Source organism: Lepisma saccharinum, chromosome 30 (assembly GCF_977018435.1).
Source record: "Lepisma saccharinum chromosome 30, izLepSacc3.1, whole genome shotgun sequence".
Classification (NCBI taxonomy): Eukaryota; Metazoa; Arthropoda; class Insecta; order Zygentoma; family Lepismatidae; genus Lepisma; species Lepisma saccharinum.
Window position 1 is genome coordinate 30,256,618 of NC_139258.1, and position 72,089 is coordinate 30,328,706.

General features: G+C 37.1%; 2 protein-coding genes across 2 annotated transcripts; both read left to right on the forward strand.

Moving 5' to 3' along the window:
• Nucleotides 1-3,291: 3,291 nt before the first annotated feature.
• LOC145981921 (uncharacterized) lies at nt 3,292-9,660 on the forward strand. Its single transcript, XM_083115417.1, has 3 exons — nt 3,292-3,346; nt 8,915-9,567; nt 9,650-9,660. The coding sequence occupies exons 2-3, from the start codon at nt 8,940-8,942 to the stop codon at nt 9,658-9,660; spliced, it is 639 nt and encodes a 212-aa protein (XP_082971543.1). The 5' UTR covers nt 3,292-3,346; nt 8,915-8,939.
• Nucleotides 9,571-48,047, forward strand: LOC145981841 (uncharacterized). Its single transcript, XM_083115282.1, has 8 exons — nt 9,571-10,676; nt 26,768-26,978; nt 30,023-30,091; nt 34,002-34,106; nt 37,125-37,309; nt 40,864-41,028; nt 46,443-46,589; nt 47,893-48,047. Exons 1-8 carry the CDS (start codon nt 9,675-9,677, stop codon nt 47,968-47,970), a joined length of 1,962 nt encoding a protein of 653 aa, XP_082971408.1. The 5' UTR covers nt 9,571-9,674; the 3' UTR covers nt 47,971-48,047.
• Nucleotides 48,048-72,089: the final 24,042 nt, after the last annotated feature.

Sequence of the window (72,089 nt, forward strand, 5' to 3'; positions counted from 1 at the left end):
GTCTTGGCTTCGCAGATAGCCTAGATAGCCCCGAATATACGCCTCTGCTTCAAAGATAAGGCTTGTGCAATTGATTGTTTCCCCATTGTCCATGCTCGGTGACTTTTCCATCAAAGCTTGATGTCCAGATGAAGTCTTTGCTGATTGGTGCCAGCTTCCTGATAGTATGTTGACAATTTACACATTTGTTGTTAAAAGAATCAGAACCTTCTTCACTGCATTTGTGCATTTCTTGTAACATGTCTCATAGTGTCCAACAGTAGAATATTTACTTTGTTATATGTGATATAAGTTATAGTGATATGGCTAAAATTTCTTCTTTTTGACATGGGACTTTTATGCTGTAACCCAGCATTTCCCATGCCCCTCTAACAATAAAATATTTACATGCGAACCTAAAAATTCACAATTTTTCAGATTATGAAAGAATTTCGATTTTTCTCTTGCGTAAATGTATGGGTTGTTTGTGGAGATAGGCAAGTTCCAGAAGTCTGCAGTCTGCAATATTTGGTCGTTTTATTTTTTTAACAATTGATAGGAAGCTACCAGGCATCCCGATACCTGATTTAAATTCATTACAAGAATCATTGACATGGGACTTTTATGCTGTAACCCAGCATTTCCCATGCCCCTCTAACAATAAAATATTTACATGCGAACCTAAAAATTCACAATTTTTCAGATTATGAAAGAATTTCGATTTTTCTCTTGTGTAAACGTATGGGTTGTTTGTGGAGATAGGCAAGTTCCAGAAGTCTGCAGTCTGCAATATTTGGTCGTTTTATTTTTTTAACAATTGATAGGAAGCTACCAGGCATCCCGATACCTGATTTAAATTCATTACAAGAATCATTGCTAATACGTAGGCCTACATTTAATTTATAAATATATTATTTTCTAAATATAGAATTACCGTGGCTGTTCAATAATACTGGTAAAAAAAAATAAAGGAAATTTGAAAATATGACAATTTGTGGAATACAGTACTATTCTAATACTTCCGAGAATTAAGTGTAAATAAGAAGCACCAAACTGTACTCTTGTGTGACAGCCTTGGTCCGTAAACGATTGCGTTGCTGCTTGTTTGTCTGGTTGAGAAAGTGGAGAGTCTATGGGGAGTTTTAATTTTTTCCCAACTCTGCAATGTCCATCTGCAATACTACCATAGTATCGTTGTCGCATCTAATACTCCACCAGTATTTTGAATCTTCCCCCACTAAAAGAATTTAAAAAAAATCTGAGTATGGGCCTAGTTCGCTTGCAAAAATTAACACACCGTGCCACTTATTTCGATAACAACCTCGAACTTTTGAGTGAACCAAGCTGGTTCGACCACAGATATTATGCATATGCATCTATCTCTGGTTCGACGTTTGTGGGGTCCTCCCTGCCTGTTGTCGTGTGTATTGAGGATAGCGTTGCCAAGAAGAATTGCTGCTTCAACTCCTAAATTACGCTAAATGCAACTATAATTATGTAGTTTTAAGTTCACTTTATGCAGCTATTTTGGAGTTGTGGAACTTGAGTTATCCATTATTTGCTACAGTTAAGCAACATTGAGAATTGCACCCATCAAATCAATTACAATGTATGGTGCGCTTGAAAAAGTTGGAGAAAATTCGAAGATTGGGAACGGCGGCCCGTATGTTTTATTTGTGACCTCCAACTTTCTACAGATTTCCTTTCATAAAATGTTCATTTCCTAATCGGGGAGTATAAAGAAAAGATTAAAACAAGAGGATGTACCGGGATGTGATTGTCCTTTAGTCGGCATATTTTCTCTTGTTTGGAACAAACCTGCTAGAGAAGTACAAATGAGATATATAATATCTTTCCTCAAGGTATCTTCCTTTCAATTACATTTATCTGTCTTCCAAAGACGCGTGTTTAGAGCACTTTGCCAAACACAGGGTGCCGGATGGCAGCGAAGTTCAAATTATGCAAGGTTTAGAATAATAATCCATGGTTGGCATCACTGAATGTAGGAATCCCTCTATGGTTCCTCGCTGGCCATTTAACAGAGCAACCCCACCCCCCTCTCTTCCACACTCCTTGCCCATCCCGCTGTAGGTGGAAGATTGAGGTTCCTCAGCAGCAGGAACAACTGTCGTTTTTTGGGTGGCAGATTGAGCAAGCCATGAGCAAGCGAGTGACAGCGAACAGTAGCAAATCTAGTAAAATGTACACATATTGCGCTCATAATTTAATAAGGTGCATTGAACTCCTAAAAAAGTAAAAAACTGGAAATAAGTGTAAATTAACTGTAGGAAGTTCCTCATTTTCCACATGGAGGAATCGCCCCTGTTACAACCAATGAAATGCATGGATAACAAAGAGATTGCAATTTTAATAGTCGTTTAACTGATTTGTGCCAAAACTCCAGGGTTATAGTGATAAATTATGTAGAGAGCATTTGACAAGTGAATGTCAAATTCTTGAAGTGAATTCTTAAATGTGAATTTTCATTATTTAATATGCAATTCTTACTTTTGGAACAGCTTTACATGGTATTAATCAATAAAGTCAAACAACACAGATAGAGAATATTAGTGAAAATTAATAAATTACTGTCAATGAAAATAATGATTTAGCAAACACTTACTATTGTGCTGCCATCTATTATCCTACTGCAGCAGCAAAATTCCTGTACCTAGTTATCTAAGTAAGTTTTGTTATCTAAGTAAAAGACATTTAATTTGCTGATCATCTTGGCCTCCTCGATGGCGCAGTGGTAGCCTCGTCGCCTTGTAATCAAGGGGTCCCAGGTTTGATATCCGGTGGAGGCACATAGTGGTTCGGATCCCACTTTAAACTGTAGGTCCAGTCTCGAATAGCTTTGCTGTGCATAAACTGGACTTAAAACACCAAATTAATAAATCAATTTACTGATCAATTCTGTGTTTCAAAGTGTATTTGTGTATGACTTACAATGTGCAAGCATGTACTCACAAAAACATTCAACTTTGAGAATTGTTTAAATATTATAGAATGGTAGCAAATGTATATATTCTACTCAACCATAAATTGCTTCACCAACAAACTTGAATACTTAAATAATGCTCTTAATGTAAGTCTTAAGGCATTGCTTTACTGTAGCACCTCAAACTCCCACAGTGCCTATCCATGACTGAAGTGAAAATCAAGTAGAATGGCTTTTTGCAGACATTATTTCTACAATGTGCTTCCTTTCATCTATCCTATGTTGTAGTTACATATAATTTTGTAACAATAGAAAGTAGTTACCATGGTAACAAATTGCTGATAATGTAATTTATATTAATTCACAACCTAGTTTAATTGAGAAGATGCAATAATTAGGTCATAATTTAGAAAGGCAAATTGAAGGGTACGTAAATTCCAGTTGCCATCATTTTGTTTTCCATACATTTTGATACTTATATTGACTTGTATGTTACATGAATATTACTGCTGTAGTAGGACAATAGATAGCCGCACAATTGGATGGAAGTTCTCACTGCATGGAGTGCATTCAGACCAGTCAGTCAAAACCTGTTCATCGTTACACAATGTGTTGCTATGGCAGTGGGAAAATATACAGGGTGTACACAAAGTGTTGGACACATTTTAATTATTAATAAATCGAAAACTAATGAAGATACAAATGAACTGGTGGCAATGATAGATAGATAAACTCAAAACGTTTTATGTCCTGTGTCAGTACTCTTCTATATGGGCTCCTTTTGTTGCACAGAGAATGTCAAGACTATAATCAATTTGTTCCCACATCTGAGTCAGCATGCCGACATCCACAGTGGCTTTCGTATTGTTTGTTCTGGCTTTCACTTCATCAATGTTCATCACTTTTGTCTTATAAACAATGTTTGTCACATATCCCCAGAGGAAAAATCCAATGAGGTTATGTTTCATTTTCTTCTATTCTCCTTATCATGTCAGTTGCAAACTCCATCCTTTTAAACTTATCATTTGGATGAATGGCTTGCAGAAACTGAACCTTATATGCATAGAGCCATCATCTTTTCTGTAGAATCTTGTGAACTGTCAAAACAGGTAAGTCCAAATCTAGGGATGTGACGAAGCTGAAAATTTACCGATGCCGATGTACTCACCGATAATTTTTGGAACCGATTCCGATGCCGATATTTAACCGATTCCGATACATAAGATTATTAAACAGAAATGGGATGTTATTTTCAGCATGACAAAAAAAAATTTGCTATGTACATTTCTATTGCATATCATATGTATATACATATATATTCTCAAGAGATGCGAATGTACATTTGCATCTACAAAATGTTATGTGAACCTTTAAGAAGAACATGGATTCTCAATAGATTAAACATTAGTACACAAGCAGTTCTTTGAAATGCAAAATGAATTCCTGTTCTGCCAGATTCAACTTCAGAAACACGAGATTTGGAAGCACTTCAGGAAGTAACCTACTTCTTCTCTTATCGCAAATCTGTTCAGCAACACTGAACACTCAATCACTGAATACTGATGCAGCAGGTATGCCCAAGTATTTTCAAAGCACTTGCTTTAGGTTTGGATATTCATTTTTGAATTTCCAATACAACAGCAGATCCTGGTTCAGCAATGTACTGTTTTATTTCTGATTTATAGTTAGGTTGATCCTCTGAATGAGTTTGCAATAATTTTATTACAAAAACTCTACAATAATGACGAATCATAACCAAATTTTCAATAAATCTTACAAAACTAGAATATAAAACTTATTAGATGTTAAAAACTCTAGTATAATCTGTACCGTATTTTTGCCGATTCCGATACCGATGCCGATGTGTCAATTTCGGCCGATTTTCATACATCTGTAATCGGCTTCGGCACATCCCTATCCAAATCCATTGCCCCTGTTTTCACAGATTTCCTAGCACTGCGTATGAATGCTTGTCGGATGTGTTCAATATCTTCATTGCCTGTGCTGGGACGTCTTGAACGCTTCTTATCGAAGACGCTCCCTGTTTCTAAAATATACTATTTTCCCAGTGAAGGATACTGTTTCTTGAAGAAGGATCTTTCTGGCAATGTGTTCTGAAGGTTCTCTGCATTTGTGTCACTGATTTTGTTTCCAGCAACCAGCACACAGTTTAAGCTTTCTCCTGTGGAGTCGCCATTTTCTTCAATTTATTCAATTACAGTAAAATTTCTCTGATAGTGCCATCTATGAACTCAATTGTGATCTGGAAAGGAACTTTGAGTTTTTCTATTGATTAATACCAAGACTTCTCTTGTACGTACATATAGGCTTATATTATTCAACACTTTGTATATCCTGTATAATTTTTCCCCTAAAATTCACTTATAAGGTTCTTAGCTATAACTATAATCAAGAATCAAGAATTACTCATATTCATAGATTCTATAGACTCCCACACCAATATATCTAAATATAAATAAGATAATATTTTTCTAGATTAGTGGAATATTCATCTACTAAATGCTCTGCTTACTCAGTTACTAAGTTTCTAATCAAATATCACATGTAAAATATAATCCTGTTAGTATTAACTCTGGTTTCTAAGTAGTCACATGCATGTTTGTGGTAAATTTTTAAAAATCAAAATTTTGATGCAAAAATTGTACAGTACAGATGAAATTTTCAGTTAGAATTCTGTGTCTTTTCTTAAGTGTGCAACCCTGAAATTGGTTTGCTAACATTTTCCTTCCCCCTGTTGAAAAATTTACCACCCCTCTTCCTGTTCTGTTTCTCTATCTTTCTTTGTTTCCCATTCTTTTGTATTTATGGAAGGCAAACCATGGTTTACATTATGTTGTTGTTACTTGTTTTTGATGCATTTCTCCATTTGTTCTTGTCTTCTTCCAGCATCTCTAGCTTTTGCAATTTATGTCATTAATGATGATGTGCGTAATTTTATTCCTATCTCAATGTTATTTCTTTCACTTTTATTCTTCCTTCATTTACTATTTTCATTATCCCTTCATGTTGCAGTATATTAAAAGGTAAAGCTACCCATGCATATAGCACCATAGTCTGGTCGGTAGAGTATCTGACTGTCATGCGCATGCACTCCAGTACAGCAAGGCCAGCAGTGCTGGCTCACAGCTTAACAGTTACAAAAGTATTTCTTTAACTTTTGGCTTTTCATTATTTCTTCCCTGTTACCACAAAAGAATCAACCTTGTGCAAGCCTCCAAGGTTCCGATATGATGCCATCCACACCCTCTTGTGGCATGTTAAAAAACCTGTGCGACACCCACCCTGTCCAGCCTGTAGGCTACAACGCCAGCAACGATCAGAAAAATCACCACGCAGCCTTGAGGATCCAATGGGAGGGGGTACGTCATGTGGCGGGGGACTTTGTTTTCCAATAGGTGGTGGAAAAAAGAAACCAGAGAGCCATCGGTATAGTCTTCTGATGTCCTCAGTATTGCGAACGGCACGATTAAGTGTCCACGTGCACTGTATACTTCCAGCGTTCAAAGCACATGAGAATCGCAAAAATATGATTGCTGACATACGTATGACATATTCTATGTGAAGATAAACATTTCAGAGCATTCAGTCTCTTGAGACAGCTAACACGTTCATAGACTCATCCGCCAAATAGTTGGTAAAACTGGCTGGCTGCGGTCACACAGTTTTTTCAAGCACTTTGCGAGGTAAAAGTTACCGTCTTTCATGGGTGTGAATTTCTATTTGTTTTGTTTTTCTTTGCGCACATCTCTCTCTCTCTCTCTCTCTCTCTCTCTTTCTTTCTGTGTGAGAGTGTTGTGAAATCAAAAGTGTAAAAGTGACGTTCAACTCCAGCTATTCCTGAAACGTGCCAGCAGAGAAGGGCTTCGAATGTAACCAACTTTCAAAGTACGGGACTTTCGAGGGGTTGTGTGGAAACCGAAAGCTTCAAAAACTTAAGTGTTGACATTGTTTCCTATTTTCTATGGAAAGAACTATGTGGTGCCAAAGTGGATTTGTGAATATTGCAACATGTGAAAATTGTTTCAATCATCTGCGATCGTCTGCTGCATTACATACATTTGACAACAGACCACATGAAGTTCAAATAAATGAACTACTGTGCCAAGACATTCATCTTTCCCCTTAGAGACGTTAAGGAAACAGTATCAGGTAGAGTGCTAATTTCTTTCAGTATAACGTACCATATAAAAGCAATGAATTCTTGGTTTTCTGGATCTGCTTTCCTAATGGAAAATGTCACCGCACACCACTGCTGACTGTCATACAGATTCACAGGGTGGGTGATCTAAGGTGAGAATTTATCTACCCTTGTCACCACATAAAGTGGCTCTGGGCTAAGTGAGCCTGAAATCAATGGGCACATTGGAGGGGGGGGGATAAAGGTGGCCAGAGCATGGTGCTGATCACATCACCTCCAAAATGGCTCAAGATCAAGAATATATAAATATGGCTTCATGGCATGGTGCTATATGCACGGCAAACTCCACTTACTTACCTATCCATTTTATCTTCAACATTCTCCAGTAGACCCAGGTTTTAGTGTTATGATGAAAAAATCTTCAATTTTATTTGGAAATGTTATGCTTATTAATAGGCATATTTATTATCTTCATATTTTACTACCTTTGTGAAGATGTTGAATGTTGTAAGAGTTTATTTCTTTTTAAAGAAGTGTATTTTCCATCCCACATTTTGCTACAGAATCACTCAATGCTCGAGTACTTGACATAACGGACAGGATAATCCAGACACAGGAGAGTTTAAAAAACTGTAAAGTCCATGTTTAAGTCGATTGACTGATTTTGGTTTATTCTACTTTGTTGTTCTGCTACTTTTGGCTAATCATGAAGATGAGGATGAGTGATGATATGATGCAATTGATGAAAAGACACTCACAGGATTCGAACCCAGGACCACTGGGATTGTAGTATAGTGTAATAACCACTCTACCATGGAAGCTGGCTCCATGTTGAGGTTTTTTGCTTTGTATGAGGCATGTCAGGAAAATAAAGATACAATGAATACTTATCTTAGTGAAAATATGTAACTTTTTCCAGTAGTGTTCATTCGCAGAGCTGCACAGAGTATTGTGTGAGTCACATGTGCTGAAAATGACTGCGACAATAAAAAGATCTGCCAAATGCGAAGTGCGGGCTTTGATGTGGTTTCTCCAGGCAAAAGGCAAATGTCATCCAGCGGACATTCATCATCACAGTTTATGGGAATATTATGAATCTCTCTATTTTATCTGTTTATTTAATCGTCAAAATATGATGACATGGTGTCATGCCTTCAATTTCTTTAAGAAGATTATCAGAGACCACAGATAGCCTTTCGCTCCTGTGTTCATCATGGATATCTGTCTTACCTCCTGCAAATGCCAAATATGACTCCATCACATTTTGATGATTCATAATGTTCCCATAAACTGACGAAATGTGACGATGAATGTTCACTGGATGACATTTGCCTTTTGCCTGGAGAAACCACATCACAGCCTGCACTTCACACATTTTATCACATTTTCAGCACATGTGACTCTCACAAGAATCGGCATAGCACTGAGAATAAACGCTAGTGGAAAGAGTAAGGATCAAGGTTACTGTCAGTGTTGTCAACATATTCCTTACATATTTTCCCTAAGATAAACATCCGTTGTATCTTTACTTTCCTGACATGCCTCGTAATTTCACATTATTTTACGATCAAATGAGGATGAAAAATTAGTTCCTTGACTTTTCAAATTTCATAAAATGAACACTATGTTGTGTTGATGTATAATATTTCTATCAAAAATTAAATATGCACATCTCTACCCATAAAGAGTCATGATAGTCGCACAACTTGATGTCATTGGTTTCTTCCAACATTCAGCAAAGAAATCAGTAGTACATGTTCAGTATGCACTTACAAGATGAAACTAGTGTATAACAGGCCTAAAAAGATTAAAATATAGAATTTTGTGCATTTCAGATATTTGGTCATACACTTTGCCAAAATGAGTAGCAATAAGGATTTAAATATGCAAGCAATTGCTCGTCAGCAGTCCTCGCAACAGCAAAATCCTGAATTATCCAGAGCTAATTTGTCCTTGCCACAAACACCATCACTTACTCAGCAGTGTTCAGAACAGCCATATCTGAAATTAGCTCGAGGTAATGTGTGTTTGCTAAAAGCACAACCACCTCCTCAGCAGCACTCACAACAGCAAAATTCTGAATTACCTGGAGCTAATTTGTGTTTGCCAAAACCACCACCACCTACTCAGCAGCGCTTACAACTGCAATATCCAAAATTACCTGGAGCTAATTTGTGTTTGCCAAAACCACCACCACCACCTACTCAGCAGCACTCACAACAGCAAAATCCTGAATTACCTGGAGCTAATTTGTGTTTGCCAAAACCGCCACCACCTACTCAGCAGCGCTTACAAATGCAATATCCAAAATTTCCTGGAGCTAATTTGTGTTTGCCAAAAGCACCACCACCTACTCAGCAGCACTTACAACTGCAATATCCAAAATTACCTGGAGCTAATTTGTGTTTGCCAAAACCACCACCTACTCTAATGAAAGAAGCAACTGAAAAGTCATCTAAAGCAGATGGTTCTCAGAGGAAAGAAGAACGTGGATCAACCCAACGAGGATCTGTTCAAGTACAAAACCAAATAAAAAGTTCTGGAAAACCTACAACATTAATTCCAAGAAGGAAACGCATAGAACCATGTTTAACAATGCAAATATTCTATGCTAAAAATATGCAGTGGGAAGGAGTGATGAGAATGCCTCAGACAGTGAAACCAGAAAAAATAGGCCAGAAGAAAATTATAAAGTCTTCGAAACTAATTGCAAATAAGGAACCTGCAGAAGCATGTTTAAAAATGCAGATAATGTATCCTAAAAGTTCACAGTGTCAAGAAGTGGCTAAAGTTCCTGATGGTAGAGTGAAACCGCAAAATATAAGAAAAGTTCTCATGCCTGTAAAACCCATATCTACACTGTTTTTGCAAGAAACAACTCAACAATCTTTGGGCACATCATCTTTTGAAGGATGCAATGAACTTCATTCTACAGACACACAACTTATGGACGAGACTGTCGTTCCAAGTCTGGACAAACCAGTATCCAACTTGGAACTTCAAAATAGGCAACCTATCCCGAAAACTCGAAAACAAGAAGCTATGATTAGTCATCATAAGAAAGATGTGCTGTCATTTGGATACCAACAACCAATAATTGTTCAAGTAGTACAAAAGCCAGAAGACAAACAAAGGGCTTTAAAACTAGAATCCAGTGTGCAACCCCAGAAAACAAATATGGATAATTTAAGAAAAAATCCAGAAAGCGCACTTCCAAATCCAGTAACTGCTCAGAAAGCAGGAACTACTCCGGGACTTCAAACAGTAGCTACCACTTCAGGACTGCCAACCCTAGTATCTACTCAAGTTGCTCAAAAAACAGAAGCTGTTTCAGATGTCAAGGAATCAGGTACTTCAGAACAAAGCAAACCAGGGACTCAAGGACGAAGTGCACCAGTAGGAATCCTAAAGACAGGAACAAACTATGGGAAACCTGAAACTGCACAACCACCACACCCTGCATCTGAACTGCCTGGAACTTCCCAGAAGCCCCAAAATGTGCCATCTGGTCATGGATTACAGGAAGCACATACTCGTGCTAGATCAGCAAGTATACTGGATCTGCAGGAACTCTTGGCTAAATCAATCTTGAAAAAGGTATGCACAAGTGTGTTTTGCCAGTGTTATCCTATCTTATGTACACTCCTGTTTAGATAAAGTGGCAATTATTTAAATTGTCCAACCTTATAAAATGTGCCACTTTATGTGGACAAGAGTGTATATACCTATATTATGGTTAATTTTATTTATAGAACAGAAATTTGGTACACCCTGGACATATTCTGTTTTGCTTCAATTTCTTGTAAAGGAATACAAAAATCATTGAATTATGTACTTCAAGCTGCAAGCATACTCCAAACATACCATATAAGACCCTTTTGCAATTAATAATGAAATTAACCAAATTTCCTAACTTTTATGAAAGTGCAAAATATCAGGATTAAGGTGAAGCAAATTTAAAACATAACTTCCATTTGTAGAAAATTTAATCTCATTGTTATACAAATAAAAATAAAAATGCCAAACCATTTGCAATTAAGATGATTTTGAAGTAATTCAAATCCAGATTGAGAATATTTGCAGAGTCCAAACCTGCTTCAAGCCAAATTATGGCAGTCAAATAGCACTTGAAGACAGAGATCTTTGTTTAATATGGAGACAATCGGGGACATCTGAACTTATTTTGGAGTGGGGGGGGGGGGGGCGTCATTCAAATCTTATCAACCAGTTTTTACAATCTCATTCCCCATATATATTAGGTTAAATCAAAAAGTAAAGGCAATTTTCACATAACATCTTTATTTCCACACAAGAAGAACTACACATATCACTTTTCCACATATGCCCCCTGCACGGCAATGCACTTTTGGTATCGTGCAATCAGCTTCTGTATCCCGTCCACGAAGAAGGTTTTTCGTTGGTCACGAAGCCACATCTGCACCGCCTGCTGGACCTTGTCATCTGACCTGAACCAATGACCACGCAGCTTTAAAGCGGTCCACCCAATCATACACCTTTCGTTGAGTCATGGTGCTTGCTCCATACTGCGCTAACAGCCGATGGTGGATGTTTGCCGGTTTGAATCCCTCCGACCACAGAAAGTGCACTATAACATGCTGTTCCTCGATGGTGCATTTGTGGAGTGGTGCGTCTATACATGTGACCTTTTTGCTCCACAACACTCAATTGAATGGGGCAGTGATGGATACTCCTACTTTCACATCACTCCAAGTATACATGTGGTGACGTCAGACACACCCAGTCTTCGTTTATTCTTGCAAAAATATAAAATTGCCTTTAGTTTTTGATTTCCTAGTATATATATAGTAATTATTATTAAATAGCTTATTTCATTTTATTGTTATATATATATATATATATATATATATATATATATATATATATATATATATACACACACTTAGTCTTACCATAAATACTGTCACAAAGTTTTAAGTAAATTGACACAAAATGCTGAGAGATATTTTAATATCCTAATAACATTACTGAAATGGATGTATGACAAATCAAAATCACAAATCAATATTCATAATGGCCGCCCTTAGCATGCACACATTCCGTAAGTCTTTGTGGCCATGCATCAATTGAATTATGCAACACATCGACTGGAAAATGAGAACTGTTTTCAGAAGAGACCAACCGCTTTAAACTTTCAATATTGGGATATATCTTCTTACAAGTCATCTCCTGAAGCTTGGACCACAATTTGTAGTCCAAAGCGTATAGGTCCAGACTTGCAGAAGGCCAATCTGAAGTGGAAATGAAGTTTGGAACATTTGCTATGAGGGCACGCTCCATTTCTGTGAAAAAGGGGTAAAAACATCAGCCAAAGTGTACCAGCAGACAGTGCTTGAGAGACTAGTCAAGAATGTCAACAACACTCTCTTCCATGGTCAGAACTGGAGCTTCTAGCAGGATTCAGCCCCAACATATGGGGCCCGAACAACACAGTAGTGGCTGGAGGCAAATGTACCAGACTTAATTTCAACTTCGGATTGGCCTTCTGCAAGTCCGGACCTATACCCTTTGGACTACAAATTGTGGTCCAAGCTTCAGGAGATGGCTTGCAAGAAGAGACATCCCAATATTTAAAGTTTAAAGTGGTCTCTTCTGAAAGCAGTTGCTCATTTTCCAGTCGATGTGTTGCATAATTCAATTGATGCATGGCCACAAAGACTTACAGAATGTGTGCGTGCTAAGCATGGCCATTTTGAATAATGATTTGTGATTTTGATTTGTCATGCATCCATTTCAGTAATGTTATTAGGAAATTAAAATATCTCTCAGCATTTTGTGTCAATTTACAGGGGCGGCGCGTGCCTTTTCAGTCAGGCAGGGCACATTTTTCTTTTGGGTGGGGAAGGGGGGGGGGGCAGTTTACCTCTATATTCCTCTTTAAGGTTTTTGAGGGGAGTTCCTTGATATGGAGTAAGTAAATTGTTCGAACAATTTGGAATAAAATTAACGTTCTGATCAAGATATCTCTCCAAAGAGCATTAAATACGTAGGAATACGAAAAATCAGCAACATATGGAACAAATTACATGAATAAAAAAAAAACTCGAATACTGACGTCGGAACCCTATACGCTTGCAGTAACTAAACTTTGGGTAGGTACTGGAATGATTAGAAAAATGTTACACTGCAGTTTCTCTTCCATTGTCAATGAATTGAAAGGCGTAGATATTAAAGTTTCTACATGATTCAATGTCATATTCACCAAGTATCCACTAATATCAATTACTAACTAGGAAGATGATGCAGCGTTAAGTTCAGTTACAACACTTTACATTGGCCATGTACCCCCAAAAAGTTCGTTTATACTTACGAAGATATTCTGCATGTCAAGTTGCTGGAACACAGACACAATTACACAAATAAATAAACACGTACAGTAACTATAAAATCGCGAAAAACTAATTATTTCATAAGCGACCAATACGCACAGACGGAACGCAACGCAAACTCGCACACTAACTCAAATCCAAATCCGTATTACAATGGGAAGAAAGGAGGATCTTTTTGAAAATACGAGGGACTAGTTTGAGCAATAAAAAGTGTTGTCAACTTTTCAGGTCGCCGGAACAAGCGCGAAGAAAAGCATTCGAGGGATTTTTTTCTATCTTATTGCTGCAGGCTGGAAGAACGAATGAACTGCCTGCCAAGCGTTGGAAACACTGAACGCTGAACGAGGCAAACATGAATGGGCAGGGCACCTCGTTCACTGCCCAGAGACGGCTACGCGCTTTTCCATTGTGAGGGGACCGTCCCTTGCCTATGCTGTAAAAGTTTGTTTCAGTCAGTGACGTCACGTCTCCGGGGCAGAGCCGAGATTGGACTCTCTCCAACAGGACGGAGAAATATATTAACCTCGCACAGGGTGCATACCCTGTAAGTCTGGTTGCAGCAACGTAGGGGTTGAGGGAAAAAACAAAAAAAATATTTACGCGTATATACCGATCGTCTGTTCAGATGAACTTTTTATGTTAAAATTGTTGTGGGGCAGTGCCCTAGTTGCCCTTTATGTAGCATCGCCACTGTCAATTTACTTAAAACTTTGTGACAGTATTTATGGTAAGACTAGGTGTGTGTGTGTGTATATATATATATATATATATATATATATATATAAATTACATAAATAATAAATACATACTTATTGAATATATGAATATCCACAGTGATGAAGCCTCATAAGAGATAAGAGAAGGCCCAGAGACCTCTATTACAGAATATTTTATTACTTACAATTCCATTAAACGGCACTTAATACATGAAAACTGAAATTTTAGATCTTACGATAATTACCGCAAATTTCCACTCCTGCCTGGTATTTGATCGCATGCAGTGAAGCATGATGGTATTGAGGCATTCCTTTAATGATTAGTAACAGAACTGAAAATGCACTACTTTTAAAAGGGTGCGAAATACACGTGCAAACATATTGAGAAAACCCACGTTTCTGAAGCTTTCTGATCGATGTGTTAAAAAGAATGTTGCCCGTGGTCGTGTTCTCATTTGCCATTTCATCATTTTAGAAATCTTAGTACAGTTTTATTTTACTTCACTTTTCTACCATTTTTGGCTGATCGCGATGACAGTCGATGAGATTGGGGCAATATGGTATCTTTTATTTGGTAAGCACTATATTTTTCATATTTCAACATATAAAACATTTCTAATTCTAAAATGGTGTAACAAAATGATTCTTTCACCTTTTACTGATATTTTCAAATCCCAGACTGCTATTCAGAGATTAAGATTATGAAATGAAACTATCAGTAATTTTAGAGTATTTCTAGGCTGTTTTGCAACGAAGGCTTTCAAATATAGTACATGGTTGGAGAGGGCCTAGGTGTCAAATATGGGGCAAGTCACCACACTACGCCAACAGCTTTAAAATTAGATATTTTGATCTGTAATTGGTATTGTGTTTGAATGAAATCAGTCTGAGCTTTACATGTCTTTTCAGATCAATAGCCCCTCTTAGATGTTTCAGATTTGAGAGAAGAACCTAAGACTGAAGGTGAGAGGGGCAATTCCCCCACTACCCCTCAACCCCGAGAAGTCTAAAATATAGATAATGCCTCAACCTTGCCACCTAAAACTAACCCCCCAACGTAAAAATAAATCACCCGTGACAATAAGACCTCTCTCTGAGGTCTAAAATTAAGCCTTCAGCCCTGAACATTACGTTTAAAATAAAACAGTAAACTTTTAATAAATCTAAATGGCCAAGAAAAAACGTTCCTCCCTACCCACGAGATGAGGGGGATCATACACTCCAAAGTTTGCAGCGTTAAAGCCGGAAAGGGCAGATAAGATTTATTTCCATCCACTTGATCATATAAGTACAAATAGCACTATGATGGGATAGGTCAATTACATGTATAATTTTGAGTACAAAGGAATTAATACATACTTATGCATATTAAAAAATATAAAATAACAAAAAATAGAAGAAAAATCAAGGTTGTGTGTATTAAGGAGAAGAAAAATCAAAGGTTATGTCTATTAATGAAAAATATGATCTATGTATACCTCTGTGGTATGAAACAAATATTTCATTAGCAAGCTCTTTACTGTCATTTTAAATTTAGTTGGATTATGATTCTTGAATTCCTCTGGCAGTTTGTTATAAAGTTTTACACCTTGAAATCCTAGACCATTATGTGTTTTGCAGTAGCGAAGCGTAGTCTTACGAAGGAGGCAAGCAATGTTTCAGTACAACAAAACATGTAGTACAATGGCACGCCAAGAGGGGGATTAAAGGTTTATAGCCTCATTGGCCCGGTCGCTGGATTTGTCAAAATATCATAATAAAGTGACGGTTCTAAAAATAAACCATATGATCCTCAAACGTCACATTTACTTTCGAAATTCCAAGTAACGTTATTCGTATGGTAGTAAACGTCTTACATATGCGAACTTTCCGCATACGACTAAAGGGGTACGTATTTTCTTATTTATATATTTTTACTTTTATTTGTTCATAATTTTTTAATGTGGACAAACGGACCAAACGAATTTAGGTAAAATAACTCATTTATTTAATTTACACTGCGTGATTGTAATTTAGGATTTGTGGGCACCCTAAAAATCGCATTCGGAGTCAAACATTAAAATAAAAAGTTAAACACAAACTTTAAAACATCCATTTCAAACAAAAGAAACACATGCATAGACGATGTACTCACCACAAAGAATTCCAAACTCCTTTGCATATATAGGAAATTTCCCGCTATCGAACAATTCAACAAATCTTAGGGCTTCAAAGTTCTCAAAACGTGAAGACACTCCCATGCTCTTTCCACAACTGGAAAGCATCCACGCAAGATCACTTTGGAAATCTCTGAAACGACCGAAAGTGATACCAACCTATTTCCTTCATTTTAACCCTCATGGGAAGGAAAGATATATCAGTATGGAGATAGAAATTAAGCGGTGGAATCAGAATCATTACAGCAGAAAGAGTATATACATAATATTTAAGTAATAAAGTGTCATACAGAGCCGGGGCCGGGGGAGGGTTGCCCCCCCCCCTTTGGCCCAGTATTCCTAAGAAAAGAAAAGTCAAAGGCAGGAAAAGATGACAAAATGAGGAGACTACTACAAAAAATCCTGGGAGCACCACTTTTGTCATAATAATAAAACTTAAAACATGTTCTTGTGTTCATAATGTGTACAATGTATACGATTTAATTGTGCTGTGTAAATATCAGTAGAGAGTTCTTTTTAGATAGCTTTATTTTCACCCCAAGTTTTATTCAAAAGCAGTCAATTTATTGAATGTGGTTGTAAAATTTGTGAAACAGCTCACTTGAATTACTGTGTAAATAATTTGGCAGTTGCAAACACTGGTGCGGTCAACACTTTTGACGTAATTTGAGCTGGACCGAGCTGGACACAGGCTGCAGACCAAGGTTCATCGAATCTTCCTTCCCTCCCTCCCTGGGGAAACTCTGGGGTGCAGACATCTCACTTCCTGGAAACACAAACCCCCGCCCTTTACCATCTCGCCCGAACTCCCAATATCCATTTTTTTACGCGTTTTACAATTCGCGAAAACTAAAATAAATTGTAATATAAAATGATATATATATATGGAATTTAGAACAATGATAATAACTTATTTTAGTTATTTTATGACTAAGAAATATTTTTATATTCGCGATCTTATTTACGTGTTCATGAAGACAAATATTCTTTACTCCTAGTTTTTGGTGGCAATACTATATCCTTCTGCTTTCGGTTGAGCTCGGCTATTTTCGGGAATAACGCAAGCTCAGCAAGCAGAGCTTTTGGTATAAGCGTTGTGGACGGGTTCCTCTCGAATTTCACGCTTCGCCATGTGACTCCTTCAGGTGCGTTATTTTCCCGCAGAGCAGCCGCAAGCATTGAGGCTGGTGCTTGCTACAGAGCTGCTGAGGGAGTTTGCGGCCGTAATTTTTCGCTAAATCGAGTGCGATGGAAACGAAATAAGGCTAAAACATTAAGTACATTAAATGATATCACTGCTCTGCAATTTGAAATATTTTTTTTGATGTTTTGGTTTCGAATGTCGTTTTCCCCTAATTTTGGGGCGCTGATTCCAAATATGTAAGCAGTTTTCTTCTATCACGTCCAGATTGTTGAAAAAAATTAAAACAAAATTTGCATATTGAACCATTACTGGCATATATTTATACCTTTCTATAAGATCATTGCCATGCTTAAAAACGTGGTGTATATTATAATTATGTAATTGTAAACACAATGTACCTACAGTTCACAAGAATTACCAACAAGTGATATTATTTACAGTGACCTCATTTATTTTACAGGCAGGAATTTTCGTCTTTTTTAACTTCTTCCATATGCATGAGAAGTACTTTCCCTTTTCAGGGACCAACAATAGTCTGCCATCATGTTCACAGACCAACCACCATGGTATCTTCTTTCCATGTCTTTCAAATCCTGATGGAAACGTTCACCCTGTTCCTCACTGTAAAATCCAAGACAGGTATCTGGAAAATAGTCAATGTGAGCATGAAGGAAGTGTAACTTGAAACTCATGTTACAACCTAGTTTTCTCAAATTTTCCAACATGGTGTTCAGAATGGTTTTGTAAGCTGGACTCCTTCTGTTTCCTAGGAAGTTTTTTACATCTTTGTAGCTCTCCCAGGCTTGCTTTCCTGGTTAGCTCATTGTATCCTCAAAAATGGGGTCACACATTAATTTTCTGATCTGAGGTCCAGTAAAAACAGCTGCTTTCAGCTTATCTAGGGTCATTCTCTGATAAACACTACATATGTACTTAAAACATTCACTGTCCTTATCTAGGGCATGTACAAACTGGCTCATAATACCCAATTTAATGTGTAGAGGAGGGAGAAGAACTTTCGTGGGTTCCACAAGGGGCACATGCACAACATTCTTTGTTCCGGGTGTCAAGGGTCCTCTGATTGGCCACTCCCGCCTTTGCGAGTGATTTTGTCTGTCTCGACTATTCCACTCGCACAGGAAACAGGGCATTTTTGTGTATCCCATTTGTAGTCCCAGTAAAAGGTTGGTAACTTTGAAGTCACCACATACAACCCACCCATACTCGGAGTACTTCGCACACTGCAATAGAAACTGCAAACTTTCATATGATTCTTTCAAATAGAATAAGCAACTGGTACAGATCCAAGAACATTACCATTGTGGAGTAAAACACCTTTCAGGCTGGTTACAGAAGAATCTATGAAAAGCCTCCATTCCGAAGTTACATACTTTACACCAAGCCACGTTACAAGTTTCGGTATGTCATTGCAGAAGATCATAGACCTTTCTTCTGAAAATAAATAAACTATTTCTTGTTCCCGGGATCTCTAACATGAAATTTTAGTGCCAGGTAACAATAAATGTCTGTCTTTCAGTACAGAAGCTAACAGTTCAGAACTTTCCTTTGGTAACGCAAGATCACGTACCAAGTCATTCAGTGTGGTCTGACTAAATAAGTGTGGGGTATTATCACTTGTACTGGGGTATTATCACTTGTACTGATCCACTGATGTCCGTTGTATTGCTTACAAGTTCCTTTCGAGGCGCTGTACAGCATGAAGATGGACGAGAAGGAATAGGTAGACTTTCGTCATGTTTGATTGGTCTCATTGCAGATCGCAAATGTGGATACACTATGTCACTTTTGTTCTTGGCACTGAAACCTTGCATTTGAACTTGACAAAAATAACAGTCATCCGTATGGTTTAATTGTTTCCTCCATGCCATTGGCAGAGTAAAATAGAATTTCTCTCTTTGTCCGTTCATCCAGAACCTCAAACCTTCCACACAAGTCTTACATACTTTCTGGGGTGCCCATGGTTTATTTTCATCGCCAAGCACAAGTCCAAAATACGCAAGGTAGGCTTCTTTTTGTCCGAATATACACAATTTGTCACTTAATGCAACCGTTCAGCACTAGTAATACAACACACTCAACCACCTGTGAAACAAAAAACAGTTGAATTACTATTGCCAGACCACATACAAAGGTGTAATCACAATTTAACTCTAAATACTCTCCATGCCCTCCTATGGTATATAAACGGGACTTTTATGAAACACAAATTCCTGATTTTCTCGAAAACCTGACGTGATAGGAAAAAACGGATTGCACCGTTGAACTCAGCGTGAAAATTCCATTTAGGAACACTCATTCATTTGAAAACCTCATTTTTGCTGCAGAGCAGTGTATTCGAATAATGCAAGCAGTGCTTGCATTGCTTGTACTATATCTTCGCCTCTGGTGTTTTGGATGTGCGGACAGTAGAAAGGTGGAGGGAGTGATGCATACGAGTGCTGTATTTATGTATGGCCAGATTTTTTGAGAAGATTTCAGAATTTGTATGAATAAAGTACAATGTTTCTAATATGTACAAACATGGAAGAGGTAATATTTGAAATTCATTGAAAATTTGTTTTGTTGGGCTTGAGAGGGATATATTTTTCATAATTTTAATATCCGTTTTTGCCAAATAAAAATTTTCTGCATTTTGTGTGAACTTCCCCAGAAAGATACCATATGTAAGTACAGGTTGAATCTGTCCAAAATATACTGTCCTTTAATCATTTAAAGATAAAACATTTCTCAGGATTATCATCATGTAGCAGAGCCTGCTTAACTTTTGAGTTAAAATAGTAATTTGCATGTCCCAAGACAGATTTGTGTCTATCCATACTCCTAAGAATTTTATTGCATTGCTTTCTTTGACGACTTCATTGTTAATAATTACATTTAAGATTTTTGTTTGTTTTACTGGATTAAAATTTATTAGAACTGTTTTATTAACATTCAGGGAAAGCTTGTTGTTGTTTAGCCAGGTGTTTAGTTGTGTCATTGTCAAAAGGGAGTTATTTTGTAGTTGCTCATGTTCCAGGCTTTTTACTATGATATTTGTATCGTCCACAAAAAGTATTGTTTGAGACACTGATAAAGTTTCTGGAAGATCATTTATGTAAAGTAAAAATGAAACTGGTCCTAGAATTGAACCTTGCAGAACACCTGTTTTGAGGAACAATTTGTCTGATTTGATTTTGTTAATATCTACATACTGACATCTGTCTTTTAAATAAGAAGTGAACAATTTTTTTTGCTAAACCCCTGATTCCATAATGGTCCATTTTATCTAGTAAAATGTCATGCTGTACCAAATCAAATGCTTTGGTAAAATCTAAAAATAATCCATACACATGCATTTTTTTGTCTGTCGATTTTAGTATGTTATTGTAAATTCGAAAATAGCTTCTGATATTGATTTACCTTTTTGGTATCCAAATTGATGTTTGGATAAAATTTTGTATTTTTCTAAGAAAGTTACTAATCTATTTAGCATAATTTTCTCTATTACTTTAGAGAAAACTGACAAAAGAGAGATTGGCCTATAGTTTGAGCATTCCTCTTTGTTGCCTTTCTTGAATAGTGGTCTCACTTTTGCTATTTTGTACTCATTAGGAAAAATACCTGTTTCTAAAGATGTGTTGCAAATACTTACTAGTGGTTGTAAAATACTGTTCGCACATTTTTTTAGTAGAGAACTTGAAAATTTATCTGGCCCTGATGAATACTTATTTTTTAAATTTATAATTACTTTCTGGACTTCTCCCTTAGTTACTGGGGTGAGATACATAGTGTTTGTGTTTCGGGGACTGCTTAAATATGTTCTTAATGTAGGTGTAGGGATTACTGCATTTTTATTTATGGTATTGGGAATGTTCACAAAATATGTATTGAAAATTTGTGCTACATCAAGGGGATTGCTTATTTTCTCTCCATCGGACATTATTTCTATTTTTTCATTCATGTTCTTTCTTTTCTTACCAGTTTAATCATTAAGAATTTCCCATATTTTTTTTTATTTATTTGTAAATTTGCTTATTTTATCTGCAATGGCTAATTTCCTTGCATTGTTTATTACCTTCCTGAGGATATATACGTAGTTTTTGTAGAGGTCTTTAAGTATGGGATTCTTGTTTTTCTGGATTTCTTTTTGTTTCACAGGATTTTTTTATACCTTTAGTTATGCAGGAAGTTGAGTTGGTTTGATTAAGGGGTTGTTTGTATGTCTTGTATGGAAATGCTACTTCAAAAAGGATATTTTATTGTCTTTGTGAATAGGCTTACTTTTGTATTTAAATTTTCCTCCGTGAGCATATCAGTCCAGTTTTCTTTCATTAAGGAATATAGAAAGTTTCCTATATTTTCCTTGGTGAATTTTCTTTTTTCTACAGTACTGATATGTTTTGCATTTTTTTGTTTTATATTCCCTGGTATATGGAAACTTATGAAAACTGCTTCATGATCGGACAAGACTAAAGGTAAATATTTGTGGAGTGTTCAAAAAAAAATCTTGATTAATTATTACTTGATCAATACATGATTTACTTGTTGGTGTTATCCTTGTTGGTGAATTTGTTGTTGCAATCAAGTTATGGGAGGTTAGAATTGTATTTAGTTCATTTCTTTCTGGACTGTGTTTTAAAAAATCTATGTTTATATCGCCCGTCACTATAATGGGTCCTTATGTAATAAAATGGACAACATTCTTTCTAGTTTTTCAAAAAAATGTGCCTAAATGTCCATCTGGTGTTCGGTATAAGCAAACTACTGTTATTTCATTGTATTGTAATTTTAGATTCACATCTGTGTGTTCAAAATTGAATTCTTCATTTAAATAATCAGTTTTCGTTATGTTTTTGAATGGTATATATTGCTTGTAACTAGTATGGCAGCACCACCTCGTTTGTGGTGTTTATGGCAATATGCGCTGGCTAAATTAAAATTTGGAATTTGTGTGGAAGAAACCTCTTCTTTTTGCAACCAATGTTCAGTGGCACAAATATATGTGGGACTTTTTTGAGGGATCCAAGAATCACATCCAGCTCATGGAAAATTTTGACTCATTAACCTAAAAATATTTTTGTTTTCCAAGATTGGAAGTTGTTCATTTTTGTTTATATTGACTGTATGTACATCTACACTGGCATTCAGATTTTGTAAATTGATTATTTTGTCTGCAGAAACTATTTGAGACTGTTTGCTTTTACCATAAAAAATCAGTGCTTTGATTGAACGAGATGATTTTTTTTCTGTCAGAGCGTCTAACCCTGTCAGTACACAAATCATTAGAAACCACTTCACTGCCTTTTCCATCGCTCACCACTTCATAACTTTCTCAGTCTTTCACAACTTCACTACTTTCTCAATCTTTCACGACTTCACTACTTTCTCAATCTTTCACGACTTCACTATCTTTCCCATCTTTCACCACATCACTACCATTTCCATCATTCACTACTTCACTACCATTTTCACTTGAGGATGTTGCACTTGAGTCAATTATTTCATTCCCTGGTTCGTTCCTTTTTACTTCTTTTCTTATATCTTGCATGATCTTGATGGTGGAGGTTGGTGGCTTCTCCTTGGAATTATTTGGAAGTGGTGCCAGTAGAGGTATGGGATGCCCATTTTTATGGAGAGTTACTGTATTGTTTATCAGCAGATATAGTTTTTCACATATAATGTTTTTGCCTTTGGCATTTAGGTGTTAGCCATGATTTGTGTGGACAACTCTTCCAACTTCATTCACATTAAGAGCTGAACTAAGGGGAAAGATTTACAGACTTTGGCAAATTTTGAATTTGCAGTGTCTACTTCAAGGTTAATACATGATGAAGGGATATATCAGAACGATATTTGTCTGTCTCTAGTCTCGTCTTTTTATGTCCATTCACACAGAAAATATAAATTAGAAAAGAAAACGTAAGGAGAGAAGTAAAACTTACCAATCTCTTGATTCTGTGTATCAGGTGACTAATTGCAGTGCTCTGATGCACGATCTTGCAGTTGGTCTACTTTATGCAAATGATTTAAATGTATATAAACTATAAATACATAGTTATATCGCTTGGTGTGGAAGGAAATCCAAACTCATCACTACAATTTGCAGAGTAAATACTGAAACATGCCTTCTGCAGTTATTCTACTCTGAACAATGACTGGGTCGTCTGACCAAGTCTAAATTTGGAAAGGGAATGGGAGATTAGCCTAGACTTGAATTTCAAAGAACTTACAATGTGTACCTTTTCTCATGGCCGATGACCTTATCGACAGCAAGGGGTCTCTAAAGAAAGTTCGTGTTCGAAAAGTGCACCGGAAGATTTAAAGTTAAGCTGTCCTCTGTGCCTCTCCCCGGTGTATTGTTATATGTGAGCGCACTTGTAGGTACAAAACCTGGCAGGCTTCAAAGCAAACCTGGAAACACAAGCAGCGAATTCCTATGGGGATACTTGATTTGCAGAGACCTGACTGTGATGTCACGTACTTCTTGTTGTTAACGGAAACTTGAGTGCACATTCACAAATCTAGTGCAAAAATATTTTTCCAAATGTTCTTCACAACCAAGATAAGTTGAAGTATATGTAGTCTCATTTTTTAGGACATGACTGGGTGGAGCAATACAATCGTACTCCTCCTCTGTGGCTTCTTAACATCAGGCAATACTGAAAGCACTTGTAGGTAGAGGTGGAACAACTAAGGGAGGAACTTTCATTTCTTGGCCATTTAGATTTATTAAAAGTTTACTGTTTGTTTTAAGGGTAATGTTCAGGGCTGATGGCTTAGTTTTAGACCTCAGAGAGAGGTAACACCATTCAGTCCTTTGTTCACATGTGATTTTGTTTTTTAACCCATGCTAATAGCACCATGCCATGTAGGCACATTTAAAGGATGTGGGGGTAGGGACCACACATTTTCAATCTCTGACATTTTGAAGGTGATGTGATCAGCACCATGCTCCAGCTGCATTTACCACCAGGGTTGCCTCCAGGTACCCATTCATTTTAGGCTGAGTTAGCCCGGGAGCCACTTTTTGCGGGGATAAAGCCAGAAAAATTCCGACCTTAGATCATGCACCACGGGAATCGAACCCGAGTCTCCACATGGCAGTCAGATGCACTACCGACTAGACCACCGCGTCGTGTCGTCTCGCATTCATCTCGAATTTTTTCCCACCAACATTTTACCTAGAAGGTTCAAGCTTCACCTGCCCCCTACCCCCCCGGTTTGGAGCCCTTGCATCCGTGGAATGTAGTTGCAGATGGAAAAGAAGAGAATTAAAATTAAGCTGCTCTCTGCCCCCTTCCCATCGGGGTATGCGGGGTTTATTGTTTCACACTGACCGCATCTGCCCATAAAATCGAAGCAGCGAATTTATAAGGGGATAATTCCACCTCACACTTGATTTGCGAAGACGTGGCTGCAATTCTTATCTGCACATGGATCTTTGTCACGTACTACTTGCTGGTAGCGAAACTTGAGTCCACGTTCATTTAACTAGTGCAAAAATATTTTTCCAATTTTTTTCAAAACGAAACACAAGTTGGAAAAAATATAGTCTCATTTTTAGCATGCAACCGGGGGGGGAAATACTATTTTCTCGATCTCAATGATGAGTGGGGGCAAGTCGCCCCCCCCCACCCGTTCTGACGTTCCTGGAGACAATAATCCACAAGTTCCAGATGCAAGAAACTTCCTCATCAAATAAGTAACACCTGATGTAGTAAATTTTTTCATTGTTACCGCTGAAATTTAGCCATTCTATATTTTAAGAGAGCTCCTACTACAAAAACATTGATTTTTCAAGAAGAGAAAATTTCCCAGACTTTTTCAGCATTTCTAGACTGACAGATTCATATGAATATAGGAATAGCATTCAAAGAGTCATTCATCCTCCTGAGAGAATGTTGACCCTCCCCCTAACATCATCACAAGTTGTTTATCTACATGCACCACTTAAACTTCATGGGATTCAAGATGAAACATTGAATGAATATTGCAGAGAAAGAGATCCAGAAACACAGTTCAGAGCACGATATAAATGTCATTTCACAAAATGGATGCTAGTGACCAGAGATGTAAACATTAGTTTAACATTTTTCTGTATTCCCTTTCTCTTCCTAGTGAAACTTGCATCTAAATCTGACAATTGCATCATCATCAATATATGAAGTTAAAAGTTTAAAATGTAGTTATGAAACATATCCAGGAAATAGATGGATCTTGGAGAATTTTAAAGAGGAAAAAAAGGATGTTGAAGGTCAGTGGCCCAATATGGAAGTCGGAAAGAATTCCAATTTTTTTCATTACATAGCTTCATCCTCTGAGTGAACACTTGTTTCCACCATTAGACATAGACAAGTTGTATAACACTTGTGTAATATAAAATATCCACCAAATAACACATTGCCCTTTGTTACTTACCACCATAAATATATTAAAAATTATATTTGAGTAAAAAGTCATGAATTTTTGAATGTGCGTGACTGAAAACTAGGATGTAAATATTCTTATATCGGTTACTCTCTGATAGTTGTGTTACATTATGTAATAAATGTACAAGAAATGTACATTACTATCTGTCAATATTACTGGCAATGGCTTTCAATTTTCCTGTAAACAAAACAAACATTTGTTTTCTTCAAAACAAATATTATAAACACCTCAATTTTCATCTTAAAAAAAAATCAGTTTGTTTTTAGTCCACTGATGCTCAGATAGGCTAATCGGTACTGAACCTACAGTTTACGGTAAGATCTGAATCTGTGAAAAGTACCTCTACTTGGGATAAAAACAAGGAAACTGATTGCAATATAAATCTTTAGGTTGTTAATATCATATTAGGTGTGGTGATGATAACTAACTCTCTAGCCTTCCATCTGTCCCTATCCTGGGCAAGATCAATCCAATCTTTTCAATCCTTACCGATTTCCTTTAGGTCCATCTCAACGTTATTCCTCCATCTTCGTCTTGGCCTTCCTACAAGTCTCTTACCATCAGGTTTCCCAACAAGAATACTGTAAAGTCTTCTTTCCTCTCCCATTTGTGCCACCTAGGTGTAGTACTAATGCTGCCTCAGTAACCGATCATGTTAAATGAGGTCTTGTTACTGAAGGTGCTGGCCTATATGTTGGTGTTCCCTTCATCAATTTCATCCTCGTCATTGAGAATATCCAAAAAAGTGGGAGAAAAGTGATGTAAAAAAAAAAGTGCAAAATAATTTAATGAAGTAAATGTGATTTGTAATGAACAATATGCCTTATTTAACTTATACATAGCTAACTATATTCTCCATAATTTTCTCCTGTAGGGATCTGATATTTCAAGGAAACCAAAGAGAGTCCGATTTCGTTCACCACTTGTTTCAAGAACAGCCCTGGAAAGAGCAAGCAGTATGCTTTCTGAGCTGACAATAAGCTCATTCCCACGTTACACAAGACGGCAAGCTTTCAAGACACCGGATCTCTTCACAGATTTCCCAGCACCAATAGTTCCACCCAAGCAATGTTCCCTTAGCAATGGCAAGTCAAATCATCTTTTAGTTTTAAAATAATCCATTGATATATATATCTTAATTTAGTAATTTCTAAGCAAATCATTGAAGGGCTTGAGTTTCATGCACACAATGAGTGATCTCAAGTTCAAAATTTTTCTGTTAATTCATAATAAGGCTCACATAACATCCCATCAATAATGAAGCAAATTGTCAATATCTGTTTCAATATATATTTTTTTGGCTACTGTAAGGTTCAGTACTTGAACAAAATACTTGCCTCAGCAAAGAAGAGAAAGAAAAGATTAAAAAGCTGTCTAGTAATATTTTTGCATCACATTGTTTACTTGAAGGCAAGTAAAAATATACATTTTTAAAAAATATATACATTTAATACAGTTAGGACTTGCTGAAATGAAGAGAGAATTCTATGAATACTAAAAAAAACTCATATTAATTCAAAAATGTGCTGTTAGTGAAGAATATCTAGGTTACATCTTGAGAAAAGGAAAGTCATACACTAAACAGGCAACTGTTACAACCTTATGGTAGATAGAGAAAATCTCAAAATTTTGTATTGTACCACCATCCAGCAGCATACATGTTTTGCCACCAGGTGGCAGCTTTAACGATATGACAGCTGATGGTAAATTTGTCCTCGACTTTCATTAGAATCAATGCCAGACTGGTTCACTCTCTGACCATGGCACCCAAGTTGGGGCACAAGAAAGATGCATAAACTATACACCCTTGCACAAGGGCAGGCTATTAACTTAGCTGCCCCTTTTGCTCCATTAAACTGCTCTTGATTGACATATAATTAAGCTCTAAAATTATCAAGCTTCAATGTTTTATTCATGCATGGTCACCAAAGATTGTTAATTTTGGGAGGAACAAAAATTAAGTAAAATCAGTGTTGATCATTATTTTTTATGCATGGCAGCTGAGTCGTAAAAGGTATGAGAAACACTTGAGTGATGAATTTTGTAATAATAATAATTCACAACTTTAATTCAACTCTTTTGAATGAACAATTTTCAATGAGTTTGTAAGGAAAGCTTTGATGTATGGATCTCATCTATAGGTCGATGAGTCGTCTAGCACCAATTTAGTGAGGAGAGTAATTTATACCAATAACTTATTTGCTTCCTCCAGCACAGCCTACAGTAGCTTGCAGATCAGCTAACTTTTTGGTGTAAAGGATTATTTTTACTCAATGTGTCTTACTAGTGAAATTGCCACCAACCTATTGGTGCCTCCCCCCTCCCCTAGTCCAGCCCTGATTAGAATCATAATTGCATCCAGTCTGGCCCTGATTAGAATCAATCTATTATTGTTGCCTGGTGGTAGTTTCACATTATAAGTGGCAAGAACTCAACTTCCAGCAATTCAATTTGCAGGCAACATGGTCCATACACAGAAAAAGTAGCTGCCGTCCATCATCAGTGTCGGGTAAACCAACTACTATTCAAACTAGAGTACTGCATTGAACCACTTTCGCTCGAAAATACTCGATGAAATCTCCCACGCTCGAGCATAATTCGTTCGAATATATAGAATATCGGCTAGATTCTACTTTACGTCCTTATTGCCTTTTAGTGGTAACCGATGGGAGTTAACAACACTGCAGGCTCATCTTTGTGTCCGCGTTGTGAATGCGTGTCTCCATGAACCATTCATGATAGCCCCACGAACCATTCATGATAGCCCCACGAACCATTCACAATAGCCCCATGAACCATTCACATTAGCCCCAAAAACCATGCACGGGTAGCCTCACGAACCATTCACGGGGACGAGGCATGCCTATGAGGTTAGGTTAGGCCTGTTAGGTTAGGTTCCATTAGCACTCATTTCACCCCTAAATATGTGCTTCATCATCGAAAAATTTCCTCACTTCATTCAGTTACGCATATCCGGACAACATCGGTTTTTATTGATTTCCTCCTCCAGGTAATTTTTCCTCGCTTTGGGATTTATGTTGTTGAATTCCTTATACAATAAGCTTTCCAACGATATATGACACGTATTCCTTAGGGAAAGGACGTAAAGTAGAATCTTACCAGAATATCAAATATCATTTCAGTGGGACAATAATCATACAAATATATGTGTAAAAATCCATCCTGGTACTTTCAGCCCATAATCATCAATTCATTTTCATATATTGCTATGTATTGGTAAGATAGACTAAATCACATTTTTACTAGGAGATGATGACTATGTTCACTTTAGTTTCAATTTCACTGCATCTTTCACTTCACAATACATATTTGACAGTCCACTACTACAGACAAACTGCGGTTAAATGTGAACTACTGGGCTTTGAGCGTATACCGGTCGTTTGAATGTTCGAGCGTTATTCGCTTGAGTGAAGAATCTGTCCATTCCATAAGCCACCTAGAATCATCTGTGCAAACTATTAGATGATAGAGCAAAAAGGCCTCGATGCAGCATTTTAATTCAAACCATGTGTGTGGGGGGGGGGGACAAGAAATGGACATCATCGAAATGTTTACAAAGTATTAAAGGATGCACAAATTGAATGTCCGTAATAAACTTTATGAATTTTTATGACAGAGTGCAAAACTATATTGTATGATGTTTTCTATCCCCCGCCCCCCACCCAACTTTCAGACATAACTCAGGATGTATCCTTTTTCTGTGTTTGAAGAATCTGAACACTAAGTTAAAATTATGAATTTACCTTAATAATATCAAATTAGGATTTTAATCACATTCATTCATTCTTTCTATGATATATGTCCATATTAGTACAGTGGGATCCATGAGTATTACCTTGCAAATTGTCCATGACTATTTTCATTAATTTTTCTATTCCATCCTATCTGTTTTTAAGCGATGAATTTTTATGTATGCTGGTGCAGAAGTTGTCAACAGCTTGTTTTGAGTTTTCTTTTAATTCTTGAAGCTCTTGTTGGGTCAAATAAAGTGCAAGAACATGGTCATGTACAATTTGCAAGGTAATACTCATGGATCCCACTGTACATAAGAGAGAAGATAGCAATTGCATAACAGTTTCAAATGATTTAAACTCCATTTTCTTTCCAGAGGGATCTGCAGATGATATGAATAGAGCTGAAGAAACTGTAGCAGATTTTAGAACCCAATTGGATAACTGTGAGTACGATAATATGATAAACATTTTCCTAAATGATTACATTGATTGATTTGGTTCATTTTACTTTCCTTTTCTGACCACAAAGATGGGAATAAGAGATGATATGATGAAAATGATGAGGTTTCACAATGAAAACCCATGCTCAGGCCAGGATTTTGAACCTGGGATCTCTGGCATCATAGTGTGATGTGCTAACCCCTCCACCATGAAGACCTGCTAAATGAATACATTAAATACCTTTGTTGCATTAACAAATCACCAGGAGTTTCTTGGGCAGCAGATGCATAAGAGTGTTAACAGGATATAAAACCAAAAGTAAAGTATTCTGATGTTGTAAAATGAGATGGGCTTTGGTCAACATCAAGGTATTCCACACACTGGTGTACGTAGGATTTCTTTTTTTGGGAGGGGCTGGAATTGTAATGGTGAGGGTGCTTCCTGGGGGCAGGGTTCCATACAAAATACGATATTTCATATTTTTAGAAAATTTTCCTCTCTCAAAATGGCAATTTTAAGGAGGCTTTACATTTGCCACTGTTTTTTTACCCTGAGGTCTTCCCTGCTTTTATTTGAAAAATGTTGATTTTCTCAATTTCGGAGGGGGCCGTAGTCCCTTCAGCCCCCCCCCCCCCTCTACATATGCCAGTGATTCCACATACTTCTTTGATATACAGAATTTGATCACATGATATAATGAAAAATCTCTGATGATTGTGCACAAGATGCAGAAGGGGCCTCCCTGATGGCATAGTGGTAATTCTGTCACCTTGTAATCAAGAGTTCTTAAGTTCGATACCTGGTGGATGTGCATATGGTTCAGATCCCACTTTAAACCATATGTTCAGTCCATATTAGCCTAGCTCTGCATGAAGTAAAAAAAAAGAGAGAGAGATACAGAAATATTGGAATCCAAAATGCAACAGTGGTAAAGAAAATCTAAACCATCACAATATTGGTAGGAAAAGGTTCTGATAATTTGAATGATCATATATTTTGATACTTTCTGATTAACTTTTCATGCTATGAAACCGAAAAATTTCATTTGATAAATGCAGTGAAGCCCAGATTAAAAATATTATGTTTTTTCCTGTACTTTTCCTGGGTATTACACTCCTCACAAAAAGTTTGGAATATTGTTACATTAGGCAATAGGTATATATCGCTGAAAACACAAGAAGGTCCAGCAGACAGACAGATACCATGTGGTGTTGCATTCCAAGGCTGTACCTATCACCTAATGTCTAATACAGTAAAACCTTGTTAATCTGGACTAATGGGGGAGGGGTATAAGTTGACCGGTTCAACGAAAGTCTGGATTAACTGAAATAACCTAAAAGAACAGTAGAAAGTGCATTGAAACTCCGTTTATAGCAACAACACGTTTATTATGGTGTATTTAAAGGACATAAGCCTAAATACACTATACAGTACAGTACAAAGTCTGTGGGAAACAGAATTTCATCAGTGGTTGACTGCCTTTTCTTTGGGACGTTCTCTTGTTGACTTCTAGCCACCTATAAAGCCTTGCATTCTGCTTTTTTCTTCTTCCTGTCTGAATTAAGTGAAGTCGAGCTTATCGGGGTCCAGATTAACGAGGTTTTACTGTATAACAATATTACAAACTTCTTGTGAGGAGTGTATTTTGTGTATTTTGAATTTTATATACAGTACGTAAACTATAAGTGCAACAACAACTTAATTTAAATTTTGAAAATGATTATGTATTGGGTTCATCGACAAGATCACTTGCCAGCCTGTGTGGCCATTCTAGGTCCAAATCGTGAGCATTTGTCCTATTATGTATTTCATCAGTTCATCATTAATTCACAATTAACCTTGAGATTTACAAACGCAACAGGCATAAACAAAATAAAAGGTAAAAATGAAACAAATTTACTTAACACAAAATATGTTAATGAGCAGTATTTTCACATTAAGAGAATGTTAAAATTATAATCGAAAGTTATTTGCAAAAATAAGTGTTGACTTACATATATATATATATATATGTGTGTGTGTATATTTCCTATTTCTCATATCGTGTGTCACTTTTCTGATCCAACAATAAGTATCAATGAGATTAGATGATATTGATAAAGATATACTTACAAAGGAACACTCAGAACTCAAACTTTGAATCTTCAATGGTGAGATTATTAACTCAATGCACTTGACATCTAACTTTTTTCTTTTCTCAAGGATATCAGTAAATGATTGTCCTGTATGCTATATTAATCAGTATCTGAAAGTAACAAATTACATTTAATGCAGTTACAAGTAACTCTAACTCAGTAACTTGTAAAGATTTCACACTAATGCAACAAGCAATGTGTGTTGTGAATTGCTTGAGGATTTTACCAATCGAATGCAGGCTTGTGCAGCTTGTCATTCCACTGCGGTGTGAAATTTGCTGTTGATTGGTTCATTTCCAAGCAACATGTGTTGCATGCTGCTTCAGTACAATTACTTTTCTCTGTTTTCATATGAAAGGAAATTTTGGATGATTTTGAAATTTATGACATCTATATTTTCATATTTAAACATATGAGGCTATTTATAATTTAACAGAAGTTCACTTCAATTTTAGGTGACCATCAATAAAAGAGAAAGAACTGCCTATCTGCAATTCATGCATGAAATAGGGGTGCCCACAGGGGGGGGGGGGGGGGATTTGTGGCACAGGTTGCACCATCAAGATTTTTGGGGGATTTTTTCCCTTCAGATAATATAGCATTCAACATTTATATTAATTTCCAAAATATATGTAAAGATTTTACACCTTAAATGCACCATATTTAATACATTAGATGAAGAAAAGAAAGTGTTTAACGATATTATCAAAGGTGGGGGGAGAGATATCAAACTTTTACATATTAGCCTTAATTGACATGTGGGTTCTGGGGGGGATTCTGAATTAAATTTTGGGGGGGACAGAACCCCCAATTCTTGTGTATTGCTATTGTCTTAGACTGTTATGAAAATTCTGGTGTAGAGACTGAGAATTAATTTTTTGGAGAAGGCAATATCCACTCTTCAATATCAACAGTAAGTCTAAAATTGATTGAGTATTAAATTTAAAGGGGGAGATAGAAAGCTCTTGATAAAGTGTTAAATCTTAGATTGTCAAGGGATTTCTGTAGTGGAGAGAGGGTTCGAACATTAAAGTTTGGAGACTGTATTTAGCGATATGGTGGTATCCACACGTTTTTGACCCCGAACGTGCCAAAGGAGAAGCTGGAAAAGACTAAGAAAGTATTGACATCCTATTAAATTAATATTCTTGAAAGCTTGCAAAGAAATGGATGTAAAAATTTCTTGCTCGCTTTGCTCGCAATTAGGTCTTGCTAGGATGCGTGTTTGACACTCTAATGAGGTGAACGTCAAGCTTTTACACTATAGCTGCATTACAAGACAAGCAATATTCTCGATTATGATCAACGATTTTAGGGGTGGTCCCTGTTTAGGAAGGATGGACAGATCAAGTATAGTGTTCAGTATAGCTAAGGAAAAAGTTACTTTCGGTAGACACACTGTCGTAATTAAATACTTTGTGTGGATTACGATATGGTTTGAGGCTGCGAATGATATGATTTGGGGGAGAACGCATGACATGATTTGGGGGAGAATGCATGACATGATTTAGGGGGGGATGGGCACTCCTAGCATGAAATATGTGTTAATGAGAATATAGCAACTTGTATTTAATGTTGAAGTAATCGTAAATGTGTTACTTTTCAAAAGGAGTAACCGTAATGATTTCGGAGTATTTTTTAAGTAAATGTTACATCAGTACTGTATTAGTATATAATTCTCATATTAGTCCATATCCTTAATTTGTAGTATATTTGGCTTGTGCACCACAAACACTTAACTAAATTTTGTTAATAGTCTTTCAATTCATTTTCACAGTCTCTGATCCATCTGCAGAAGAGAGTGTGGCATACCAGATACTGCATGCAGCTCTAGCAAATATCAACGAAATCTGGATACAACCAGTATTTCTTTATGATGGTGGTATGTATTTTAAAGAGTAAATCTTGCAAAGTACTTAATCTTAACTCACTTATTTTTAGAATACAAAGGTTGTAAAAAATCCAGACTCTCTAGGACTGTGTGCGAATCAGCAGTTGCTGCTGCCTGAAAGTTTTCGCACTGTTATAGTCTGAAACTGCAATATAGGTGGAGTTAGAGGAGGGAGGTGCAGGTGTGACAAGTTTATGCATATGGACTACACCTGGCAGCCATATCACAACTTTCACTTTTAGAGGCAACGTTTATTGAATATACATTCTAAAATACAGTTCTACTTGGATACTTTACTGAAAGCACTGTATTTACAAAAAAATGTAAAACAAGAAATAGCATATGACATTTAAGTAGTAAATAGGTAGAAAGCATTTTTATATTTCATTGGGTCCTGCCTTCTGCATCTTTATTGTGCATCTGTCTCCCAGAATGCAGCAGATGACATTCAAACTAAAGTGGTACTGCACTATTCACGTCAGATAACTTTGATAGCACAGGAAAGCAATGGGGAACATTGCACTTGCAGATTTGAACATGATCTATATTTGTTAGAGGTTTGAAGTTAGTGAGAAAAGAATACATATTTGTCCCCCACCCCTCCCAAATGTCTCTCAAATAGATGACATGATTGGTTCATGCTACATGCTTCAAAAATTTATGAATACTCATTACAACAAGCTGCTTGTCAAACAGATATTTTAGCAGATTCCAGTACCTTCTGGAGCTCTGTATCTTGACACATTCAACAGTCCCATCTGCTTTGAACTCATCTCTAATTCAAGTCAGTGGAGGCTGCAATTCTACAGCGAGCAAATAAGGAAAGGGGGGGAGGGTTTACTGAGCAACCTTATGTGGGTGTAAATGCATGCAAAATAAAAAATTGATTTTCAATGTTCACTAATAATACCAACTGATAATTCAGTATTTACCCTATTTATATATATATATATTGGTGATAAGGTTATTAAATTAGGTTAAAATTCCCCACAAAAGCCAATATTTATCTCTGCCTAATGTGGACATTTTGTCTGTTCCTCTACGGTGCAGGACAGTAGTGCTGTTGTTGTCCAACAACCTGTAAAAGAATTAGCATCTCAGTGTTTGTTGCAGACCAGCATACTGAAGCATGGGGATAGGAGAAACAGCATTGAACCAGGCTGCAATAGCACGCACTGTAAAAATTATGCTGTTGCTCCAGAGTTGCAACAACCACGTCGACTCATATCCTGTGAAATCTCGCAGGTTGGCTCCTTCTTTTCAACAGATCAAAATTGAATTAGCTTTTTTGAAACAATTAAAGCCAAAATTATTTGTTTATGTTCAATTTATTTTATAGGTAAATAATGAAAACATTACTAACAAAAAGTATGAATTTTTTTGGTTAAGTATCTGCTTGTTGTGCAACACTGCAACAATATCAGTAACCACCCTGATTCAAGTAACGGTGAGTCACATTGGTATATCTCTTTAAAACTACCTTATTTTCGATGATTCACTTGTTTTATTATACGTCGCTTTTTTACCACTTTTAGCTAACCGCAAAGATTAGGTTGAAAGCTAATAAGATGAAATTGCTATCACATGGACAATACATAGCACAGGCTGCACAGAGAATTATACCAACTGTGGGCCCAGATGGTAATGCCTTGTTAGGCTGAAAAATGCAGTCCAGAGTGAGAAGTGAGGTACATAGGAGCCTGGGATAAGAAGTGAATTTTAAGAAAAGCAAAGACTTTTAAAGCTATTTAATATGTATGCTAGTCCTAAACTGGATACAAATGAACAAATACATGCAACTGAAAGAATTCAAAATAAATTCAACCTCCACATTGTGTTTAATTGCTTCAAATATGAAAAGATACCTAGCTCAGAAAAGTACATCTGCATTAAAATCAGGAAACAGGAACCTAATAGGAACCCAAAGACTATATGCATATTGTATTTAATAATGACTGTATATATCCACAATTGTCACCCTTTTATGAATTACTTGATAAATTTGAAATTATCTCCCTGGGAAACAAATCTCTTTTTCTTAGTCACACTTATTACCAATACATTAGATTATTTTCACCATTCTTTCAAATAGTCTTCTACATAAAACACACCATACTGAGATCAAGAAAACATATTTTTCAATCTCCCAGACTCATGCAAAATCCACATATATAGCTCCTCCACAGATAATGTCATTAACACAGTGCTCGAAAAATCTTATTCAGAGCTAGGCGCCAGCTCTGAAACTCAGGCGCCAGGTAACCAAGAGTAAGAAATTGTTACTGATTTTATGAAATGTTCACAACGTTGATAAAAAAAATCATTTGCTAACTTACCCTGTACTGCAATTTGACCTTAGAATCTTCAAAATTTCGTACATGCAAACTTAAAGAACGGCAACATTTCAGCAAGAGATTACAGTCGCCAGGCTGAAATTTTTAGTCGCCATGGCGACCTGGCGACCGGGATTTTTCAAGCCCTGCATTAACATAATGGTTTTTATGGAGAACGGAGCACATATATATATATATATATATATATATATATATATATATATATATATATATATATATATATATATATATATATATATATATATATATATATTCCTAGTTTATACAATATAAAATAAGTATAATTGGTGAAAAAGTTCTCTCGGAAGCCTATCCGGAAATCACCTGGATGATATCCTGAGAGATCTTCATCATTCGCTGCCAGGAAAGCTTCAAGAATTACTTTAAGTATAATTGAGTATATACAAAAATTAGTGTTGTAATGTACTGTGACTTTACCATCCTGTTCTAGTTTTGCATCTGCATTTTTTTAAATATCTTCATACAATTTTGTAAATAGAATACTTTATTATTATAAACTATTCTATTCTGTACGTATCTGCATTTTTCTCCAAATTTCTGTTTGTAGGAGTGTTATTGCAGTATACCAAATTGCACAGTAAAATGACAAATACCTGTTGTGTTTTAACATTAACTTCCTTTTTCTTCCCAACAGAGCATTTCATCATGGGTTATGAGCTAAGGGACAGGCGTGGAATGAGCCTCTTCACAGCAATTGAGAGCTATGAGGAGCATGCGTTGTGTTGTGAAGGCAAGAAGACTTCCATATTGCTCACCATTTTTGACACATTTGATAATCCAGTGTTTCTGCTTCGAAGGCCAAGTGTATTTTACTTTCAAGTATGTGACTATCATTGTACAGGGTGTCGTAGCATTCATAGCATAAATTGAAGTCGCAAGTATATAATTGAAAAAATAAATTGTTGAATGACCTTGGTACCTAATTATACAGGTACGAATTCCATTTATTAGATAATGTTTGAATTCGACCCCTGACAAATGAGTAGCATGATGCACCACACATTATTCTTCCAAGCAGCATGAGATTCTGTCTATTGCTCTTTCTAGTATGTTTTGGGGATATTGGTAATGACATCTTTGACGTGATCCTTCAGTTCTGAGATCGTGAGGGGACGTATTTGGAATACTTGTTGCTTAAGAAAACCCCACAAGAAGTAGTCCAAAGAGGACAAATCTGGGGACCAAGCTGGCCACGGAGTATCACCATAACTGGAAATCACTTTCTGTGGAAAGATCTGTCGCAAGAAATTCACCACACTTCACAGAATAACAACATACAACAACTGAAGAACAGTCTACTGCAAATGGCAATTCTTTCACAGTATAATGATACTGTTGCCAGCATGATTGTAATTTCCTACTCAAATTACGCTATGAACACTGCCACATCCTATACATGTAAAACAAAAATTCTGTTTATTTTTATGATTCACAGGTTTGCGATGAAAAAATTGTTTCAACTTGAATGGCTGATTCCTGTGTATTTTTTTGCGCTGATGGGGAAAATAGTAAAAACATTCCATCATGTACCATTTTTAAGCATAATGTGATTTTTGGATTTGACACACCACGTATCGCCTTATATAGTAAGTGAGCAGTTTGTAGCATCTTCCGTAATGTAAGATAAGCTGTTCCTCATAACTTTCAATTTCTACTATTGAGACAAGGATATATGAATCAATGACCTACTGTCAAACGTCCAGTTTTTCCCTGAGAGCAGGTTTTCCCCGACGCGTCATCCAAAAGTCTCCATTCAACCACACCTCCACTGCGCTCCATGAATCATTCTGTCCCTTGCCCCACAATGACTGTTTTTTTTTGCTCTTGCAAGATAAAAGTGTTCAATCTGAAAAATAGAAAGGAAATATCATATCCAAACCTACCCTCTGCAATGCGTCCAGTGCCCCATGGACCCGAGAATTCCGGTTCCTTCACCTCCAGGAACTGTAGAAACACATATTCTGAGGGCGAGTGTGAAGACTCAGGTGATGATTTCCTCGACGATACTACCTCCAGTGAAGCTCAACTCTTCACCCAAATAGATTTAAACAACTTGGTCAGAGATTTGGGCCTATCTAAAGAGTCAGCAGAGCTCCTTGGCTCCAGATTGAAGCAAAAGAACTTGTTGGTCCCCGGAACTTCATTCTACTTGTGCTGTCAGCGAAGAACAGGGTGAAAGATTCTACCAGGACATCAAAGAGATGGAACAACGGTATCAGGGCAGCTGGAGCATCACCATGATGGCGGACTACTGCTGGACGTTTCACAGATACCTCTCGCAGATGACTTACAAAAGGAAAAGCTCTCGAAGAAGCTTTGAAGGGATCAAAAACTGTATTACAAGGACTTGTAGCAACTCATTAAGTGACTGAAACTCAAAATTTGCAGGTATAACGCTGGATATTTTATTTTTTATGTCAATTAAATATGGTCCAAATACACGTTTTTACCAATTTTTCTTAATTTTTAACTCCATGTTGTGAAAAATCCTTACGTGATGGAGAAAAACGGGGGTCCGATTCAAAGCACCTAAAAATGTTGAAATCAGTTATTGCAGTTAAGACAATTTTCAAAAAGTCTCAAAACACAGGCCTGTGTTATAGATCTTTATGGACGAAAAGCATGAAGTTGGAGATTCCATGAAGTAATTTTGCAGCATTAGTGCTTGAAGGATTATGATAAGGGCAGATGTGTTAGTTCATCTATTAACTACAGAATAATTACAAGTAAATTATTAATACTGTAATAGTAGTCATGTAATACATGTGTTGTTATCCATAAACCTGTTTCCTTTTTTCTCCTGCCTTGTGGTAGATCCATGTGCATTTTCATGGAGGGGTGACAGTAAGTTGGAATTTTTCTAACCTTGTGCTTGCATAAAGTGGCTCTGGGTTTAACCCAGCCTATACTAAATGGGTACCTGGGTGGTGTAAAGGGAAAACTTGCCTATTTTTAACTTACCTTACTACCTCCATCCTAGATGGTGCCAGTGTCTAGTGAAACTAACCTGAGAGCTGTGTCAAATGGAATGGTTTTGCAAGAGATGTTTTGGAGCTGAAACATTTTTCTTCATCTTGTCATTCCTGAAGCACATGCATTTTCCACACTGACAATTTTTAACATCTTAAGCTCGCATCACACGGAACTGGATTTTCAGTAGGTATGCCCTAGTTGGCGCTGGACTGGCTACCAATTTGCTAGTTTTCGCCTCACACGATACTTATCAGAGTACTTGTCGATAGACTTTTGTTCCCATACGAGGGAAGTTGTAATGCCGGCTGCGTGAAATGTAAACAATGTATCACTTCACATTTTTAAAAGCCGATAACTATTCAACCGAGGGGAATAACGTTTCGTATAAAACGTTGTTAGGTACAAAACAATGGTGCTGCTTAAATACATACTTTACAACGTTTACTGTACATGTATGGAAGAATATTTTAGTTGTTTCAAATGTAAATACCGTGCACTCAGCATAGATCTTGTAACTCAACGTGCCTCTCATGCTGTATATGTTATACATTGCTGGAGTAACTCGGAAACCACAGACAAAAAACGCTCCTTTGCACACTCACAGATTATCTTCACATGGCGAAACTTTGCCCTGATTGGCTGTTCCACAGAATCCAGTCGAGGAAAGCAAGTAGCAATTAGAACATGTCCTATTCCTCCAAACCAGTCAAGCAGTCAGCCAGGCGGCCATGATTGCTACCTAGAAAGTTAGTTCAGCGCCAACTAGGGCATTCCTACTAGAAATCCAGTTCCGTGTGATAGGGGCTTTACAAACAGGAGAATATGATGTAAATTAATGTTTTGAAATGTATAATTCGTAGAATAGAAAGCAAAAATTCTATAAAAAGTCACAATTTTTCATATAGTACAGGGATCAGGGGACACAGAAAACTTTCATGGAAAAATTACACCTGATTCTACATACTGCTAATAAAAAAAGATATACAGGGTGTGGTATAACTAGTAGGTCCAGTCCCTACTAGCCTTTCTGTGCATAATGTTGACTTAGAACCAAAACTCCCAACACCTATTCCAAAATTCAAACACACATCCTTCTCATCTCTCTACCTAGGCATTTTCATTTCTCACTACTGCTATTTGTTGCCCCTTGTCTCTTATATTCTCCTGTGAAATCTGATATTAATTTGTCCAGCAGTAGTCTGTTTATATACCGCTCTATTCTCTATCCATTTGAGCTACCTCTTGGCAAAACCTTTTTCCTCCTTGTTGAGAGAAAAAATAGGAATGCCAGAAATATTAGAGAACTTATTCTATGCAATTATGAGCATAGCACTGTTACACAGTCTAAGCTTTTTCTTAGGAACAGGTAAGCAGATTAAAAGCATTTCTTATTTTTACAGAAAATGGAGGTTTTTGCCCCACCAGATGAGCTAGCTGCAATCATAAAGCAACGTTGTGGTTGCTTCAAGACGAAGTATAAGGTGACAATGAGTGTATCTACCACACTTGAAGTTGTAGGACCAAAACCACTTTGTGGAAATTTTGTACCAAATGGCATATTTAGGGTGAGCATGCTGTGTACAAGCTAGCTGCATATATTAAAGTTTCTTCTTGTGTAAATTGTTCTTACAGTAGGAAAAGGTCAAATATGCAGAAAAGTAGATAAATAGGCCTACAGTTGCTGGTTTTATTGTGTATGTTTGTTATTTAGCACTGCATTCTTTTTAACTTTTTTGGCTAATTGTAACATTATTTCATGAAATAATGAAGGGATACTCACAAAGACACCCATGCCAGGACTTCAACCCAGAAACATTGGGGGAAAGAAGTCAACTTAAGATGCTCAACCACCAAACATGTAAATGCTGGTTTCATATTCCTTCACAGTTTTATTCCAGTTTTTAATCCAACCTTTGATGCTGAAATACTTTCTGTATATTATTTTAACCGTAGCTTACCCAAGAAGGGGGCTGTCAGGCCTACCCCCTCCATTTTCTCAATTTTTGAACTGAAAATTTTTATAAAAAATTGAATATAAATTACATTGTTCCCTAGAGTATTCCCAATATTTCTGCATTACTTTTGTTCATAACAACATAAATATAATGTACTGATTTGCTTTATTTTACTTCACTTCTTGTGGCACTTTTGGCTAATTTGCGAAGATGGGGATGAGTGATGACATGATGAAATTGATGAATGGACACTAACAAACATCCATGGTCAGGCCAGAATTCAAACCCGGGACCCCTGGCATCGCAGCACGATAAGCTCTCCGCCACGGGAGCCAGCTATAAATATAATGTAAATAGGCAGCAAAATGCACTAGGTGGGCATATCAGGCGCCATCTTTGAATGTGCATGATTCAAGACACTCATGCCAATTGTACAATTGGTTGGTAATGATGGTAATTTTTGTAATTATTATAATTAATACACAACTGCACCTGTACAAACAAAAATGTTTTATTGAGAAATTATTATTGCTTTTGTGAGTTTTAGTGAATGGTAAAATATGTTTGTGACACTCATGTAATAATTGGTTATTCCTATTAATTATTGTAATTATTATAATTAATAAATAACAGAACACATACAATCAACAAAGGAAGCAGTGATTCAATAACAAAATGGTTTCTTGAATTTTAGTGATAAAAAAAAGTGTGGGCCTGTGAGAGTTCTCCTCAGGTAAATAAGTTTCTAATATGGCACGGATAAGCTAGGGTTAAGACATCTATTTAAGGGATGCTCAACTGGTGGGGGTTATTTCCATATTTCAGGACATTTCTCAACATATGAGGTGTGACATAAAAAAACGGGATTGTACATATAATTCAGTCTACTTGCAGAATTAGTTCTCCGCGATCTTTATCACCTTCAAAGTAGTCCCCTTCGGCATTCACCCACTTCTGCATTCGATGCTGCCATTGTTGGTAACATTTTTGAAAGTCAGTTTCAGTAAGGTCCTTCAGGAGCTTTTCCGTTTTTGCCTTAACGTCTCAAACTGAGGAAAAATGGGTTCCCTTAATGCCAGATTTAACTCTAGGAAATAAAAAAAAAGTCACATGGGGCTAAGTCTGGGGAATAAGGAGGATGCTCCATCACAGTAACGTTTTTGCTGGTCAGAAACTGCTTGACAGATAGCGCCTTGTGAGCAGGTGTGTTGTCTTGATGCAAAATCCATCCATCACTCCACAACTGGGGCCATTTTTTCCTAATTTTTTCACAAAGTTTTTTTCAGTGCCTCAATGTAGAAGTGCTTTATTTACAGTTTGACCACTGGGAACCCACTCAATCATTACAATTCCACGAATGTCAAAAAAGACAATCAACATTGCCTTGAATTTTGAACGTGATATGGGCGCCCTGTATGTTCATTGTCATCCACACTGTTCCATCCCTCCGAAAACCGTTTATGCCATTCAAACATGCCTGTCCTAGACAAAGTATCATCCCCATAAGCCTCACTTAACATTTGGAATGTTTCTGTTGCCGATTTCTTAAGTTTCACAAGAATTTGATGTTGATTCTTTGTTCACTTTTCACATTGACATTTTTTTCGGCAGAACACGGTTGCAGGTGTTCACTCAATGACCCAATACTTCTATCTGGCGAGACCGGGTGAGTCCAAACTTGCAGCACAGATACTAGGGGTGTTGCATGACGCCACCAAACTGTTGTTGCCAACTCCTTTTTGTTTTTTCACTTATGCAATCAATCCAATTTTTTTGTGTCACACCTCGTATACTCCATATTCGCACAATAACTACATGTCCCTGTGTGTTGAAAGAGTTGGGTTAATTTTACCCCTCCCAACTGTTTGCTTTTGCTATTGTAAAACACTAGAAATTCCTATTTATTTACAATGGGCCTCGATGATTGCACAGTGGTAGCGTCGTTGCCTTGTTATCAAGGGGTGCCAGGTTCGATACCCGGTGGAGGCCCAAGTGGTTCGGATCCCACTTTAAACTGTAGGTTCAGTCCCGATTAGCCTTACTGTGCATAAAGTGGACTTTAAACACCAAACCGATCAATTATTTACAATTGATGTCAACAATAGAGAATGAGGGTTCAAGGATTGGCTCCTGGTTGTTACAAACGGTATTTTGGCAATGCTAACCCCACACTCGCTACTACAGTACTTGTGTGTCCGACAGCAGTGCCAAAACACCCATTTTGTGGCACACATATGGCATTCACTTCTGGTTTCTCTTCAAGACAGTCCCGGTAATAGTTATCAGTGGCGGCTCGTGGTGATCCAAAGTGGAGGGGCGATAGCTCACAAATTTGCTCTATTGATTTGCTTTATTTTACTTTGCCTTTTGTGCCACATTTGGATAATTTGCGAAGATGGGGATGAGTGATATGATGAAATTGATGAATGGACACTCACAAAATCCATGCCCAGGCCGGGATTCGAACACGGGATCCCTCGCGTCGTAGCGCGATGTGCTAACCACTCTGCCACGGAGGCCGGCACAAATTTGCTCTACTAGTAATGCGAGTTTAAATGATGAATTTCGTATAACAGCCAACGTGATAAGAAATTGATACGTTCGTGTTTACCGAATATCATGTTTTACACGTTTTAAATTAATAATTATTTAACAGTAATGTGAAGAAGATGGAAGAAGAAATAGAATTCTAAGAGATTTAGTCGTTTAACAGAAGAAGGGATATTAATTTTTACACAATTTGATAAGCACAATGATGAATATTTACGTGAATTGATCGTGAAAATTTCTAGTAAAAAGTTACACAGAAAATGTCTCCTGTCCAACATGACTAATTGATATGTGAAATAGGGCACCAAAATAAATATCTCACTGGAAAGGTGATATCTGCTTTACCAGAAGCTCTAAAGTAAAAACTTCAAACTTACCAGAAATCTTCAGACATGCTTGTAACTGAAAATCACCCTTCTGTCCTTCAACGCGAAATTTGCAAGTGAACTCACGACCTCCCTTCTTTGACACTTGTTCTAGATTCAAATTCGGACTAGATTTTTTGTTTATTTTTTCATCCAGACTTCTGACTTCTGGTAGAAAAACTTCGCACCAACAATTTCTCCACACTGTTCATCGCGACAAATGCACAACTACCGAAAAAGCTTCACTTCACTTTTCCATGGAAAACGAAGAGTCGTTTTATTGCTTCGGGGTTGCCAGACAATTTTGCCAAATGTTAAGAAATTTGTAGTTTACAGGTTCCTGTAGCGACTCTTGGTGAGTTTAAATGACGAGTTTTTAATTTATTTAACATCCGCCTTGAAAAGAAATTGAAGAACTTTGTCACATTATCAGGAATTTTTTCAAAGGTGCTAATCAAAACATGTACTTAAATCTACATGATGTACTCCACATCATTGTAATCCAAATGTACTTTTCACTAAATTCAGAAAAAATTCAACAACGAATATAGCTACACGATAATTTTGCGTGTAACAAGAATCTATAGCCGACTTCCGTGGCTAGCATACCGGATTACAAAGCCAGGGCTCCTGGGTTCGAATCCCGGCATGGGTATGTGTGTTCTTTGTGAGTGCCCCTCCATCAATTTCATTATACCATCATCACTCATCCTCATCGTCGTGATTACCGAAAAGTAGCAAAAAGTGACGATAAATAACAAAAATCATGCAAGAGTCTGTACTTTTTCAGTTAGCGACATTTTCTTTCCTCGTTGGAAATTGCGTTATTTATTGTTCTACTCTTGTCATAAATGAATAAGATTATGGAATACAGAAGTTTTTTTTTCAACTGTTGGTAATTTTCTTTCTTACGTTAACTTCATTGCTTCTGGCAACTCTTCATTGTTTACCGTTCTCCGAAGAGAGAGCCAGTTTTGCCTAGGGGGTGGGTTTCGGACGACAAACCCTCCGTCCTCCCAGCCAGAGATCCCGCGCGTGTTATTACCTCAGTTTCCTCGCCTTTTACCCTTCGCGACCGCGACTGAGAATGCTCTACGTCTCGTAAAGTGGGAGGACGGCGCCCCGCCAGATTTCTCTCGAAGTTCCGTATTCCTCCGCACGGTGGCGTGCAAACTTTGCAATTGTCGCGGAAGAATGAATACAGAACCGACTAACCAACGATCTATAAGCAATGGAATATTTGCAATTCAGACAATGTAAAAGCTAACATATAAATGTTAATGTAATGTTTGTTCACTTGCGGTTGCACACGGCAGTGCGGCGTCCGTATCGTCCTTATGACCGGCTGCCCCTGATAGTTATAATGCCAAGACTGTATTTTATGTAGCTCGTGTAGTGTCTTATATTAAAAAGGTAATTTTTTACAATTTTAAGTCCATATTTAATTCCATATTTTGGTGAAAATAAAGGGTGTTCCGTATAGGATGTCGAATTAGAAAATTAAATAAATATAGGGAAAATATCATATATGTAAGCAGTAACATCTCCCATTTACGTATGAAAGACAATGTCAGGCATATGTCCACCCCTACTGAGTCTGCATGCATTTATACACTCCACAAAATTATTGATGTCTGTCCCGATGCCTCCAATCACCCGTATGATTTCCGCCTTCAGTTCCAAAAGGGTTCGTGGTTTGTTGGCGTACACCTGTGATTTCACAAACCCCCATAAGAAGAAATCACAGGGTGTAAGATCACATGAAAGGCCATTCCTGGTATTCGTCTTGTGTCAGTGTTCGTGCAACACGTTGCTCAATCATTCAATCATAAACTGTTCCATATTGTAATCACAACAAACGAGTCAAAACAATTGAGGCTACATTAACCAGCATGACAACAGATATCAGCATGGGTAAGAACAGGTCTGCCAACCTCGAAACAAAACAATAGCACTCGATTGAAATTCGGCATCCTATACGGAACACCCTATATTTATGTATTTACATATTTCACACATTATTACTACATATAAATCTGTTCCCTGTCAATAATATTTTGACACTACTCCAAATATTACTTACAAAAGAGATTCCTTCATGCATTTTAGATCAACTGTAAAGGCAGTAAAAGTCATCTTGGAAGCATCCAAACAGTATGGCAAAGTGAGTATGTTCCGCATCTGTTTGGAGTAAAATTCTCATCTGACATGAGTCCGAAAGTGAAATCCGTCCTTCTTGGCACTGCTTTCTTAGTGGTAAGTGAAAAATAAAGATTTTTTCTAAGTACTTTGTATTGTGCATATGTGTGTGTGTAATTAAGAAGTACTGTATTACTGAACCAAACCATTTTTTTCCATATTTAAATGCTAAACAGCTCAAATGGAAAAAAAATAAAAATTGATTTTGTTTTAAATCCATGAACAATTGTTTTAAGGACAGAGAGCATGCACATTTGAGAGATAGTTTATGTAATTTTTGCTGTTGGTTTCTTGTGAGATAGATGGATTGATTGTGTAATGTATTTAAATAATACATGTTATGTATCAATGAAACTTTGAATATGCACACAATTTAGTGTCCACATCGCTCCATGTTGCATATATGTGAAACATACATCGTGCACGAAAGTTATACATGTTAATGTAAAAAAGAATTATATTTGGAATGCATTTATCAAGCATTTTCTGTCTTTCAAAAATAGTTTGTGTGCTTGTTTTCCATTATTAATGTGAAATTGATTGTGTTGAAAAATTAATTCAAATTGTTTGTTAGAACACAAATGCTATAGCACCAACTTCTACCCTCTTTCTGCATAATTTACAAGGGTAATAACGTCTTTCATACTACTACTACTACTACTACTTCTACTACTACTACTACTACTACTACTACTAATAATAATAATAATAATGTTGGTCCCGATTTCGAATCCCGGCTTGGGCATGTATGTTTCATCATATCATCACTCATCCCCAAATTTGCCAAAAGTGGCACAATAAGCAAAGTAAAATAAAGCCAATCAATAATAACAATAACAATATAATAATAACATTATTATTATTAGCATTATTATTTAAATAATAATAATAATTAGAATTATTATTTTTATTGTTAGTGGTACGTTTATCCTGGTACTTCCCCCCTCCCACCAAAAATTCGTGGTTGCGCCTCTGCTCTACACAACAAACACATTCATTTATGCCAGCACAAAATTGAAATTTTTACAAGTTTGAAAATTCGTCGATGTTATTTTTGTAGCATTTTATAGGTTTACATTTAAAAATTTCATGGCTCGAGGGTTAAGGCATGGCCCCCATGACCCCTCTCCTGGATACGAGCCTTGCATGCACTGATATAAAATGGTCCCTCTTCATTTATAAGAGCCCACACAAGTATGACATTAAGAATAGGAGCAATTGTGATGCGTAATGGTATCAAATTGATTCACCTCAAAGGGCAAAAACTGAAATCAAAGTTTTCAACAAAACTGATACTTAGCAGTAACATGAATTTGAAAACTGCAATTATTATTGTTATTTGAATTCATTTTCTTTGCAGGATTTCACATGGGGTTCATCTCAATCGGAAACAAAAGCAATATCCACCACGAAGGGTCTTGCTGGTGCAAGTATATGAGAAAAATTAGTTGGAATGTAACAACTTGAAAATTGATTAAAATTGTAATACATATATTGTCTTTAGTAGTAAGCAATGGATCTTATGTATCTATAACAGTAATAAAGAGAATTTTGTTCATTGTTTATTTCATTTTTTTATTAAGAAAAAAAAACTACGCATGATAAATATGTTTTGAATAAGTCATGATGGCATGACAAGTGAAAATGTAATATAAATGAGAAAAAAGCAGTATTAGACTTTAGTTGAATAGCACTTGGATATTTGCCTTGCTTGAATTCAAACACAGGATTGCTTTCTCTATCCCTGAACCATCACTTCTATGTAGGATATACAGGTAGTAGTGAATGTTAACTTGATGTAGATTAATACTTGAACTGAATCATTTGTTTATTTCTCATTGATCACTATAAATTACGAGCATTTGGTTTGTGTTGGCAATAACAGAAGTGTGATTCCTAACACCACAAAAAGGATAAGCAATTGTGGAAGTCACTGATTATACAGGGTGCTTGGAAATTCCCCTTACAAACTCCTAGGGATAGTAGAGGGGACTGAGTAGACAATATTTGGAATAGGAACCTATGTCTGGAAACATACCGTTTCCGTGCTACAACCATGACAATGTGTTGGATGTGCCTGTGTTAGTATGCAACCAGGTAGGCAGTACATGACATCAGAAAATCACCTGATGACCTAAAGTGTAATCATTTATTACAACCATGTCAAATGAGGTGTTGTAAGGTACAGAAATGAATGATGTGTGACTCAGTCCATAATACAAATAAATTTATTTGGTAACGATGCCAAAGGAACAAAAAAGAAACTTACTATTTATTGATCACAATAACACCTGTGTCGGCAGTGGAACGCAACATTTTTTTCCATCTTCTGCACTGGATGTGTCACATATGGCACTGCTCAACTACAACAGTGGCTCGATGTGACAACCACCAACGTCGTTGTGCACACTGTACCGATGAATCATGTTCCGGTATACTCGCTCCATCACACCTGGTGTCCCATCAATCTCTTGCGCAGCGACCATAACTCGTGCCAGCAGTTTTGTCCTCTGTCTCTACAGGAGTCTCATACACCATACTCTTCTTACGATCCCACAAGAAATAGTCCAATGGCGTTAAATCTGGCAATCGTGTGGGCCATGCTGTTGGACTACCTCGGCCTATCCATCATTGCCTGAATCTTCGGTTAAGATGTCTCCAAACGTCACGTGTAAAGTGAGGCGGTGTGCCATCATGCTGAAACCACAGTTCCTGATGGACGTTCAATGGCACAGCATCCAACAACAGGGCCAATACTTTCTGTAGGAAGATCAAGTATGCGGCATCCATTAGCCTGGCTGGAAGAAGGTACGGCCGATCACATGATCGTCCAGAATACCTGTCCACACATTGATAGCAAATCTGTGCTGGAATCCCTGGACATGCGTCGCATTAGGGTTTTCATCTGCCCAGACATGGCTGTTTTGAGAATTGAGAACACACTCCCTAGTGAATTTACATTCATCTGTGAACAGAACTCGATGTGGAAACTGGGGCTTGTCAATGCAGCGGTACAGAAACCACGTGCAGAAGTTAACACATGGTACAAAATCGGCTGGTTTCAAAGCCTGTACCCTTTGGTGGTGGTAAGGATGTAGTTGTTGCTCATGCAGAACGTCCCACACCCATTGCACGCACAATTGTTCGCATACTTGTTGACAGATCCTGTTCAACATGGTGCAGTGCAGCCTCATCCAATTTGGGCGTGTGTCATCTCTTTGGAGCACCACAGTACTTCCTGTCAGCGGTGAAGGTACTTCGTTCTCGGAGCCATTGCGTAATGCTGGCAAAAAGGGTATGCGATGGAGTCGCATGTTGTGGATAACGCTCTTGATACAGCCGATGAGCTGCTCTTCCATTCCCTTCTTCTGCGCCATACACAAGAATCATGTCCGTGTATTCTGCAAACGTGTACTCAACCATGTTCATCGGAGACGCGCATGCACGTGTATGGGGCTCCAGGCAGGATACCGCGGCAGGGTAGATGTCACGTGCCATCAGGTGATCTTCTGACATCATGTACTGCCTACCCGGTTGCATACCAACACAGGCACATCCGACACATTGTCATGGTTGTAGCACGGAAACTGTAAGTTTCCGGACATGGGTTCCTGTTCCAAATATTGTCTACTCAGTCCCCTCTACTTGCCCTAGGAGTTTGTAAGGGGAATTTCTGAGCACCCTGCATAAAAGAATAAATTCAAATAGGTATGCCTTACCCAAATTTCAAACTCAAGACCATTACAAAGGCTACAAAAGAGAAATTTCATTTTATTAGTTGTTTTATCTATAAGGGATGAGGGGACAGGGGAATGGAAAAGGTCACATAATTTAGACCAGTAGGAAGGCCAAGATGAAGATGGAGGGATAATGTTGAGATGGACCTAAAGGAATCGGTAAGGATGGAAGAGATTGGATTGATCTTGCCCAGGATAGGGACAGATGGAAGGGTTGTGTTGCTGCAGCCATAAACCTTCGGGTTTAAGACTGTTAGAGAGTTAGTTAGTAGTTCCTTTATCTACTTCATCACTTTACCATTCATCCTCATTGTTGCGATTAATGTAGTGAAGTAGAACAATCGTGAAATAAAACAAAAAAAACTAAACCACAGATCGGTGAATAATGTGTATCTTTAACTGAACTGAAACTACCTGCTTGTCATCTTACTGGGAGTTGTGATGTATCCTCCAAAATGCAATAACAAATTATGAAATAACATTAATTGCAGTCACGAACAGACCCAAACCTTACTTCAATGACCATTTATTTTAAAAACAGACAAATTACAATCCAAGATTTACAAAAACTGATTTTATTAAAATTACTGACTATTTCTATCCTGCACATGACTTTACTGGATAGAGTTACATACCGTGCGTCCATTTCGATCTGCAGCCGAGAGATCGGGAGAAGCGTGGCGGGCGGCACTGACGGAGATGCCGACATTTGCGGCCTGAAATGCCCGCTTATTTTTATGGACATATGCAGACATTTATATAAATATTGCAAAACGAGCACTAACCTGTGTTATAAGAGTATGGTTTTAATTTTAGTAGCTTAGTGACTGTATGTGCCGATGATTTTGACACGCCCACCTCTTGTGAAACACGGCGTAGAGGTTTGTTTGGAGAACGTTCTAACGCTGCACCAATATCATCGAGTTTTGCTTCGGTTAGAATCCGTCGTTTTTGCTTAGGTGTTTTAAAATTTAACGATACAGTTTCTCGTAATTTAAGGACAAGATGTCTAACCGTATCTCTGTGTGGAGTTGAAACGCATGGGAATTTCTGTACAAATTACCTACACACGTCTCGACACGAGTTTGTTTTCACGTAGGTACGTGTCATACATAAAAAAATCTTTGTTCTAACGTGAATCTTGCGGCTGGCATTCCAATCGTCTCACTGACACGTCACACATACACACTACAATAACACAAACAAGTAACTGCAAGTAACCAAGAATAACACTCTTGCGCACAGTACAAAATTAACACGCTCTTGGTTTACATTGCTCGCCACTATATTTACAACTCTGTCTTCATCTAGTCGCGAAGGAACAAAAAAACTCGAGCTCGGATATTTCGGATTGCAAGGAAGCTCACAAAAACCATTCACTTTTATCGGTTTCGTCTGCAGTGTAATCCTGATACAGTGTTGCACATTCGAAACCTCCAAACGATTCCCATGGCCACAAAACTCTTTCAAGGATATAAACTTAAACAGGACGTTACTGGTCAAAACTATGATTAAAATGCTTTATTATCTGTGGCTCTTAACATCGTTTCTATAGCGTATTTATTTGTGTATATAAGAGCAGAACTTGGATGAATTACAGAAGAACTTTTGCGTGTTATAACACAGGTTAGTGATCGTTTTGCAATATTTATATAAATGTCTGCATATGTCTATAAAAATAAGCGGGCATTACAGGCCGCAAATGTCGGCATCTCCGTCAGCGCCGCCCGCCACGCTTCTCCTGATCTCTCGGCTGCAGATCGAAATGAACGCACGGTATAATGTCTTTTTCATTCTTGTTGAGCTGTCTTTAACAAGATCAATTAAACTGTTATCAATAAATAAATCATTCCTTTGATGTTATTTTTATTTTGCATAATTTGCTGGTACCTTCTTTAGTCAAAACGAGTACTTACTTTCATGTGCTTTATTATTAATAATGTGTACTAAATCCACAGAAATAAGTAACAATTAGTTGTGTTGCTAAGAAATAAAAGTATGGCCTATTATTTTGAGAGAACTGCATTAAAATAAACTAACAATGGTATTTTCAGGTTTGTAAAAGAAAGTGGGGAAGTTTCTGGAGATAAAGGTATGAGAAGACTAGCAAATTATATAATATTACACAGCCCTCATCAAAAATTGTGAGGAAACCTTCATAAAAGATAACATTTCTCAGTAAATTTCAGACATTCTGGAATTAAAAATTCACAAATCTTATTGTTTTTTTAAGCAATGCAGTAACTACATCATTAAAAGTTTTATCGAAATCCTATAATATTTGTTGAAATCCTATAATATTCCTTTGATGTTATTTTTATTTTGCATAATTTGCTGGTACCTTCTTTAGTCAAAACGAGTACTTACTTTCATGTGCTTTATTATTAATAATGTGTACTAAATCCACAGAAATAAGTAACAATTAGTTGTGTTGCTAAGAAATAAAAGTATGGCCTATTATTTTGAGAGAACTGCATTAAAATAAACTAACAATGGTATTTTCAGGTTTGTAAAAGAAAGTGGGGAAGTTTCTGGAGATAAAGGTATGAGAAGACTAGCAAATTATATAATATTACACAGCCCTCATCAAAAATTGTGAGGAAACCTTCATAAAAGATAACATTTCTCAGTAAATTTCAGACATTCTGGAATTAAAAATTCACAAATCTTATTGTTTTTTTAAGCAATGCAGTAACTACATCATTAAAAGTTTTATCGAAATCCTATAATATTTGTTCAATAAAAATTCTTAGAAGATACAATAGAATTTAAAATAATTTGATGCCATTAATTGAAATGACAAAGTAAAAGAATCTATTAATTCATAGAAAGAAACTTATTTTTGCTGTACTGGTAAGCATTGATATGCTTTATTTTACTTTGATTTTTGTGCCACTTTTGGCTAATTTGTGAATATTTGGATGAGTGGTGATGATATGATGAAATTGATGAATGGACACTCATAAACATCCATGCTTAGGCTGGGATTTGAACCTGGGACTCCTGGAATCTTAGGGTGATGTGCTAACCACTCTGCCACGGGGACCGGCTGCAATGATAAGCAATGAATAACAAAATTAATACGAGATCACTTTAAATGATATTTAATTATTTTTATTGAGAACTATTTCCAAATCTTTGGTAAAGTGTTACAATAATGGTCACCAACTTTAAAATAATTGGAATATGGTTGGCAACTACCAAAAAATCTTTGCTTTTACTCCATACTTTAATTTATGGTTAATGAACATAAGATTAAAAAGAAACAGGTAAAGCAGAACACAAAATATCACCTCATTAAACTTAAATTGAATTCAAATTGCTGGTGACATTGTTCTGCACAGTAGTTTTTTATCTTTGTATTTTTAGGTTACTTGTTCATTATTTTTCTACCTTGGTAGGTTAATTGTGAAGTTCAGAAATGATGATGAAACCTATTAAAAGAAATGATTGGAAGATTTCACCTTGAAATCTTGAATACACAGGGATATAATTCCAACTTCTATAATGCGAGACATCGGATTTCAGAGGCTTGCCTAGGTTTACATACTAAAATCTGGCTACAATCTCAGTTATTTCTAATTCTGTTTTTGAACAGTAATTGTCAGTGGCGTATGCTGGGTTCAAAACCTGGGATATCTCTTCATATCATAATGTTCAAATGCAAGGCTCTTTTTTGTTCAAATTCTTGGATTTTGAAGTGATGCAGGTGCGGATCCCCAGTGGGAGGCGATCGCTGCTCCCAACTACCAGGCTTTTGGATATATTATGCCTAATATTTTTGAAGACTCAAATATTCTGTCTTTTATCACAAAGTTTAACAGGCTAGATAATATGTTTTAAAGTTTAATTTAAGTCAGCTTTGTGTTCAAGGCACGCTACTCGGAACTGCACTTCGAAGTTTAAATTTTGATCCGAACGTGCAATTGAATAAAAACCCCTTGAGAGAATAGGTTTTTGTTTTATTTGTTGATTCAGTTTATTCCTCATATCTAATCGACCAGTTTACGATGGCAATAGGAGGAATTATGATAACAACATACACTAATGACCATCTACTAGGGATCCTGCGTTCGATTGATTGATTTGCTTTATTTTACTTCACTTTTTGCTAATTTGCAAAGATGGGGATGAGTGATGATATGATGAATGGACACACACAAACATCCAAACCCAGGCCAGGATTCAAACCTGGGACCCCTGGCATCATAGCACAATGTGCTAACCACTCCATCAGCCTGGGCATGAGTGTTCTTTGCGAGTATTCAGTCATCAAGGAAGTGTTTGGATCAACCCTCTCTTCTAAATCTGTAATTTTGTAAACATCAAGGAATATTATTTGATCCGGTTGCAGGAGTTATTACTAAGAATTTTTTTAAAAAAACTACTTTTAACTAAAATTATCGACCAAAATTGCTTTGTAGTAGTGTTTGTTTCAAAAGATAGCACTATTTTCGGCGACTATATAATTCATAAACATGATGGAAAGTTTGCATGTCTCTTTTTTTATCTAGAAATGTGGATTAGGCATATTTGATTTTTATAAAAAGGTAAAGTGCTCCCCTGTGCATAGCACCACGCCATGAAGGTGTATAGGGGGTGTGGGGGTAACGTCTCACACTTTCTTGATACGGTCGTGAGTGGGGTGATGTGATCAGCATCACGCCCCTGACTGCCTTTACCCCCCAGGGTTTCCCCCAGGTACCCCTGTTATTCAACGCTGGGTGGGCGCCGGGGTCGCTTCCATCATTAGAAAAGTTCCCGGATTTGAACCGGCCGGGGATCGAACCCGGGACCTTTAGCATGGTACTCAGACACGTTACCGACTGAGCCATCGCGGCCAGTTGTTGGAAAATGATTAATTTAATTGTTTGGAGAGTTAATTTTATAGTTCTCCACCTTAATCGTGAACTAAATTAGAAATTGATAAATTTCATGACATAAGAGAGAGACTTTCGTATGTTGTGTTGTAAATTAGTCCCCTTGAAATTGAATGGCCCTGGGTTCGATAGCAGGTGGCAGGCACATAATGGTTCAGTTCTCACTTGCATCTGTGAGTCCTGTCCCAAGTATAATTGAAGTGTGAGTGTGACATATCCACAGACTTTTGACACGTTTTGAAAAAAATCACTTTGCAACGTGCCGTTGTAAAAATTAAGAGATATTTGAAATAAATTTATAATTTTTCCTTATCTCAGAAATATAGGTTTCCCGTTACCACCATATGTTTTTACATCTGAATGTTTGCTATTGAATTGAACATTGGCAGTTTTTGAAATTACATATTATACATCGATGGCCAAAATAAACCGAAATATCAAAATCTACTTTCGAATCTTGCTACACTTCACTGTTTACTGCGTAAATAAAGAGAAGAAAAAAAATCTGATCCTGACAGGGTTCGAACTCGTAACCCTTGCAGTTTGTTAATTTATACCAAAGCAAAATGTATTGTTTCTGCTTCTCGGTCGCAGAAAAGAAACAGCTGGATTGACAGGTTCACTTGATTACGTCACTGGTGCTTACCTTACTGGAACGCAGCAAATACTTGACCTTGGCAGTCTGCAGCTCCCACGAAAACCAACAGACAAGAGGAAGTTTTTATTCAGATAGTTGGTAACAAGGAAACAAACATTCCATGGAATGTAACGTCGAATTTACAAAAAAACAATTCATACTATAAGTTACCCCAGACGTTACCTGCGTAGTATAATGTGAATGGAAACGACATATTTGTCGCTTTCATATCTCTATACTGCTATGGTTGTATTGCTATTAATATTAGATTTCAGTCCGGATTCAGCTGTTTCGCTCAAATTGCACCTCGAAAGCAGAAGTATGTGAAAGTATAATAAGTATAATATAAGAAGAATAATTCAACCAGCTAATTATCCAAAATACATATTTTACAGCTCTATTCTAAGTGCCATATGAGTGATGTTTAGGTAAATAATTGTAGTTACTGATTAATTCTGTTTGTTTCTGATAATAACATCTACAATCTGTGCATGTCTTGACATTACAATTTGGACCAGGCTTTCTTTCTTTCTCATCTGAAAATTACACTTAAGGTGTGAGCATTCATCGAGTGGGTCACTTGTAAATATCTACACTATGTTGCCATTCGTCACCGGACACCCCTCAAAAAGTGCTCGGGATCGTCTGTACACGTCATACAACCTATAAAAGGCATTGCCGGTTGAGAATACACTCATACCAGCTACAGCAGTCAATATGGACAGACGACGCGAACTGAGTGAGGCAGAAAGAGGGATGATAATTGGAGCCCACAGGTTTGGGCATTCGTCCCATGAGATTTCCAACAAATTTCAGATACACCGGTCGACAGTGAGTGATGTTATCATGAAGTGGAAGTGAGAGGGGGTCATGACATGCCGACCCAGACCCAGTAAACCGAAAATATTAACAGATCGTGACCGTCAGTACTTGAAACGTGTGGTGAAGTCAAACCGGAAGGCGTCGTTACATATGTTGGCACAGGAGTTTCGATCGGCTTCTAGTAGTGCTGCAAGTGATCGTACTGTCCACCGGGAGATCGTCGCACTTGGTTTTCATGGACGCGCAGCAGTTTACAAGCCGCACATCACAGCCCGCAATGCGACCCGTCGGTTACAGTGGTGCAAGGAACGCCGCCATTGGACTCTCGAACAATGGAAATCCATCCTATGGAGTGATGAATCGCGCTACCAGATGTGGCGGTCCGATGAACGTGTGTGGGTGTGGCGTATGCCCGGTGAACGCTGTTTACAGGACTGTATCGTACCCAAAGTGAAATTCGGCGCAGGTGGCATCATGGTGTTGTCCTGCTTTTCGTGGTATGGTCTTGGTCCTCTTGTTTTAGTTCGGGGAAACAAGAATGCCGATGCATACCAAAAAGTTCTGGACAATTCTGCGCTACCAACATTGTGGAAACAATTCAGTATAGGCCCATACCTGTTTCAGCACGACAATGCTCCATGTCATATGGCAGGCATTATCAACACGTAGTTCCAGGACATGGGTGTGCAAAAACTTGATTGGCCAGCCCAAAGTCCAGATATCAACCCCATTGAACACCTTTGGGACGAGTTGGAGCGCCGCTTGAGAGCCAGGTCATGCTGCCCAAAAAACACCACTAAGCTGTTTGCCGCTTTGCAGGAGGAATGGGGCAAGATTCCCGTCGACATGTATCGTAAATTGGTGGAGTGTCTTCCTCGAAGGGTTGCGGACGTCATTGCGGCGAAAGGAGGCCCTACACGATACTGATGTGGTGCTGCGACCGGATTAACGTACTGGTATGGGGTGTCCGGTGACGAATGGCAACATAGTGTATGTATTAAATATAAAACGAGGAGAGTGACACGTGAATGATGGAACATCTTAAAATACATCTGCTGATTTTTTTCACAACTTACTCTCTTAATTTCAGTGGTTTTCGTTTACAGAATATTAACGGTGTGTTTTATCACAACAACAACTTTCAATTTTAGCACTTGTTTTAAATATCGAGGCTTAGCAGCAACTAAAAAATCTCAATTTCAAGTAGTCTCGAGTAACAGTCACGTTCTCTGAACGAGTAGTACGCGTAGTTGCAATACATATTTTCTTATTGGCACGCAAACAATAACAAAGTTTCAGGCTGCAATTGAATATGAATATTCAACATTAATATGAAAGCAATACGTTTCATCAGATGGCACTCATATGCTGTACACATTGCTGACAAAATACAAGTGATGCTTGTGCATGAAAAATAATGAAGAATTTGGGAAATCGTGCTTTGTGGAAGGTTAGTGTTTGCAACCCTACATGATAACAGTTCTCTAGTTTCCGTCTATAGCAGATTCTGCTATGTGACGACGAATCTCATGAATCAACGGAACATATTTTTTTCTTTATTTTAAACTATTTATTTCAAAATGAAGAGTCATTATTCTGGAATCTACGGAGACATTCATTCATTCGGTAAGAATTTTACGAGAGTCACAATTCTATTTTTGTGCTCCATTACGACACCAATGTGCACGTAAAACAAGTAAAGCTCGACAATTTTTATTTTACAAAAATTCAATTTACTGTTAAAGTTAAATTAGAGGACAACCATTGACTTATATTTAAGCCTGGATGACTGATGTGGGGGGGGGGGGGAATACCTCCTCTCATGTGCCTCCCTGGCTGTGGCATAAACTCTTCTTCCTTTAGGATTTCTATTATGTTTCCCATCGCATATTCAGTGCCAACTTTGCGATTCTGTTTGCCAAAGTGTATGTTGAAGGGGTTTATTTATTCTTCAAGCCTTCTCCTGGACTAGGATAACACTATTTCCGAAAGATTTTTTTTTTTTTTGCATTCATTTTCAGGAATTGCAACAGCACTATTTCTGTCTCGCTTATTCTTATTGCATTTTTTCCTTTTGGTTATTTAGTGTTGCTTTTCTTCCATTTTCGGCTACTCGCGACGATGAAGAACACCCAAGCTCAGGCCAAATTCGATCCCGGGCCCTCGCATTCTAACGAATTGTGATAACTACTTCGTCACGAAAATAAGAAACACGTTTCTTTTTAAAATAAATTTCAGGAATATTTCACATTTACATTACCTTGATTGTAAACGTGGAAAATCCAGTTAATTAATATTTACACTACAATCTTTCCGTTAGCCCTTTTCTTTGAGTCGGAGAGACACAAAATTCCCTTCTTATGGTTAAATTGATTGATAGTAAGCAACACTGCTGTTTTCCGAACACTTACTTCAGCTGTACTTCCGGCCACGAAGCTGGACTTCAACTCAAACAAGTGTGCCACTTTTTGTGAACATGTGAACAGAAGTGTACAAGTATTTCTTAATTCCTAGTGTAACTGAGCTACAGGTATTCTTACTTCAAAATAGTAACATTACCATTACTCAAAAAGTAATTGTTACTTGTAGTGCAGTAATCTTTTACTTCTGAACACTGGTTGTGAACAGATTAATTATAAATAACTCTATAGTTCCTTGATTTAATTATGTTTTCTTTTTATCTCTTATTTTCTTTCCAGATGAAGATCTACTTGATGAGTTGCCTGCTTGTTACTTTCCCCCCAAAATTGAATATATGTGTAGAATTAATATTGAATTTATACCTTACTATCAGTACAAACTTCAAAGTTGTTTTATTGTAGTTATCTTTAACTGGCAAATATATATATATATTAATAAAATGGTAGTTTAAGATTAGAAAAAAAAATAATTGGATAAGGCTAAGAGAATGTCAAATTATTATCTTTCAGTATGTAGTAAGACTTAATCTCCCCAATCCTAAATTTTCATTCCCTCCTCTCACCACGAGAATATTCTTTTATGACTTTACAAACTACATAGGGATTAAGTGCAGTTGTGCATCAATGAATAAATTGTCAAAATGTTTGAATTGTTGTCTACTTTGGGTAACAATTAAAAATCCACACTAAACACAGAAAAATTGTATATGAATGCAATGAAATTTCATTTTTAATGTTTTTTATTTTTTTTAATTATTAAGAATGAATCAAAATGAAATTTTGCAAATCCCCTAGAGTACTACTAATATAACATGATGTAAAAACTCTCTGGCATAGCAACCCTTCCAAAACCAAGACCTGTCAAGTGACTTTCTTTGAGTTGTCAGGCCATCGAGTCCCATTACCAGTGTTTTTTTTAGGCTCTTGAGACCAGAGTCTGCATTCAAGTAGCTCTCTAGTTATTCTCTGAATGCTAGAGAGCTTCCACAAAGAATCAAACCCAGGACCACTCACACCAAAGTTGGGAGCTCAACCTAGCATTTACCATAATCAATAACTGATACTGAATCTAGTCGATATAAAATGATCTTCATAAATAATTCACTCAATTTTTTAATCAATATACACATGTATATTAGGCTTGGAAAAAGATGGATATTAAATATTTCTTTCAAAAATCACGGTAGTACATGAATTAAATTTTCATATTCATAATATCAATAACAAAGAGACAGAATAATGCCCTCAATGAAAATATTGGATTGGTATGATTTACAAATTAATTCATACAGTTGTATAACATAAACTGTATCCAGTAACAATTATCTGTCATATCCATGAAAAGTTTCCATGCAAAGGTCTGCATTGTATTGTTCCTCTCTCCAGATCTGGTGCTGCATCATTAATGGTTAATGAAGATGCAATAAATGAAGACGAGAAGGAAAGAAAGAATATCAGCAACAACACGACACATCTTTCTGCAACTGGACAATGATAAGTATTAAAATCTTATTTCATTACATTTTTTAATTACGACATTCCCTCCCCCCCTAGAGGAAATAATGTTCTATGTTAGTTTTAATATTACATATAGCTTGTTATCAGTTCAATTTATGTAGAGAGAAGCTAACTTGGGCCGGTTTAGAGTGATATCCAAACCACTCACTTATGTATCTTTGAGTTCTGGGTGTACTTTTTGGGAGTATTTTTAATATCTTGTTATTTTTATTTTAGGGTGTCTGTCCGACAAGAAGATAGTGACCTGTTAACGTCTGGGTGCTTCCAGCGCTCACCTTGAGAGCGGGGCCTGCTATAAGGGTTGGTGGGAAGGGGGAATAGTAGCCCATCTCTAGATGAACACCGGGATAGTTCATCTGGGGGTTGGCAGTGTTGCAATGTCTTCTTCTCAGACAGACACGTTGCCATCTTTAACTTTATTCTCTTTATTAAAATATTTTCTCCCTTTTCAGGTTAATTTCTACCACTGCGAGTATCTTCGAGTTCTGGCTGGAATTTTGGTGAGTATTTCTAATATCTTGTTATTTTTATTTCAGGGTGTCTGTCCGACAAGAAGATAGTGACCTGTTAACTTCTGGGTGCTTCCAGCGCTCACCTTGAGAGCGGGGCCTGCTATAAGGGTTGGTGGGAAGGGGGAATAGTAGCCCATCTCTAGATGAACACTGGAAAGTGTCATCTGGGGGTTGGCAGTGTTGCAATGTCTTCTTCTCAGACAGACACATTGCCATCTTTAACTTTATTCTCTTTATTAAAATATTTTCTCCCTTTTCAGGTTAATTTCTACCACTGCGAGTATCTTCAAGTTCTGGCTGGAATTTTGGTGAGTATTTCTAATATCTTGTTATTTTTATTTCAGGGTGTCTGTCCGACAAGAAGATAGTGACCTGTTAACGTTTGGGTGCTTCCAGCACTCACCTTGAGAGCGGGGCCTGCTATAAGGGTTGGTGGGAAGGGGGAATAGTAGCCCATCTCTAGATAAACACTTGAAAGTGTCATCTGGGGGTTGGCAGTGTTGCAATGTCTTCTTCTCAGACAGACACGTTGCCATCTTTAACTTTATTCTCTTTATTAAAATATTTTCTCTCTTTTCAGGTTAATTTCTACCACTGCGAGTATCTTCGAGTTCTGGCTGGAATTTTGGTGAGTATTTCTAATATCTTGTTATTTTTATTTCAGGGTGTCTGTCCGACAAGAAGATAGTGACCTGTTAACGTCTGGGTGCTTCCAGCGCTCACCTTGAGAGCGGGGCCTGCTATAAGGGTTGGTGGGAAGGGGGAATAGTAGCCCATCTCTAGATGAACACTTGAAAGTGTCATCTGGGGGTTGGCAGTGTTGCAATGTCTTCTTCTCAGACAGACACGTTGCCATCTTTAACTTTATTCTCTTTATTAAAATATTTTCTCTCTTTTCAGGTTAATTTCTACCACTGCGAGTATCTTCGAGTTCTGGCTGGATATTTTGGTGAGTATTTCTAATATCTTGTTATTTTTATTTCAGGGTGTCTGTCCGACAAGAAGATAGTGACCTGTTAACGTCTGGGTGCTTCCAGCGCTCACCTTGAGAGCGGGGCCTGCTATTAGGGTTGGTGGGAAGGGGGAATAGTAGCCGATCTCTAGATGAACACTGGAAAGTGTCATCTGGGGGTTGGCAGTGTTGCAATGTCTTCTTCTCAGACAGACACGTTGCCATCTTTAACTTTATTCTCTTTATTAAAATATTTTCTCCCTTTTCAGGTTAATTTCTACCACTGCGAGTATCATCGAGTTCTGGCTGGAATTTTGGTGAGTATTTCTAATATCTTGTTATTTTTATTTCAGGGTGTCTGTCCGACAAGAAGATAGTGACCTGTTAACGTCTGGGTGCTTCCAGCACTCACCTTGAGAGCGGGGCCTGCTATTAGGGTTGGTGGGAAGGGGGAATAGTAGCCGATCTCTAGATGAACACTGGAAAGTGTCATCTGGGGGTTGGCAGTGCTGCAATGTCTTCTTCTCAGACAGACACGTTGCCATCTTTAACTTTATTCTCTTTATTAAAATATTTTCTCCCTTTTCAGGTTAATTTCTACCACTGCGAGTATCTTCGAGTTCTGGCTGGAATTTTGGTGAGTATTTCTAATATCTTGTTATTTTTATTTCAGGGTGTCTGTCCGACAAGAAGATAGTGACCTGTTAACTTCTGGGTGCTTCCAGCGCTCACCTTGAGAGCGGGGCCTGCTATAAGGGTTGGTGGGAAGGGGGAATAGTAGCCCATCTCTAGATGAACACCGGGATAGTTCATCTGGGGGTTGGCAGTGTTGCAATGTCTTCTTCTCAGACAGACACGTTGCCATCTTTAACTTTATTCTCTTTATTAAAATATTTTCTCCCTTTTCAGGTTAATTTCTACCACTGCGAGTATCTTCGAGTTCTGGCTGGAATTTTGGTGAGTATTTCTAATATCTTGTTATTTTTATTTCAGGGTGTCTGTCCGACAAGGAGATAGTGACCTGTTAACGTCTGGGTGCTTCCAGCGCTCACCTTGAGAGTGGGGCCTTCTATTAGGGTTGGTGGGAAGGGGGAATAGTAGCCGATCTCTAGATGAACACTGGAAAGTGTCATCTGGGGGTTGGCAGTGTTGCAATGTCTTCTTCTCAGACAGACACGTTGCCATCTTTAACATTATTCTGTTTATTAAAATATTTTTTTCATTTTTCAGGTTAATTTCTACCACTGCGCCTACCTTCGAGTTGTGGCTGGAATTTTGGTGAGTATTTTTAATATTTTCTTATTTTGGTTGTTACCGTCTATCAGTTCATGCTGTGTATTACAAGGTTCTTCTCTTTTGCAGGTTGAAAGAGTATATTTGTGACATAGTGCATCAAAGGAGAAACAATGGTGAGTATAATGTAAAGTATTCCTATAGTAATTTAGTTATTACATACTTTTATAAATGATCATGTCACAATTAAAAGCAGGCAACTCATCTTCCACATGAAGTGAATTTGGAACTTTCTTCCCAGCAAGTATGCAGAACAGGTAACTACAATTACATCTGATTATAAATTTGATTTTGTATAATCAAGTAAAAAATATATACATTTAAGGCATTGTAGTTTGACTGTTTGCAATTACTTAAAACAATCTAATTAATTTCTCTCCTGATGCAGGTTTTTGAATTATCTTAGATTTGTCAGAGTAACATTGCTTGCCATTTGATTGATTGATTGTTTGAAGTCCACTTGATGTACAGTAAGGCTAATCGGGACTGGACCTACAGTTTAAATTGGGATCCGAACCACTTGTGCCTCCACTGGGTATCGAACCCGGGACCCCTTGATTACAAGGCAACAACGCTACCACTGCACCATCGGGGAGGCCTACTTGCCATTTGACTGTGAGTATCATCTCATGTGTTGTTTGATGAAATATCACAATGTTGCATCATGCTAATGCATTAACAATCAATCTTGAATGCCTGTTTTGTTTATCAGCATTTGCCATAAACTCTCAATATACTTACAAACACACACATGTATAAATGTAACCAATTTGGTACATACTATACACCACGGTGCAAATTCCAAGGAATTGACAATGTACAATGAAAATAACATTTAACAGTTTTAGACAACTTTTAATAACAAGTAAGCAATTGAAACCAACTAAAGCATGAAGAACATTAATTAATTGCACTTTAAAAATAAGCGTGGTATTACTGTAAACAATTAAAACTTGTTTGTGTCACCATATCATACAGTTTCATGCATTTGCTTCATGTTGAGTTTATTTCCAAATAATTAGCCAACTTGAAAATTATTAATATTTCTTATAATACGATTGCAGATTTCTGAAGGATAATGTCCATTTATACATTTTATCTGCAATATAACTAAAGTCTTACAGTTTTTTCTTTCATTTTTTCTTCTGGAGATCTGAAACTGTCAACAGTACCTCTTCTATTTCTCCCAGCAGACTGACCAGGGATCCCACTTTAAACTGTAGGTCCAGTCCTGATTAGCCTGTCTGTGCATAAAATGGACTTAAATCAACAACTTTAAAACACACACACACACACATAAATGAAACCATGTTTACATGTAACTTAGTCTCTGAACCAGAGGGAAAATGAAGAGGGTGGGGCTGCAGAGGACATTATTATCATGTAAGTTAGAATTCTTCTAATACAGTTATGGTATGTATCTGGTCACAATATATCAGGGGCGCCGACTTGTCAAAATTATTGGGGGGGGGCTCTGATCACTGAAATAAATTAATGAATGACTCACTCCCTCCCTTTTTTAAAAATAAAAATTTCTTCTTCCTCCTATAGCACTTTTTAAGCAGCTATTATATTCCTCATGCAAATGAAATGTAACATGAAAAACGTTTAGAAAATGTTTCAAAGTCTTTTTATGACTTTTGTGTCTGCTCATTTGTTTTCTTACATAACAATTAACATTTTTATTAAAAAGTAGGATATGTATTTACATTAAGAGGCCAACCTAATAGTTTTATGCCGGCCTCGGTAGCCGAGCATGTTGGGGTGGGTGGTCGACTCAACTCACTTTGATCCGGAGGTTTTGGGTTCAAGTCCCTGCGAGGGCATTGGTGTGTTTTAATGTCCGCAACAGACTTGTAAAGAAAGGACATGTGACAGGTGCAAATAACATTAGTGTTGATGTATCCATAAAAATATTTACAATATTTAACAGTTTTATTTAATTATTTACATAAATGATAACACAAATCGCAGGAAAATAGTTTTACTTTTTTGTACTTGCTACAATATTTTACTTCTTAAATTTAATTTTGCAATAATAAAAAAACACATAGCACGCCGTGCTTTAGCAATAATGCATTTGATCATAAGCCGTTCCCGCTTTCGCAATACAGACTTTTCATAAGCTTTCCTTGCGTACTTTACAGCAAGCCAGTGTTAAATAAACTCAAAAGACTTTAGAATTATTTTGCCCTTACTCTTTGGACTAGAGGAAGAGATTTCGAGGATAACTAAATATCGTACATATCAATATTGCCTGAAAGTCGTGTTTACGACCTCAAATTGTTCAGAATTCACTAAAGAACATACTGGTATACTTGTCATATCACCTCGTTAGTTTGAAACTCTTTTTAGTAAAATTGTTAACAATACTCATAATTATATACTTAGTATACAGTAATAAGTCATGTGTTTTGCTGTCTCCAGTCATAGCCCCCCCCCCCCAAAGTTGATGGTTTAGCGGTCTCATCCCCCCAAATTGATGGTCTAGAACATTTCAAATGTGTATTTAAAGTTAAGTTCATGTGGCACAATACAGAGTAAACTTTACAAGAGAAGCAAAATAATACATTAGATCCTCTTAAGTAAAATTCTTTGAGGGACTTTGCCCCAACATCATTAACATTGGGGGAGCTCGAGCCCCCCCAAGCCCCATGGAGTTGGCGCCTATGCAATATATAGATGTGCCTATTTCATACCTATCAATAGGGGCCTCCCTGATGGCATAGTGGTAACATCGTCACTTTGTAATCAAGGGGCCCCAGGTTCGATATCCACTGGAGGCACATTGCACAGTGGTTCGGATCCCACTTTAAACTGTAGGTCCAGTCATGATTAGCCTTTTTTTGCATAAAGTGGACTTAAAACTCAAAATCAATCAATCAATCAATCATACCCATTAATACAATAAAACTATAAGATGGAATGAAGTTCTTCTTTGCACCGCTGAACTTTCATCAAGGCTTTTTGCTCCTCCTCCCCCTAATCAGAGGGTCTGCACATGCCTATGGCTTGGGGATATGCTTTTATATTTCAGCCACTGGTGTGCCCCTTGAACAATCTCTACAAAAGTGTGACCACCAGTACCCTTTCAGTATTGATGTCCTTACAAGAAAGGAAAGTGTTGCTGAGAACAACATCCTTCAGAACATCATCAACCCGAGCACCATTTGTAATATTGTGACAAAATAGTAATAAAAAGAGCGACAAATCATTGGTTTAGGGAAGAAGACCAAGGCAAGCTTCTGGGAAGATACACTGGACCAAGATCGGACATACACACTGAAATTACGAGGGTCGTTCAATAAAAAAGTTTCCTGCGCCATAAAATTTGTTACAAAAATAATTGAGTAACACTATGCACATGGTTAACAAGCTCTATCTGTCACCTTCAAGGAATGACAGGTATTTCTCCCGCAGACATAAAGGTGCATGCACAGAGGGTTTAGAAATGATGGAACATCGTGAAATGCCAGGTTCACACCGTTAGAGAGGAGGGCAGCATGGCAGGTGCACGTGTATTGGACAGCTGGTGTCAGGAAGAAGTGCGTGCCGTGATTTGGTACGAATGGGCAAATGGCTTGACATCCACTGACATCCACAGGAAGTTGGTTGCTGTGTATGTTGACACTGTAATGTCTGTGCACATGGTCAGAAAGTGGTGCAACATGTTCACCGAAGGCAGAGTAGGGATTTTTGATGAAGCTCGATCTGGTCATCCTTCAACTGGCTCCACTGATGAGAACATCGTAAAAGTGAATGAACTGATCTGGGGGAACAGAAGAATCAAGGTTTGTGAGGTGGCCAACACATTAGCGTTTTTGAACTGTTGCGGAAGTACAGGCCGCAGTTAAGACGAGTGTTGCAAGGCCTGAGCCCAGACTTTTTTGCACAGGGCTTTGATAAGCTGGTGTAGTGTTGGGACAAATTTCTCAATGTGCAAGGTGATTATGTTGAAAAGTAGTACAGGTATGTACTTATCTAGACATGTAGAGTTTGCAAGTATATATTACCAAATAAAAATATTACAACATAGGGAAACTTTCTTTTTTAACAACCCTCGTATATGACAATAGCAAATATAGTGGGACAGTGCCAAAGAAGGAAATAGGATATATGGATTCCTCCCAACCACACATGAAAGATTCGGTGCAATATATATTCAGTCTACTCAAGGCATGATCCATATTCTGGTGGGACATGGACTGTACGAGATTCACCTGTCTAAGATAAACCAAAGGTTGGGGATAGGGGTAGGGGGTCCCAATGCTGTGCATGTTATCAAAGAAAGGATATGCCACATATATGTGATGTCCACATCACAACAAGATATTTCAGCTGAGGCAAGAACTACCAAACTGAAATGTAAACTAGAACAGAATTCTTTTAAGTAATCAATAAACTAGCTGGCCTTATATGGAATTGAATTGTTGTTTTAAGTCCATTTCATGTGCAGATAGCCTAATCATAATTGAGCCTACAGTTCAAAGTGGGAATTGAACCACTGTGCAATGTGCCTCCACCGGGTATCAAACCTGGGACCCCTTGATTACAAGGTGATGATGGTACTACTATGCCATTGGGGAGGCCCTGGCCTTACATGGAAGAACACACACAAAGACCACTCTTAGGAATACCACCACAACAAGAATCGCAAGTTGCACTAAGAAGATTGACAAGATTACAAAATGTAGGGCCTGCAAAGGAGCAACCAACAAGATAAGAGGATGCAGAGCACCAAAAAGTGTCTCCAGAAGAAATTATTGCATCACCTGAATGAGGAGACAAGAAGCAACAAATAGAAGAAGAACGAGGTCAGCAAGATTGGTGGATACCAGAAATTATTCGAACAACTTAAGACTATTATTGGACCAATATGTATCCACATGCAACAATTATCCATAAATAAACAAATATATGCTTTTTACATAAATATATAATCTTGTATCATTTATATATTACTTCCATATCACATAAAAAAAAGTTTCACTACACACACTTCCCACTTTCCACCCATAATCCATATTATGTAATTTCTTTTGCAACTTAACATTATACTACGACCTATCTCATTTCATACTCAATTGCTAGTTAATATAATATATTATATTAATATCTTAATATTTAAACATGTCCCTGACATTCATTTTTTAAAACATCCACGGTAGAGTGAAAGTTAATATAATCCGATAATAATATAAGTTTACATATCAAATATGTAAATTAAATATAATGCATGTTGTATCTTAATTGTAAATCAGACCTGTTCTGGAATCCAGAACAGGCCTTGTAACACTTAATTAAATCAATCACTGTTATCATAACACTATTTACAATTATCGTATTGTATATATTTAATGTTACAGTGTAACAATCAATAAATAAAGCATGCACAAAAATAGATAAACCTTTTAACTGACGCCCTGGTTTATATATAAAGCCATTAGGGTATCAAGTGCAGGGCACCCCTTGAACATATGCAGGTGGATGTGGGTTTCTTCAGGGTTGTTATTACTATTATAAATCTTTCTTGCAAGAATTGAATCAGTCACACAAACAACATTGTAACCAAAAGTCCTGCCGACAAGAGATGGAAGAGACATTAACTTGAAAAAAGAAGTGTTTTTGGTTTTGGGAATATGGTAGTGACACTTTTATGAATTGAGTTTTCCATACCGTTTAACTTCCTAATTGAGGGAAAAAATATAAGAGAAAGCAACATGACTGATTGTTTTGTGATTTCTGTGCACTTTGGATTTTGATGGATACAACGTTGTTTGTGTGACCGGTCAATTGGTAACATATGGTAGCCACAGGACTCTTCAAGCCTCATGAAAATCGTGAGGAAGATATGGTCTGAGTTTCTTTTAGATCTTTTACACTTAAGGAATGACAAGCAGGTAAAGATGTATAGCAAGTGGAGATTGTTGCAAGTTTTTGTTGAATCTGTAACAATATGTAAAAACATGACCTACAACAAAATAAACCACATAGAATGCAACTTTGCTTATTTATATACATGTAGGTTTGTGCACAATAACACTTTCAGATCCTGAGCTACCATGAAGATTTAAAAATGTTAACACTTCGCACATAACACTTTAATTCTAGTGTATCCTCACAAGTAGATGTTACTCAAGTCAGAATGCTTTGATCTTGTCTTATGTGAAATGAACAATCAGGGTGCAAAATCATGGGAGGGGATAATGGGGATTATCCCCAACCAATAATCTTGTTCTAAAAAATGCCACCACGAAAAATTTCCAAGCAGGAGTGTTTTTTTTTTTGTGAGAATGAAAATAAATAATTAGTTTTAACCTCAAATATACTTTACTAAGATATAATCAAAAACACGTAGAAAGAACGAAGGATAATATCTGTCTCTGTGTATGTTTGTGAATGGTCCATGCTTTCTCTCTCTCTCTTTCAAGATATCATTAACAGATCTACACCTATAACAAAAATAGGCACACTAAAAGTATAACAACAATGCAAGACCACTGACAGCTGCTTAATATGTGCTACAGTGCTATAGCACATTATTCAATTTGCTAGAATGAAAAGAAAGAAAAGGATAAATTTCATAGATTTTAGAGGTTCAATAAAAAAACAGAAGTGAAAAGAAACTTCTCACGTTAAGAGACTAAGGAATTTGCAGTGCGCTATGTATTTTTCGCATGCTGTTAAGCTGTAGCCAATACCGGTTTTTGGCTTCATAGAACCACCTCAAGGCACGCAACAATACACCCCGGTCGTCTGCTGGTGTGCTAAACACATCCACAGCACAGGAAGTGTTGTCATCTCAGTATAAGAAGAAAGTTTGTGTCAAGTTTCTTGTGTCTGTCAGAATAACATCTCATAATGTCGTTCCCATGCTTTCCATAGATTATTAGTGTACATATGTGTAATGTTTAATACAATCACCAGGAGTGGCGGCAATTAGGGGGGGGGGCAGTTGCCCCCAAGGTTTTGCCACTTTTGACCCGGAACTATGATAAATCTTATCTACAAAGGGAAATATACTGTCTTTGCCCCCTACTTTTGGCACCTTGCCCTCCCTGGTTTTGGGACCCAATCGTCGTCACTGATCACCAGCTGTAAAGAGTTAGAACACAAATTCACAATATTGCTCAGCCTTTAATCTATTCTGGTGGTAAGTTGTGTAGCTTGCAACTATTAAAATATATTACATGCATTTCTGGCTTCCAAAAGTGCATTCTACTACATAAAATGTATGTTTGAATACTTTAATTTGATATTTGATACAAATCACCCTTCTTAAATCCAACAAATCTTTTCCCTATTGGTTTTGCAGCACTTCAGTGGTTAGGACAAAACAAAACATGGTCTAAAACACATTTTTGGTCAATCCCTGCCCTTCGCCTTCCGACATAAGTGCAGATAGCTTTACAAATGTGCATTGTTCTAACTGGCTTCAGATTCAGACATGAAAATTTTTCACCCGGTTCATTATCAGATGCATGGTCAGGCATATGAAACAATCATTGTAAAGGATCAATTGCATTTTGTTGTTCAATGTACTGGCATACACAAGGTTGATGGGACTACACCCCATCTCAAAATTTTGAAAAAATCGAAACTTTTAAATGAAAGCAGTAAAGAAAGAATGTTTTTGTGTTTTGTTATATATTTTAAAAATATTTGCTTCTTACGAAGTGACACACTAATTGTCACTAATGGGCACCATTTTGGGGTGCCCATTCAAACACAATAACCACCCCTCCACAAAAATGATATCTATAAAAGTTATTTTGTTGTTAACAGATTGTCAAACAAGATGTCACTTGAGACTTGACCTCCTTTACCATTCACATTTTTTTCTCTGGGTACACCTTAGGGGAAAGTACATATATTTATAATATGAACGCTCAACTTGCCTTGTGCATTTTTGAGGTGGTGTTGTATTGATAGTTTATGCAATTTATTATTTATTTTGAAACTATTTACCTGTTACCAAATTACTGACCTTTTGGAGTTGAAATTGGCTTGAATATTTCTAATGCACTAAAGGGTAGAAAAGAAAACATTTCTTAGATGCTCCAGTTTCAATGGCCACTTGTTTGACAGATCTCTATTTTCACACAACTTTAGGAAACAATTTTTGGATGGTCGACGGTTTTCTAATGGGAATTTAAAAATGATTTTACAGAATCAATTATGTCTAACATTGCTCCTTAAAAGTAGAAGTCAATAACTGCATCATGGATTTCAATGAGAGCTGGAGTGTTGTCTTGAAAGAAACAAAAACATCCGGCATTCTTATGTAGATCAATTAACCCTTTTATTTTTTATTTCTTCAAGAACACAGATCTATCACATACCTGATTGGTCATTCTTCAAGAATGCAGATCTATTATAAACCTGATTGGTCATGTAAATATGACTATTTTTTTGTGAGCATTAAATCATATTATTCCTGATTAGTTTTCCATACTTTCAACAGATTCCAACATAGAATTTCCACTTGAGTAACTATGTTATTTGGTTAGTTGATTTACGTAATTAAAGTTACTTATTTGCACTCATGGTTTAATCAGAACAATGGAAGGATTGAAATAAGGAAGTGGCAAGAAGCATCTTTGGCCTTCATTGAAGGTACTCCCACAATTTTCCTGAACTTACTGAGAAAGAACCATTAAAAAATTTGAAACAAGTTTATTGAGTACTTGCAGGTGACATACAATTATTCTTGTAGAGAATAATCCATGAAATTAAACAATATATCTGCATCTGATTCTTTATCTGATTCCAACTTAACCATAGTT

Coding starts and splice junctions, on each gene's coding strand:
- LOC145981841 (XM_083115282.1), top strand. CDS start 9,675: ATGCAAATATTCTATGCTAAAAATATGCAGTGGGAAGGAGTGATGAGA. Junction 10,677..26,767: donor CTAAATCAATCTTGAAAAAG/GTATGCACAAGT, acceptor TTTCTCCTGTAG/GGATCTGATATTTCAAGGAA. Junction 37,310..40,863: donor CAAGTGTATTTTACTTTCAA/GTATGTGACTAT, acceptor TTATTTTTACAG/AAAATGGAGGTTTTTGCCCC.
- LOC145981921 (XM_083115417.1), top strand. CDS start 8,940: ATGAGTAGCAATAAGGATTTAAATATGCAAGCAATTGCTCGTCAGCAG.